Here is a 72,089-nt window from a genome sequence, read left to right as displayed (position 1 = left end):
AATATAGATTTAGGTATTTATCGAAAACTGCTGATGCAGTGCTACATACAGATTTTGTGTACAAACCCAACTCCAAAAAAATTTAGTATGTGGAATAAGAATAAAAACAGAAAGCCATGAATAGTACTTGGAAATTGTACACTCTTAAAAAAACAGTTCTTCGAAGGTTCTTTCATAAAGGGAACATATAATTTCTTTATAGGACCATTTGATGCTTAAATGGTTCTTTACATTGATGGAAAATATGTTGTATTTTTTATATTTTTATATGTTGTATATTTTAACAACCCAATGCAAGTATTTACATTATATATAAATATATACCTATTTTGATGTTCTGTAATACAGATTCCAGTTCCAGTCATAAAATCTGAATGGCAGGAAGTGCGTTCAAAGCCATTGTTAAATACACGCTATAAACCCACTGACCACATCACAATAGCTGAAATCACTGTGCCACATGACAAAAAAGCATTGTACACTATATTGCCAAAAGTGTTCACTTGCCTTCAAGTCAAGTCAAGTCAGGGGGGTGGCAAGTAGGGAGAGAGTTGAGCATCCTGACAGCCTGGTGAATGAAGCTGTTACCAGTCTGCTGGTCGTGGCCCGGAGACTCCACAGTCTTCTTCCGGATAGCAGTAGGTAGTGGGTGACTGTGATCACCTGTCCTGGGACATTAGAGTGAATAGGAGGGGGTTCAGTACACATCCCTTGTGTTAAGTGTGATGGTGCGGGAAGAGTGGTTGCCGGCCCATACTGCCTGTGGTCTTCCAGTCAGGAAGTCTAGCAGCCAGGTGCACAGTGAAGCGTTCAGCCCCAGCTTGTCTGGTTTGAGAATGAGCTGCTGAGGGATGATGGTGTTAAATGCAGAGCTGAAATCTATGAATGGCATTCTGAGATAAGAGTCCAGATGTGTGAGGGCTGAGTGGAGGGTGGTAGAAATGGCATCATCAACTGAGCCATGGTTCAGTCAGAATTGGCGTCAAACCCAGACTGAGTCTCAAACAGATCTGTAGTCACATCATAGTGTGCTAGGGAACTTTAGACCAAAAAGTGCTTATAAAGTGAAGACTACTGCATTAAACAGTGCTGTGTTATCATATGTTCATAATTATAGGGCTAAAAGTAAAAAAGTTTTTATCACAGGGAAGGGAGTTTTACTCTGCTTTACATTGTGTGTAAGAACACCCTTGCCCATGAAAACATTAGAGTAACGCATAGCCTCTTGTAGTTTATGGCTCTGTTGAACTCTTATTAGCTCTTAATGAATGAACCCAAAGAAAAAAATGGAATTGAATGAAATGCTGCCTATTATGTGCTAATATGATGTTGGTTAGACTTCTTTATGAATTCTATAATTATAATGTTATATACAGGCATTCATTATACATTTTTTAAACACAATGCCTTATAATGCCTGTTATTAGCTTGTATAATTGCTTATAATTGGTTATAGTGTTATGTATGGCACTTATATAAAACTTATATAATGTTATGCTTTATAAAATAGTATCTGTTCATATGAACATTGCAAACATGAATGTTGTAATGCACTATAACATGTTTATTTGGTATTATTGCAACTAATGCTGCAATTATCGCACATATTTAAAGAACAGACCTCCAATTGTGCAGTAACACAGGTCAGACTGACATGCAGTTGGATGAGGAGAAGCAGAAGAGACTGAACTTTGGTGGTGAAGAAAGGTGAAGAGAATTTCTTACTAAAACCTACTGAAAGTAGGTTTCTGGAATAGAATGAGAGTGCATTGGAAGGCACATTAAATACTGACACATTAAATAATGCAAAATGTGATATTAATTTAATTGTTGAGGCTTCTGTGTAGTGATTGTTAAATGTATGTTATCCTTTTTACTGATGCTGAAAAATGAATCATTTGTACTTAAATGCTGTTTTGACTGTAAGTTAAGTAAACTGAAGGGTCTCTGATTTTTATTTTCTGGTTTTCTTGCGACAACAGCAAAATTTATTACACACTTAAATATATGCAGAGTTTGAAATAAAACCCACACAGATATATGAGTGTGTGTGAGTTTGTGTGTGTGTGTGTGTCTGTGTGTGTGTGTGCATTGTGTGCGTTGTCTTCTTTCACAGAGTGTAATTCAGTGTATTCAGTGATGCCAAAGTGAAGCACTAATTGATGTTTCTGTTCAGACAGACTTGTTTTCACAGGAGGCGGGTGGGAGAGAGTCAGAGGGTGGGAGAGGTTTTTTTTTTTTTTTCAGATCTGCGCCCAATTTCCCAAACTCACCCTAGCAGAGCAAATCCTCTTTAGATGGTAGATGTAGAGGCACCATGAACACTCAGTGCTTCATTATGGTGAATGTTGTGCTGGGTTAGTTTTTTGTAAAGTCGCATTCAGAACCGTTGGCAAAAGCCTAAGTGCTAAAATTTTAACTGCAGGCACTTTAAGCCACTTTTATGCTTTTAACCACACAATAACACATTGTTGTCAGCTGTGGAGGAAGCCTGATCTTTCTGCACTTTTTAAACTTACAGAAGTGTAAGTTAGGCCATTTAATCCGCTTGGTGGTCTCTGCTGCTATAGTGCCTCTGAATATGCATGCCAAATTCACCAGCCTTATGCACCTTATCATGAACATTCAGTTCAGATTGTTTTCATAAGTATGAAGATCAGGTTTCATTGAAATAGTGGTTTATCAGAACCTTTAACAGTTTTGTGCAAAAAGCACATTTTGGAACTCTTTTTGGCACAAAAGCAGTTTAAATACCTCAAAGATCCGAGTGCTTTGGTATGCTGATATCAGAAGGGGCAGAAAATATGCACAACAAAACATTTTTCACGCAATATTATTACATAAAGTTAATTTTATAGCAGTTTCTCACTTTCTTAAAATCATTTTCCTTCTAAATTTAAAATAAAAAATGTAAGCAAATGTATCTGAGAGTGGAATAACAAGTTCAATAAGTAAAAAGACCTAAAACTATTACAATAATCTAGAAGTGTAATGATCAGCTCTCATAATGACCCTCTCATAATATAAAAATTATGAGGATGACATATACAGTGGTGCTTGAAAGTTGAAAGCTTGAAAGAATTTTCTATATTTCTGCATAAATATGACCTAAAACATCATCAGATTTTCACCTAAAAGTCCTAAAAGTAGATAAAGAGACTGCAAACCTTTGACAGACAATGGTTTACACCATTAGGAAGAAGTATTCATAACATCATAACACACTGCCAGGTGAACACTCATATTAACATCAATGCAAATGATGATGTGAGGGGATTTATGTTTGTCCTGCAGAAAAAGGAGAGATTGAATCTAAATAACATGCAAGACAACCACATACAAACACCCAAGAACCTAAATGTAACAAGTCCCATATATATTTTGAATATGTATATACACTACTGTACAAATGGCAGACTCACTTTCAGATTTTTCAGAAAAAAATGACTTGGACTCAATGGGAGTTTAGATTTAAAAACATGAAGCAATGACACACACACACACACGTATGTATATACATATATATGTTTTATTGTAATAGTATAATATAATAGTATTATTGCCACTTTCAGTGGAATTCAATGATAAAACATACTTTACTTCTTTATTTTTAATGTAAGTCAGTGGAACCAGATGTCTTTTCAAGTAATTCTGGGTCCTTTATTTTAGTCCGTTCATCATAAAAATTACGCACAATGTAAAGGGCAACAGGCATTTTGAAAATATGTCAAAAAATGAAAAATGAAAAGTTGCACTGTGAGAAATATAAAAGTTCTGTGCAGGTAATTTTTTTGTAAATGTTCCCTCAAAACTACAAAAGTATTTTAAGGTCCAATTGTGCACTATTATAAAAAGCACTTTAGATAGGCCATATTATTAGCCTTGTCATTCTCTATTTTGAAATGTTTGTCCTGAAAATGTATTAAAACTAGTTCATCCCCACCCCATACTCTATTAAGTAGTTAGTGTCTGCAGTGTGAGGCCTTGAGATATTTCAACAGGGCGTTCATTTATCATCTGCAGGCAGAGTCACCCACACCACCTTTCCTTTTAAGCTCCATTTCCAGCCACTGCTTTTACATATCAGCTGTACATGTAAGCATCTGAATGCTGAAATCTGCATCTTAGTGCTGGCCTTAATTTATCATTGTCTGACACCAGACTCAACTTTCTGCTGCCATTTAAATGCACTGACATACATCAGCGCTATGAGAGACTCTCTTTATATTCACGTCTGCAGCATGCTAACAGACACGGCGTGACACCACAGGCTTGTGTTTACTGAAATCTGTCTTGATACACGCACATACACATTCATACACACACACACACATACACACACACCCTCAGGAAGTGCATTATTTTGTGCAGATTTAATGTATGCACTCTGACCTCATTGTTATGCAGCATGAATTTGCATTATGATGTGGGTCTAGTGTGTGTGTGTGTGTGTGTGTGTGTGTGTGTGTGTGTGTGTGTAAAATACTGGCCTTAGGCCACCTGGGAGCTTTTGTGTGGATAGGAAATAAAAATGGTTATATATACATATGTATTTAAAACCCACCAGAGTTTTAAAAAGCCATCACAGAGTAGAGGTTTGTAATTTGAACACCATCCTGCAATATTCCATTGTTCCACATTAAGAGATAACTATTGCTTTCTAATGCTGAGCAAGTTATGAGTTCCTTTACTCACACAAGGGGATGCAGAATGCAATAAAAACAGGCTTGTTTTTATACCGTGTAAAGATGTGGGGTCATACATACAGCTACAAATTACATTTCAAACTACTGCTTGAACGTTTGTGGTCCATTGATTTTGTAAATTTCTACAAAATTGTGATGTAAAACATGATCAAATCTTAATTTGTTATAATAATTCACAAAGAGAACCCAATTAAACTGATAATACAAACAATTATATAGTTTTTCTTCCATTCATTGAATAAACTATTCCAAGTGAAAGGGTCAGGAGGTTCTTTCTATTAAATCAGGTGTGAGTCTGGCACACCAAAGTCTTCACCATCAAAGTCTGGTCTTTACCACATACATTTGCTAGTGCATGGCATCTTGGCAAATGAAACTGGTTGAAATCTATTATACACTCTTAGAAATAAAGGTCTTGTGCAAGTACATTTTTCATTCATCAAGGTACAAACAATGTAAATATTTCCTCAGCATTAACAGTGAGTTTAAGGTCTAATTGTGAAGCTTAAATAAGTGTTTTCCAGGTGAAAAACACATATTTGTACCTTTTCATAACAATTTTTGGTTAAACAGAACAGTAAAATAACAAGCCTGGAGATGAGACGAGGTGTGTGAAGTCAGTACAATTTAGAAAATGTCCTTTCAAACGATTATGGTACAGTTATGTTACCTGACTAAAGGCACTAAGATATAACCTTGAGGGTCCCACCACAGTGACAGCTTCAGACCGTTATTTCTGAGAGTGTATATAATGTTTCTCATTTTAAGATGCAAGCTTATTATATGAGTATTTTAACTTATATTTAGATATTTTCACTTATTTTAAGCGATTTTACTAAGTCAAATTATTCCAGTATTTTGGAAGATCATTTTTCTGGTTTCAAGCTTATTTAATACAACAAGAAAAACTGTCTGTCAGTATAATGAAACAAGTAAACTAAAACTTAGTAGAATCACTTAAAACAATTTATAAATACATAGAAATATATAAATAAGTGAACTAGTCTTAATTTATCTCAAAATTAGAAAATTTGGATATTTTGACTAGATTTAAGATGATTTATCTTGCCAAGATATCTTTTTTTCAGTATGCCTGTTTAAAGTTTCCTACCGACCATCTGAATGAGCCAGAAGACTAAAAAATCAATGGTATATGGATAGAAAAGGCAAAAATGGATTTTTCTGGGGTAAGCAAAAACTGCATTCCAGCATAAGAACCTTATCCCAACTTTGAAACATGGTGGTGGTAGAATCACAGTTTGGGGTTATTTTGATGGTACTGGACCAAAGCAGCTTGCCATTGTTTGATAGAGCTATGTATTCTGGAATGTATTCTACAGTGTCCAACCATGACTCAAACCTTAACAGAAGATGGGACCCGCAGAAAGACAACAACCTTAAAAACACTATTTAGTCTACAAAGAATTGTTAAAACAGAAGAAATGTTGTATTTTGGAATGGCAGAGTCAAAGTCTAGACCTTAATCCAATAAAAGTGTTGAAACAGAACATAAGGCATGGCATTCATCCAGACAAGCCCACCAATATAACACATCTGAGGCAGTTCAGAAAGGAGGAATGGGCCAAGATTCCCCAAATTAATTATGCAGGGCTGACCAACAGTTACAGAAAATGTTTGGTTGAAGTCATTGCTGCTTAAAGGGGTCATACTTGATATAGAAAACAGAGGTTCACATACTTTTACAAACAAAAACATTCATGTTAAATTACTTAGTTCAGGTTAGACGTACTAGCTACTTATTTTGGGTAATATGATTGTTTTAAGGGAGTCTAACTATTTCACATATTTTCGGCAGATTCTAAATGTTAAGTATGTGGCATAAACTCCAGAGTACTGCACAATTATTTGGGGTCAAAAGAACCAGATATTTATATGATGTATAAAGATTGTACTTATAAACCCAAAATGAATGTGGGCTGTAAAAGAAAGCAGTAATTCTTATCATAGATTTACTGGGTTTTTACCATTTATTTCAGAAAATGTTCTTTCTATTTTGTGATGTCATTTTACCCCACATAATTTATCCAGTACTTAAAGGTTTTTTTGATTTACATCACTGCTTGAAAATGTGACACTATGTTGAAATTTTGTGTGAATATGTTTATATGTACCACTTTGTTACTAAGAGAAATTATGAGAGAATGTCCTATCAATTTAACTGTTTGTCATTTCAGGGTAATTTAGTCACCATGCTGCCTTGGTAAGATTTAATTAAAAAAAAATGTACACACTTCTTATAACCTAAGAATAGCTCAGGCAGTCTGCATTGAAGTCCCTGTAATTACTGAATAATAAGCCTTAGTAGGTAATAAGCCTAATATTTTAAGGGGTTAATATATAGAGCCTGTTTGGAAAATCTGTGTAATTTAGTTGTCTCAGAACTTAACATCATGTTACCCAAAATAATTATCTGTAAAAGAAAGCATTGCCAAAAGAAATCGCCAGTCGGATGTACAAGCAAATGTACAGAGCAAAATGATTTTGCTATGATTGCAGCTTATCACACAAACTGTGCCCTCTTTGTGTACGACCGCTCATTCTTGAGGGGAAGGGTTTAAAATGGAGCCATCAGCAAACTTGAGACAAAAAAAAAAAAAAGAAAGTTCTGTGATGAAGAGATGGTGATGTTCAGAAATTAAGTGCATTCCCACTAAATGTGCAAGGTTTTACTCCAGCTACGAAAGCACAGTTTATGAAACCATGCTGCTTCTTCTCTCATACCTACACCTGATCCTCAAAGTTTAAACTGTGTTATTCTCATGTCAAATATTCTTTCAGCATATGTTTTAAGCTCCATATCACAGTTGTGTCTGTTGTCCCTGTTGAAAGAAGTCTCTCAACAGCAGATCACAGATATTAATGCAAATGTACATCTGTGCTTAAAAGGATAATGTTGAACATTTCCACCAGTGTGTAAACCACCCCCACCCCCCACTCCCCTCCTTAGTAGTTGGAGGCCCCATGTTGTCTGGCTGCTAACTCACTCACCATAGTGGTGCTGATTCTTCAATGCCAACAAAATTATTGTTTTAACAGTTCTTCTTTTGGAAATGCTCATTTTAGTGTGGTAATGCCTTTTTTCTCATATTGACTGAGATCTTACTCATCTCCTCTTCTGTCTTCAGTTTGAGAAATGAGGAAGAGTTCCACCAATCTCCTGGGAAATTGTTTTTCCGATTTACTATATGGCAGAGTCACGATTGCTAGTCCATGAAGAATAAATGGGCTGAACTAATTTGCTATAGCGCCACCCTGATGCAGAGCAGTGCTGCAGCTCTAGTTATAGAGAAGCTTTGCATGAAGAAGAGAAGCACATATTGTATTTTGCCATGCAAACTCATTCCTACATAACACAGGCAGAATGTGTCTGGAACTGGCACAAGGCTCAGTACCTCAGACCCAAAAATGTCTTAGTATAGTGTCAAGCCATCACAAGCTGCCAGAACAGCTTCGATGCTTTGTTGGCATAGATTCTACAAGCCTTTGGAACTGCACTTCAGGGATCTTTCAAAAGAAATTCCCTGAGTTTAATGATGGTGGTGAAAAGCGCTGTCAAACCCCTCATTCTAAAGTCTCCCATAGGTGTTCAACCGGGCTGAAATCTGGTGACTGTGAAGGCCATAGCATATAATTTACTTCATTTCATAAAATCTTTTAGTGACTTCTCATGCACTTTTCATGCAGTGTGTCGGGGGGCTTGGTACCCCCATGGTTAAAAAAAGGGTCACTAATGTGCCCTCTAGCATGGCAAAAATTAGAGAAAGTGCCATATACACTGCCTTTTACATGGGAAAAAACGATTCAGTGCCCTCTAGGGTGCCCCTTCATAGAGTAAATTATGGTGGTGTGCCCCCAAGAGCAAGAAAATTCAATAATGTGTCTTAATGAGTGCCCTTCTAGTGGAGAAAAATGTGATGCAAGGCCCTGTAAAGTGACATTAAAATGGTCTAAACTTAACATTCTATATGAGTGCACTTCCAGTAGAAAAGGGTGCTCTTATGAAGTGCCCTTTATGCTGCCCCTGTATGACACTCTCCCAAAGGTGCCTTTTCCAGTGGATAAACTGTGATGCAGCGCTGTAAAGGAATCCCCACATGTTGGGGAAGTTTCATAATGGACGCCCCTCCAGGGGAGAAATGTGATGTGGTGCCATATGGATGGCATTACCTCGGGATCAACTTGACCTTCCCTACAGTACAGATGCCATTCTGATGGAAAAAGCGCCACCTTAGATGCCTTTTCCAGTGAGACAACATGAGGAAGTGCCCTAAAATGGTGAGAAAATAATCCCAGTGAAAACAATGAGATGCAGTGCCCTACAGTCTCCCCTGCAGTATGCCTCTGGAGCAGAATTTGCCAAAGTTGGTGCTGTCACAACAGTCAAGGGGTGCCGCCAAATAATTTGCTAAGATTTTGAATTTCCCTTTCAAATTTCAAACCTTGCATACATTCAAAACATTGTATGGCTGCTAACGCTGTATGGCTTGTATGGCTGCTAGCTTTGGATTGATTGATTCTTCTTTTATCTGTGTTTTTGAAAGGGGCTAATATCTTACTAGTATTTTGCTGTAATCTCACCTGCACTGTCCCTATACTTTTTATTTTTTAATGAACTCTTTAACCTTCTGTCCACTCAAGATCTCTCACTGTTTAGATTCCTAATGATTTTAAAACATCAATTTGTTCAGTTGCACAAAAATATTCTGCTGATTCTTTTTTCTATTATTCTGCCTATTGTATTCTTTTCACAGATTGCTGCATTATCACAGGGTTTCTCAATGTGAGATGAGAGCTGTCTGAGGGAGACGGTGTAGAAATCAGAGAACTGAACAAAAGCACAACTAATCGCTGTCAGAGTGGGGAAAAAACTCTGTCAGTTATTTTTTCCCCACTTCCACTGAGTAGGAGTCAGCAGGTAAAGTAGCTACATGCGGCGTCCAACATGTCCTGGAATTATAGACAGTCACCTCTGGGTCATAATTGGCAGTCAGAGTGAGAAAATAGGCAGAATTTCCTGGTTTGTCATGTTTAATGACTCTCTCTCATCTCCTCGTACAAATGTGTCTCAAAATTGCATGTGGTTTTCAATAACCTTACCAGTAATCAATGTGTCATGTCACAACCGCCTTTTAGAGTACACCAGTAGCTGAGCAGGAAGACTATATTTGATGTATTGTAAAGAAAATGATCTTGAAAGCAAATCGGCAGTGTGATTCGGCAACTAGAAAATGTGTTTGCAGAGAGCACATCAAAGCTCCATTAGAACTGAACCATAGATCTGATCTCCAGTGTTCATATGGATCAAATTATAGTTGTAATGGATTTGAAATCTGCAAAGTGGTGATAAATCAGTCCACAGATATAAAGCACGTCACTTCATGCTGCAATTATACAGGATTATGAAAGAAAAACACTGTGAAAACACTGACAGACACTATTTAAAAAGAATATTGTATAGGTAGGTTTTAAAACCACAACGTACAATGCAAATACTTTGATGTGGCTGGTATCTGAGTGGTAGGTATCTGAGTGGTAGGAAGGTCATGGGTTCAAATCTCAGATTTGTGCTCCAGGTGGTGCTGCTGTGCTGTTCCCAGACTAGACATAAGTAGGCGACAAAATAACAAATTTCTTTTGTGGGATCAATAAAGTAAATAAAAAAGCAAATTTTCAAAGGCACAACACTGTCACATATCCTTTGGACTCCATCACCCAGACTCCTCCAGGAAGTCACATGTCTCCTGCCAACTCTGACCTGCCTGCACGCTCCAATCACAGATCTCACTCTCTGGAATACTAATGTGGTTCACCTGTGTTTAGCTATTAGCTTTATCTTATATGCCCGGGCATTACACAGGTTCATTGCGAAGTATTGTTTCATTCAGCGACATACTGAGCGTTTCCCGTGTTTCTGCGCCTTATCGTTTATGACCTGTTTGCCTGTTTACCGTTTGCTCTTTTGCTATGTCCCTGTGGATATTCTGCCTGTGAGAGATCTACGTGTTCTGACCTTCTGGACTTTGATTTTGTGTCTCCTCCTTTAGGTTGTTTTGGTTTTGGCCCAAGTCTGTTTCGACTCTGACCGAGATTATGTCTGGATTATGAAAAGGTTTGGCAAATATTTGAGTGACCTCACAGAAATTGGCAGAACAGATATTCCAAACACAGGTCCTACTGGCAAGTTGCCCCATAATGAATGAATACAGGAGCCATAGTGAAAAGCAAAGATCATCTTTCAGGCAAATTAAAATACAGCATAACCGTGTAGTAATACCGTACAAATCTGTAACATTAAGTAAAGTGTTACTATGATTTCACTTAATCTGCAGTAGTTTATAAGTTTGAAGTCTTCTGTGTGTGTGTGTGTGTGTGAAACTCACTATTAACCTTGAGTTTTCTAAATACCTTTTTTTTGTGAACAGAACAGCTCATGGGGATTTATAAAGCAGTCACTGTGAAGAGGGAAATTTGAAATTCATAAAGACCTCATCTTTTTCTAAAGCCTTCCAAATCAAAGTATTAACCTTGAAAGCCCAAATTGAATAACACAGCAAAGCATTCAACAATAAACATAATTCCTTCCTTCTTAGAGGTTAAGTGAAATTCTCACAGATGTCTCGCAGAGGTGAGAGCGCAACTGTGCGTGTCTAAGTGTGCCTGTGTATGTGTGTGTGTGTGTGTGTGTGTGTGTGTGTCTTGACTTTCAAGGATAAACAGAAAACCTACAGGACTGAATTCTTAGAACAAAATACTAGAAAATTCTCATTACAAACACAGTAAAAATGCAGAAATCATGCAGCATATTTGAGCACCATTGTTTCCTGTATTAATGTCCACTCTTTACCTTAATTCCAGCTTCCATTCCTTTCAGTTTCTCAAAAACATCTGCAGATACTGCTCCAAAGTTCAGTGTTGGAAGTTGGTAGATAATTTTATAAAGTAATCCAAATGCATTCATTGATGTTAAGGTCGGGACTCTGGGATGGTCAGACCATTGTTTAGCTTCCTTGTTTGATGTATCTGTTTCCTTTTCTCATTGAGGCTACTCGATAGCTACATGTCCTTTCAGACCCATAGCACTGAGTTTTGGTGGTCTACCAGGTCTTGTTCTATTGTTAGTAGTCCCATTAAATAGGGCTGCTTTGAGTGGATGAGCAGTGTCCTGTGAACAGTGATGAAGAACTAGAGAATGACCAACACAAACTATGCTGCAGCAGATAAGCTATCATTTCTGGCTTTACATCTACAAGGTGGATCAACAAGGTAGTCTTGTGACCCAGGAGCATAAGCAGTTTTTTGTGTGTGTGTGTATGTGTGGGTGGGTGTGTTTGTGTGTGTATGTGTGTGTGCGTGGGTGGATGGGTGTGTTTGTGTGTGTGTGTGTGTGGGGGGGTGTTTTATCATCAGGGTGAGATGAGGGAGTCACTCTGAATTTACAGACTTTCAGATATATTTTCAGTTAAACATGAATGAAAAGAGAGAGATGATGAGGAACAGGGAACAAACAGATGGGAAAGGAAATGAAAAAAGAGCAAGATATTAGAAGAGGGAAATGAGATAGAGAGAAAGAAGGAAAAAGAGTAGAGAGAAGAGAGAGAATGGAGAGTCGAAAGAGGGAGAAAGGGAGAAGACATAGAGGAAGAGAAAGAAATAAAGTGGAAAGAAAGGTAGAGGGGAGACAGAAATAAACAGAGTAGAGAAAGTAAGAATCAGGGAGAGAGAAAGGAAGAAAGGAAAGAAAGGAAGAGAAATAGGAGACAGAGAGAGAGAGAGAGAAAGAGAGAAAGAGAGAGAAAGAATGAGATAGAGAAAATCACTTATGCTGCCCTGAGCACTGATTGCATTTAGGCTGATTGGAGTGCCGAGTGCTGAACAGGGCTATAATTAGTGCCACCTGCCCAGAATATGACCCCCATTTGGATAGAGAGAAGAGAGCGAGGGGCAGTCTCTTCAGAGAACAAACTCACACACCTCCTTTCCTCCATCCCTTCGTTTTCCCCTCCTTTCTTGTCTCCCTTATTCTCCTCCGACAGCAGCAGGGCCATCAGAGAACAATGCAGGACAGCGTTCTCCGTGTCTGCATGATCACCGAAGCAATATTCAGTCCCAGCGCGAGAGGAAAGTGGGAGGAGACCGCCGAGAGCTGGGAAGAGATGGAGAGCAAGAGCGGTAATTACTTTGGAAAGATTAGAAAACCTCCATTCCAGAGACTCAGGTTGCAGTGAACAGCTGGGGGGGAGAGAGAGAGAGAGAGAGAGAGAGAGAGAGAGAGAGAGAGAGAGAGAGAGAGAATCAGAGATTGGGTCTGGAAAGAGAAGGATAAAAGAGTGGAGAGTGGACAGAGAGAAAAGGAGAGAAAGAGGGGAGAAAAACAGTGAGTGGTAGAGACAGATTGAAAGAAGGAGAGGAGAGAAAAAGGAGATTGAGGAGAGAGGGTGAAAGAGAAAGAGGAAAGAGAGAAGAGAGAGGGTGGACAGAGAAAAAGAGAAAAAAGGCAAAACAAATCAAAAGAGAGCAGAAGAGAGAGAAAGACAGAGGAGAGAAAAATAAAAAAGAAGAGCGGGGAGAGAGAGAGAAAGAAGAGGGGGAGAGAAAGAAGACAAAAAGAAAGTGAGAAAAAATGACAGGCGACGAGAAAGATGGGAGAGAGGGAAAGAAAGTGAAAGTGGGGAAAGAGAAAAGGAAAAATCCATGTCTTTTAGCATCTATAAACACATTCATAACATGTAGTAATGCATTCATAAGGCATTATAACCATAGCTATATATTTTTAATACACTTTATAGCCATGTTTAATATGCATTATGAATTGTATTTTTATTCCTCACCACTGGTGCTATTAAATCTTCATTCCTGAATATTCAGATTCCCAAACAAGTTACTACAAATTACTACTACACTGCACTTTCCTTACACAGCACTCTCACTGTGGCATGACATCACTGTGGAATGAAGGCCTGGAGAGAGACAGATTAGCAGAGTGCTATCACTATAATTTGGTTCTACTGGAGGAGCCTTTAGTGTAAAATATGCCTCACTTTGCTCACAGATGACACTCACAAGCTCTTGTTACGTTGTATTGACACAACTTATAATGCATTATGTTAACAATTTATAATGCATGTAATAAACATAGCTATAAAGTGCTATTAATTTTTGTAAATATATTTGCATATATAAATATATTTATTTAATGTTTCCATAGGTTCCTGTTGACAGAGTATTCAGAGAAAGTGTTATCCATAAGAGTTGAAAGGAAAAAAGAGAGATGGCAGTGAAAAAGCAAGCAAGAAGAGACATATTTTCCATAAAAAAACAAAAAAAAAAACAAAGCCAGTCTGCTTACGTAGGTGAGTGTACATGATGACAGTGTGATGAAAAGGCCATTTCAAAACACTAACATTAGGAGGTTCATTTCTTAGGTGAAATGCCTCTCGTCTGCTTGGAAAGCTGCAGGGAGAGAGAGAGAGAAAGAGAGAGAAAGACCTTTCCTACTTCCATAAATTAAATATTCCTGCTCACTCTCATCATGTTGAGCAGCCAAATGGTAATTCAATTTGCAAGAGCACCTCTGTTATTTATTCATCTATTTATTTCTTTATTTTTTTAATGATGTGACACGTCCATTTAATTCCCAGTGTCAAAGTTTTAGAGCAGGCCGTGAGCCGATGAGTGCATTTGTAATCATGAATAATTCGGAGCTCAAGCGTGAGCTGTCAGGTGGGTATATATGGACAGCTCAGACTAATATGAATCAGCTTCATTATTAAAGAATAAGAGCAAGTGTTTGAAGACAGAATCCAAAACAGAGAGCATGCTGGAGAACCAGAGAGTGATGAAACAATCAGAACTGGAGATGTAGAATCTTTGCTAACAAGTAGTGCAGCAGTGCCAAATTCACATGGCAATATTTATGAGAGACAGTCTTTTTAAAAGACTACTGTGAAGAGCATTAAACAAACAGGTGTAATACAGAAAGCTTGTGATTCATTTTGTAAGCCAAGATAAAGCTAATCGATCTCAGTAGCTTGCAAATACCAAGCTAAGTTGCAGAGTAGCCTCGAAAATTAGAGATGCTTGCTTACAGTTACAAGCTAACAGTGGTAAATATTTATGTTTGAAAGTAGATTTATACCTTAAAAACAGACTTTGGAATCTCATATTTAACAAACTCTTTAGTCTAACAGTTTGGACGTTGGCTTCTGCACTAAAGAATTAAACCTTCATATAGGCTCCTAACCATCATGTAGGGATTTTGCTTTACCTTACTGTCCAGAACAGTTTCCCTTAAATGTCATTTTAGTGACATTTTGGATGGTGGAAATTGGGAGTAATATTTTATATTTTTAGCATTCTTTTGCATTGTATATATCAATAGCTTTCTAATTAGTACATGCTACAATTACACTATTTTTCTATTTTTAACTTAATCAAATATAAAATAAATGCATCAACAATTGAAGTTTGTTTACTTCTTTGCTCCTATATTTTGTGTCACATATTCACTAAAGACATGCAGTCAGGCCGATTGGACATGCTAAATTGCCCCTGGGTGTGAGTGTGTGAGTGAGTGTCTGAGTCTGTTTGTCTGCCCTGTGATGGACTGGTGACCTGTCCAGGGTGTATTCTGCCTTCCGCCCGATGACCACTGGGATAGGCTCAAGCACCCCCCACCCCCCCTCCCGCACGCGACCCTGACAGAGAAGCGGCTTAGAAAATGGATGGATGGATGGATGGATGGATGGACATATTCACTAAAAATGCACAGTAGGCTGATATAAGATCAGTGCTGTTATAGCGTACTCTAAATCAAAACATCAACCAACACCCTATGACACTGATCTGTCACTAAAATTGTATGCCTATACTGTATATTAAATTCATTTGTCTGAATGTATATATTGTATTGAAATGCTTGTCCTGTATATTAATATGTACAAATTCTTATAATGTATCTAAAAGTATATGTGCATATGTATAAATGTTTGTACTGTACATAAATGTATGTTTATAAATGCCTATTCAGCATAAATGTATTAATGCTTATACTGAATATGATTGTATATGTATATATGTTTACACTGTATATAAATGTACATGTATAAACACTTATACTGCATATTAATGAGTATGTATAAATGCTTTTACCTGATTTATTTGCAAACCTCACCCCAACACGGAAAAAACATAACATGCTGTAACACCCATGTTAAAAGTTTGGTGCCCCTATACTGTACAAAGTTCACTCACTTTTAAAAACTTCAGTACTTCCTTAAGTTCACAGCTGCTGTGTGAAGTTTAATATGTTGTGACAGCTACTAAGGAATTTCAAGATGTACAGTAACCTTTACCAATTAGAGAGTGCTTGGCTACAGCTCCTTGCCAAAACGTTTAGTAAAATATATCTTGCCATAAATTCCCCACTGAATAATCGTGAAATGGCCGAGCAGTGAAAGGAGAGTCACCAGCAGACCTAAGCAACTGATGACAGATGTGAGAGGAGCCTGATTCATCCTTTTCTCTGAGTGGTAAGGGAGTTAAATTGAAATGGCTCTCGGTGGTCTGTAGGGAGGGGGGCTGTGAAGTGACCAAGAGGCTTATGGGAGGGATGATGGGAATGAGGGAACAGGATTAAAAAAGCCAAGAGCATTATTAATAAGGCACAGGCCTTACTCCAGTCCTCTTGAGCTCTACCTCCATCTCTGACTCTCTTTCTTCTTTCCCCTATCTCTCCTCCTCTGTGTTTTACCCATATTATTTTGATAAAATGAGAAATATTCATATTCACTGCTGTTTTAAAATCATTTGCCCAAATGGTCCTAGCAGAACTGAACAGTGTTGCTGCAGGTTAGAGTTTGAAATAGTCCCCGTGTCCACTGTGGGTCAAAGCTGGAGCTCAAATGAAAGTTTCTGAGTGCCTAATCTTTTTCTGCAACGTGGCTCACATTAGCTTCAGATGGCTCTAGATTTGTTGGTAGAAAACACAGCTAGTGTTGATAATCCTTAATGCTGCTACAACACAGTGATCTAATTCTCATCACAAGTTATATTAATAAAGACCGTCTGATTCAAACCACACAACTGCAATTTACAGTGTCATATCCATGCTTACCAAGAACAGCTTTATACATACTCATTAATGATGTAATTATCTAATCAGCCAATCATGTGGCAGCAGTGCAGAGTATAAAATCATGCAGATATGGGCAGCAGCTTCAGGTAATGCTCATATCGACCATGAGAATGGAGGAAAAATGTGATCTTAGTTATTTTGACCATGTCATTATTGTTGAAAGGCTGGTTTAAGTGTTTCTATAAGTGCTGATATCCTGGATTTTTACATACAGCTTCTCTATAGTTACTCAGAAAGGAGCATTAAAGAAAAAAAACATCTAGTGAGCAGCAGGTCTGTGGACAGAAATGCTTTGTTGATGACAGAGTTCAGCAGAGAATGGACAGATTGATTCGTGCTGAAAGAAAGGCTGCAGTAACTTAAAAAACCACTGTGTACAGCTGGAGAGAAGAAAAGCATCTCAGAACACAAAAATCATGTGCAACCTTGAGGAGGATGGGCTACAACAGCAGCTCCACTTCTGTCAGCCAAGACAAGAAAGCTGAGGCTGCAGTGAGCACAGGCTTACCAAAACTGGACAATTAAAGACTGGAAAAATGTAGCCAGGTGGTAGGTTTAGAATTTAATGCCTCAGCTTATTTCAGTGTTGTTTCTGACCATGTGCATTCCTTCATGGCCACAGTTTACCATTGTCTAATGGTTATTTCCAGCATAATGATGCACCATGTTCACACAGCAAAAGTCATTTCAACCTGGTTTCATGAACATGACAGCGAGTTCTCCAATGGTTCTGAATTCAATAAAACTCCTTTGGGATGTGGTAGAACAAGAGATTTGCTCCAATAAAGTGCACCTGTAAAATCATCAGGAATTGCATGATGAAGTTACATCAGCATGGACCAGAATCTTAAAGGAATGTTCTCAACATTTTGTGGAATCCATGCCATGAGGAACTGAGGCTATTTTGAGAACTTAGGGAGACCCTGCCCAGTAAACGTGCTCGGTAAATGTGAACAAAACAAATAAAAAAGCAGAGGCTGTTAAATCTGGACACTGAATTCAGTTCCTGGTCTGGATTTTGTTATCATTGTAGGTATGATTGATCAACCATTCTGTTAACTACCAGTGATACAAAATCCATGACTGAAAACTATAATAAAATTCCTGATCTGAAAGCCTCTAGTTTAAACAATCAAGGCTTTTCACAGAGAACATATATGAATATCTAGAACATTGATGCTTTACAAACAGGTCAATAGTTTTGACTTTATGAATTATAAAATATGTTTGATGTACAAACCCCAATGTATATACACCACAGCTTGCTTTTGAAAGTGGAGTTCTACTGAAGTGCAAAATGGCCTGATCAAAGGAAAAATTCAGAGGAGCTGAGACAAAAAGGTGTTGAAGCTCATTAGACTAGTATTTCTAAAGACTTGGAACTCCATCAATCCACAGTCAGTTGAAAAAGTATGTGCTCATGAGCTTTCATAAAGCAATACTTGTTGGGATGTTAACTTGGATCATGGAAAAAGACATTGTTTTCTGAAGAACAATGCCATATCACTGCTTTGTTAAAGGCCACCTGGACCTTCCACAGGAGCCGCTGAAACATTGTTCTGTGGACAGATGAACCAATGAGAGTATATGATGTGTGTGTACATGGGCATGTGCATGGTTATGGTGTTTTTCTGCTGAGCAGTGAGGTGTAGCAAGATTTGTATGAGAAATTATGTGACCATACAAGCTGACGACAACATGTCATGCAACAGAAGACCATTGTTTCCACAATGAGCTGCACCACAATGTCCAGTAGAAAAATCTATTAAACTGCAGGGGGAGTTGATCTGCTGCCCTTTCGCCCTCAGACTGTATGAGTGCACTTTGGGTCAGCATCTGTAATACTTGTATTTTATGTTGTCATTCTTCAGCTCAGTTTCGCCCCAGGAACACAGCTTGTTCCAAGACCTGTAAGAATGATTAGTCAGTTTATAGTCATAATTACAATCACAGCAGCACATTCAGACTTACTCAGAATATGAAACAACCCCTTCATGACACATCTGTGTTCATGTATGTGTGATGTTCCTTTTCCTTGTCCATCTAAGCGTCTCATGATATCTGCTAAAATCTTAAATGCAGGTGATGCTTCTTCCTCTTTCCAGTAGCGTGTGATCTTTTTCACCTGTTGCCACTCATGACATCTTTTTGTTTTATTATTACTTTTTTTTCAGAAGGAACATAGCGTTTGGTGTCCAGATAGCTGTTTTTATTTTTTAAGTGTCATCAAGTGAAATTTCACTAATGTTTCATAATTTAAGTATAACACTCCATTCTGAAAAATACTTACTGAGTCAGAATTGTTCACAGTGGTGGTGATAGGAACCAGACCTCCTCTAAAATCTACCTCAAAGAAGTTATTACATGAAATGGTTGCATATTGGAGGGCTGATGCCTGAGACAGTGCTCAGAAGAAGGTTTTGTTTTCTGTTTGCTCTATTAACATTGCATAAAAAAGCTCAGAAGACATAAGTTTAGTGGTCATTTTCAGTAGTAAATAAAATGGCTGCATTTGTGTTGTAGACATTGTGACTGCTGGTTTTTAAAATCATTGTCTTAAGTCACTTTAGCAGCCATTCATACATGCATACGCACATAGATTAATAAATAAATAAATAAAACTCTTTTTTTTTCTCCATAGTTGGCCACACTACATACGTCTGCTTTTACTCCTGTTAGTTATGCACATGTTCTGGTGTTATGCTTGTCACAGTAAAAATATTAGTCACACATGAATAAAGCAAGATAATATGTGTGGCGTGATGTGCTGTAGATTGTCTGGAGGTTTATATGTAATCATTGTCCATTGACTGTTGCTGGAATGCTGTAAAGCCTTTTAATGCATTCTGAGAAGAGAAAAGGCTTCTGCACTCATCTCTTGTCTGCCTGGACCCATTGATTTTACCACAGGTGCAAACTAATAACTGTAATCTACATTCTGTGGTAGTGTGTGTGTGTGTGTGTGTGTGTGTGTGTGTGTGTGTGTGTGTGTGTGTGTGTGTGTGCGTGTGCGCGCGCATGTGTGCGTGTACCATCTTCATTTTCTGCGGTCACCTGTCGGAGAAATCCTTTATCTGCCTGTAAGGAAATCAATACCTCAATGTCAGCTCAGATTTTCATTTGACATGGACAAACTAACAAGCTGGCACCAGAGAAGCGTTTCAAGAGAAATGTGAAGTGGTGGACTGTGAGACTTACAGAAGGCTGCGATTACATGCCCATCCACTGAACCACCCACGTACTGGTCAGCTGACTATTTGAGGTGAAGGTGCACATGACCACCCTAAAATGAAATGTGTTGTTTTTAAGGAGTAGTTACAAAGCAACAAAACATACTGCACTTATTATTTGTTTTCAAGGTTCACATTTGTATTTATTTAACTAAAAGGCCTTTCAGGTCATGAATCTTTGCAGATTCTTTGTGTTTTTTGTATCAGTTTGGTTACAACCATTTGAATGTATTGTCTTCCTGAATAAGTGAATAAATGTACATGTATATGTTATTAAAACTTATTTAGCAGCCATACTTGTTTCCCTCCACTTCAAATAATTTAGCCCCTCCCCTTTTTTGGTGGAAATGATGCACACATTTGAACCACCACCTTTTTCAGCAAACCTTTGGCGCCCCTGCTGGTTACTGCCGTGAGTGACCGTTCTACTTTATGCGCAGACTAAGAAGCCATGAAGCCCAGAGGCTGCTTTACATCTCTAAAGCACATTGACCCGATGGTGTCCTGTGTCTCCGGGCTTCAGGGCACATTAACTACACTGTCACTCTCTCCAGGCCCAGGACAGTAAACCTCCCCATCGACTGACTGATGACCGGAGAGCTGTTCGGTTTGTGGCCCTCGACAGGTTCAGGTCAGGCTTTGGAAGATCAACGCTGGTCCCATAGCAGCTTCTGGGAGATCTAAATGTCACACATGGAGTGTAATCCAGGAGCCAAAGAGCAGCAGAGATGCTTCTTCTGTGATACTGGAGCGTCCCGGGGGTTCGCGGACTGTGACTGGGCTTTGACAGATGAGCCCTCAACTCATCTCAGCCATGGGCTTTACTTAAAGTCCTTTTGTTTCTCTCTCCTCTGGGAATCACACATCTTCCTATGCTCTCTCTCTCTCTCTCTCTCTCTCTCTCTCTCTCTCTCTCTCTCTCTCTTTCTCTCCCTCTGTGTCTGTCTCTATGTCTCTCACTCTTTCTGTGATTGATATCTACACTGTCCTGTCTCACTCAGCTTAGCTAATATTAGCACATATATCTCTCTCTTTTATCCTTCTTTTCCCCTGTCTCTCCTGATGGCTTCACCTCCATCTCTCTTCCCTCTTCTTTCATCCCTCTCTTCTCCTTTTCACTGTCATTTCCTTTCTCAAACTATCTCTCTCTATCTCACCTCTCCTTCTCTTTCTCTCTTCTCCCTTTCCCACTCATTCCCTCTCTCACTTTTGCTGTTGGTTGTCTTTTTATGTCTTTTTTCTCTCTTTCTTTCTTTTCTCTCTTTCTTTTCTTTTCCTTTCCAACTTTCTCTCTCCCTTTCAATTCTCAACTTTATATCCTCTCTCTCTCTCTCTCTCTCTCTCTCTCTCTCTCTCCTGTGACTGATAACTACATGCTTCTGTCTCTCTTTAGCTGATGTTAAATGCATGTCTTCCCTCTGACATGGCCTGAGGGGTGGGTCGATATTTCGGTGCGTTTCTGAGACAGGCTTTGACCCCATCTTTAACCCCCACTATCCTCATTGTCCCTTGGGCAGACCTGGTTGAGGTTCCTCTGTCCCTGTGGAGCTCCAGAGGTCCAACTTCATGCCCAACAGCTTCAGGGCAGAGAAATAGCAGGAAAAATAATGAATAAATAAATAAGCAAAAAGTAAAAATAATTCTCACAGCTACATATAAAACAGTAGTTCTGAAACTAAACTATTTTAATTCTAAATCAAAGCATTCATTTATTAAAGACAGCTGCTTGGCAACTATAGCCCACAATTAACAAAACTGGTGCTTGGTGGATGACTTTTATTGTGATTAATACTAATAAGTTAAATTACTTATTTAGTATTGTTACATTTTTTCATATTGAACTATCTGGTACTAGCTGAGAGCTTGAGGCATGGCCTGGCAGACTGTCACACACAAAGACTCATGGTAAGCACACAACCTCCGATAAAGGGGATTGTTAGTAAAAGTTATGTGTATATGTTCTTAGTGTTGTTTAATGTCAGGGGACTGAGAGTTTTTGTGTGGAGGCGGGACACCATCAGGGTGAAGTGTGTGGCTTGTGGTGACCTCCCACAATGTGTTTGGTGTTTTGTATGTGCCTGTTTCTTTGGTGTGTTCAATAAAGAGCAGTTCTTGCAGCAGAATCATAGTCATGCCTGTGCTTCTCCTTCTGATGACATCACAATATTGTATATTGTTTATTTTAGAAAGACAATCAGCTACTCAAGGTTGGGCTTTATAGAGAAGTTACCATGCATGAGAAGTATAAGGAGTTTTGGGTAATGTATTTTTGCAGGAAAGGTTTGAGGTGACTGTTGAGTTCTAGTGTTTGTTAGCAATGTCAACGTCAGTGTTCCAGTTCAAGCTAATGAAGAAAGATGAACTCCAAGTATGTCTCAGCTGATTGAATATATCTGTAAGTTTTGGAAATTCCATTTTTAAAATGAACCTTCTCATTCATTTAATGTAACCTAAACCATTTTTGTTTTGCATCTCATAGCTGACATATAAAACCACACAAAATGACACCACCCTTCTCAACCCCACTTCTTTAAATACTGAATGTCCAGTTTTACTGCCCAAACTTGCCAACTGTTGCTAAACAAATGCACCTGTGATGAGCTTCCAGAAGTGTACAATACTGCATAACATGAATGATATTTGTAAATCAACTATTTTAATTCTTTTCCATGTGCGGTTAGCTCCGGGGAGATTTGCTGTGTATGGTCTTCAAACAGTAGAGTTGCACTAGTGAGATGGAAACATGTCGCTACAACTTTCAGCTTTGAACACTGATGCAACAATCAGCTTCAGCTCAACCTGTTCATCAAATCTTCCTGCCAATTTGTCTTCCAGCAACTTTCAGAATGCAGTAAACAAACAAAGCTCCTCCATCATTTGTATGTTGGAAACTGTCAACGCTTTGCACAATGCCTAATAGCATCCCTTAAAGTGGAATTACACTGATTTTACTACATTTCTGCATAAATTGTTTTGTTAAGATGTAAACCAAATGTTTGATATGTGTAATGTCTTTAAAAGATACCTCACAAAAAGTTATTACACAAAACAGTTATGAATATGTCTTGCATGTATTTCAGATCTTATCATAAAACATAGCACTGAATATAAAAACTCAAGATGATTCATGTAGGCTGACTGGTGGTTTTGTATAGTAAATAAAATGTCTATATTTGTGTTGTAGTCATGGACCCCTGGTTCCTATCACCACCGCTGTGAAGAAGTCTCAATCATTTCACACCAAACCACTCTGAATCACTCTGTTTATGTCGTAATGATTGAATTATGCAGAGATTTTGAGAAATCAGTGCAGTTCCACTTTAACTGCAGTAAAATCACTGTAACACATGGCCTCTCCGGGATTACAGCTTTAATGTATATGACTACATTCAGTTGTGCATAGTGGAAGATTTTAATTAAAGAAGATTTTAATTAATAAATGAGCAAAGAGGAGCCGAGAGAGAGAGAGAGAGAGAGAGAGAAAAAGAGAGAGAGTGAGAGAGAGAGAGACTTGAGAGGCACTAACTCTCTTTTAAACCACTAATGGTATCTTCTGGTTTTATTAGCTGAGATTTAATCTCTGAATGAGCTGCTGGTTAGCTCTGAAAATGAACTCTCAATGACACAGTGGGCCAAATAAGGGTGAGAGAGAGAGATGCATGTAAGAGAGAGCAAGAAAGAGCAAGATTAACAAAAAGAGAAAAAGAGATTAAAAGAGAGTGTGCAAGAAAGGAAGGATAGGGAGAGGGAGAGAGATAAACATACACAGAGTGAGAGAAAAAACAGATTGAGAGAGAATGAGAGGGAGAGAGAGAGTTGAAGGGAAAAAGATAGAATAGGCTAGTGAAACAGATTGATAAAAAAACAGAAAGAGCAAGCAAGACGGAAGAAAGAGAGAAGCAAGGGAGAGAGAAATAAGAGAGAGATAATCGGGAAAAAGAGGGCAAGAAAGAGGAAGAGAGAGTAAGAGAAAGAGCAATGAAAGAGAGATAGCAAGAGTGAAAGTGAAAGAGCAACAGAAAGAGAGAAATATAGAGGAGGAAAAAAGGTGAGAGAGCAACAGAGAGAGGAGGAAGATAGGTAGGGAAAGTAAGAGAGAGGGGGAGAGAAAAATAGAGAGAGACTGGTTTTTCTCTCCTTTTGCTTTTATGAATTTATAAACGCACAAACACACTCGCTCTCACAAACAGAACGTCAGCACGTTGCCCAGAGCTAAACGGACGGCATGCAACACAAATGCTGATATATGCAGCATATCTGCCTCATTTTTTCATACCTCACAGATCATATTTCATATTCCGCAGTTAGGAGAGTAATTTGACTGGAGCAGCCTCTGCATTTTGTCATTGAATAACGCAGGAAGTCTTCAGCAGAATTTACACAAGTGCTCCAGCTTGGCTTAAAGCAAAACATACTTCAAGATCATGTGGATGTAACAGGACACTGCAAATCTAACTGACCCGATGCTTCACAATGTTTTACATTAAACAGCAGACAGGAAACGGCCCACACGCTCACAGCGTGAGACTGAAAGCACCAGGGACAAATTCCCTGACCACTTACGGAGCCCAGCCTGACCACACACCGCACCTATTGAGTGATGTGTGATGTGTGTAGGCGACAGTGATCCGCATCGATATTCTGACAAGTCAAGGCCGAACAGGAGCCAGATCACAGAGAGGAGCTTGTGTTTGTAGGTGTACATGTTTTCATGCATGTACAGAGACCCCCTTCCTTTTCGTTCTGGTCAAACTGCCATAAACCACAAGCTGTTTATTTTTCAGGAGATATTTCTGAGATTAGATTGCAAATAATCCACTTTCATAAAGAAGGAGAAAGATGAAGAAAACAGGAGTTGAAAAATGATTAACATTTAGAGAAAAGGGAGCTCCTAACAACCACCCGGGAAGACCTGGTAGACACCAAAACTGCCCCACCAGATAAACAGCATTTAAATTTCATCTTTGAGAAAGAGGAGAAAATCTGTTTCAGTGCATTCCTCTGCTGTGAGAAGATGATTGATTTGAAAACAAAACAATAAAGCTGAACAGTAGACTGACCACTCCATAATCCAGACTTCAACATCACTGAATGTGTTTGATTACTTAAGAAAATACTTTAGATGTTATGATATCAAAAATTATGACATCTGTCATGACATAATATTAGTAGTGTGACATGACATTTTAAGTTATTAAACCTAAACAAAAGATGTCTTTAAATAGAGCCCTGAGGTTCCCCTACATCATAGATTAGGCAAGTGTATATTTCATTACCCAGTCTGCAGATCTAGTTCTGCAGATAGATGAAGATAGATTTAGTCCAAGAAATCTGGAGAAAAGTTCAAGGGAGTTAATTTTTCTTGATCAAAACCTCATGATTAACTACCAAAAGCTTTCCCAAAGTTGAACACAGTTCCAATATATATATATATATATATATATATATATATATATATATATATATATATATATATATATATATATATATATATATAATAAGCACATTATTACTGTATGTATATTCTTACAGATGTATGTGGAATGTGTTAGATTCTAATGTCAGTGCATACTGATCAATGCACAATCCTGGGTTCATGACTATATCATGACCTATGGGGCTGAGGCCTATGTGTTCACATGTTTAGTTGTAACTCATAGTGACAATGATATCCGATCAGCAATGTTCTAACACTATCTGTTGTTTAGGCTCCATGTTCCTGGACGTCATAAAGGTCCTTGGGGGCCCTTGTCCACCTAAAGCTCTATTTCATCCAATCCTCTCTCTATTTTCTTGCTGCATGATCACGCAATGGTCATGCCATTTGTGTGTATATAAACTCTGCTATTCTGATCAATAAATGGGGAAAGCCTTCTGAGTACAGACACTGTCTCTGTGGTCATTTGAGTTTCCCCCCCAGCTGGCTAGACTCTCGGGAGGACAGAGGACTTCTGGCTAAGTTCACAGCTTTGGTATTGAGGTCGAACCCTAGAACCTAAAACATCATCAAACGGTTCTAACAGAATATATGTGTAACTTTACATCCTGACATTGTAGTAAAACAAACCTATGTGTGCGTACATTACAGAGACCACCACATCACTGCCACCCTGCTGGAAACCTAGGGCTTCCCCACACCTTCCTCCCCACTGAGGTCACTCCTGAGGAGGACAGTGCTCAGATCAATAGCGGCCTTCTCTCTCTTTCTGAAGTCGAGCACACCCTCAGCTGCTCTCTTCATGAGCTCCTGTTTTTGCAGCTCTTATTTCCTCCTTACTCTTTTCTCCTGCTCTGGTTGCTCTTTTCACTGCTGCTGATAGAGACTGCCTCGCAGAGCGTGCTGAGGCTGTGTGTTCTCCATTCGCTCCTAGCTTATTTATCTTCTGTAATGGCTTTATAACTGGATATGCCTCTTAGAAGAGTCTACACCCTCTACTCTCCAATTCTCCATCGCTTCATCCCTCTTCTACTCATCCCTCAACCCACCCCCTCCATCCCTTTCTGATCTTCGATGGAACGGCTTCAGGAGCGGTTTCTGATACCACAGTGCCACCTAGTGGTTGCATTCACAGTGAAAAGAGAGAGAAGAGAGAGTGAGAGACATTCAAGCAAGGTGAATAAGCAACTGACAATAGGACAAGCTGGTATTTAAAGGCTCGTCCATGTGCTGGACGCTGCAAGTGCCCAGAGTGTGTATTTTTCCACCCTCTTTATGTGCTTACTTGGACAGAAATGACAGTGTAGCATGTTTGAAGGAAAGCAGGGTTTGTTCAGAGTTTTTTTTGTTTGTTTTTTTTAAGAACAAACGTCCTTTTTGTAACAATGCAAATGCTTCTGTTTATGTTGTCATGCCCCCACAGTCCATTCCCAACTCTCTCTTTCTCTCTCTCTCTCTCTCTCTTTCTCTCTCTCTCTCTCTCTCTCTCTCTCTCTCTCTCTCTTTCTCTCTCTCTGTCTCCCTCATCAGTCACAGTTAAATGTTAGAGATAGTGGGTGATGGACGAGCTTGTCAGATTCCTTCAAAGCTCCCTAGCCCGTGGGAGATGGCTAGAGCATAAACGGATGAAAAGGGCAAAAGAGAGAGAGTGAGAGAGAGAGAGGGAGAAAGAGAGGGATGAGTAAAGGGTTTCCCCTCAGACAGCTGCTGACTGAATCATCTTTACATCTTCATCCACAACATGTGAAACGCTAACAGATAAATGTGTGTGTGTTGGAGAGAGAGGTGAGAGAGTGAATGATAGAGAGAAATAAAAACAAAAAGGGAGAGGGAAAGAGAGCAACAGAATGAAAGAGAGAAAGAAGAAAAAGAACAGCAGAGAGAATAAGAGTGGGAGAGAGAGTGAAAGAGATTTGAAGAGAATGAGAGATAGAATGAGAAAGGCAAGGTGAAAGAAGAACAATGAGAGAAAAAAGGCAAATACATAGAAAATTAGAAAAATATGAGAGTGAAAGAGAATGAAATAGGGAGAGAGAAAGGAGGAGAAAACAGTAGCAGGGGGAATGAGAGATGAGAGAAAGGTATGAGAGAGAACAAGTGAAAGATGCAGAGAATGAGAGAGAAAGACGATAAGGCAAAGAGAGTGAGAGAGTTAGGGAGAATGAGAGAGAGAGAAAGAGAGAGGGGGACAGAAAAGTAGAATGAAAGAGAGTAAGGAGAGAGAGAGAGAAAGAGAGAGAGAGAGAGAGAGAGAGAGAGAGAGAGAGAGAGAGAATTATCTAAGCCAACTGAAGCCACAGAGAATGACAATCATTAAATCTGCTAATGGGCAGAACAGAGAGAAGCTTTTCACTCCATCTCGCTTTAATGCCTGAAAATGAACCTACACAGCCAACAATGCGCACCTGCACTGAGACTCTGAGTCCACCAGGAAACAACAGCTTCATATCCATCAACATTCACCAAACCTGCCACTGCACATGCTAATTACCCCAGCATCACTGAACAGGGGCAAAATTTCCTCAGCAGAGCACAGCTCTCTACAGCTTACAGCTACACCTGACCACGTCTTGCAGATTAAATCCAGTTATTTAACCACTTTTCATGATGCTTTGCATTACAAAATACAGAGCCCCCCACCCCAACCCTCACCCCGATCCACACCCTCACCATCAGCTAGTGCTCAGTTAACCTCTTTAGTTTTGCACTCGAGATACAGGGCTAATAACCAAAGAAACAAGAAAACACACACACACACATTTTCTAAGCCACTTCTCCCTCAAGGTTGTGCAGGAGCCTATCCCAGTTGTCATCGAGCGGAAGGCAAGACACACCCAGTCCATCGCAGGGCAGAACAAGAAAAAAAAAGCAAAAAAAAAAAGTGTGGCCTAGTAAAAACCTTGTAAACAAAAACCTACAGGGTTAAACTTCATTCGCATATACTGTGAAAGTAAAATGCATCAATACACAAGACTTTGTGCTAGGGGACCCATGAAAACATCCACAGCATTGTTGGTTGAACGCAGCTTGTTTAAACAATCTTTGTTTCTCACTTATTGGAAGTATTGCTTTTAGTATTTTTTTAGTATAATTACAATGTGTATTACAGGGCAGCAATACCTTTTTGAGTCCTGAGCTCACAGCTGTTTGTTTGTTTTGAGTTTACATTAAAGAAGTATAACTGAAAATGGGACTTTTAGAAAGAAATCAGCTTGTAAATGAACTTTTTCTGTAGTTTGATGATAAAACAATTTTCTAAAGGATTGTGTTGGAATCTAAAGGTATATATATATATATATATATATATATATATATATATATATATATATATATATATATATATATATATATGAAATCTGTCCTAATATGTAAGAAGACAGCAGTGGCCTTTTTTCCATTCTTTGGTATTTTTTTTCTGGAAAGTTCAGATGAACTGTGCTTAGAGTAGCTCAGTATGTTTCATTTAGCAGGTAGTAAACAGAACCCACAGCAGAATGCTTTTTGGGACGTGTGTGGATTCTGTGAAGCTCCTCACTTGAGGTGAAGCACTGCTGATAAATGGAGCGCATGACAGATTTTGAAGGTGTGAACAAGGCAGAGCGGTGACATACATTTGACTTATGGTGTCAAAGATGACAAAATTAGACTAAAAATACATACTCAGTTCTCCTTTAGCTAATTTCATTTAAACACAAGAACATTCAACTATAAGCTCTTATGAGAACGCACTCATCACAGCATGCCTGCATGGAGCAGCTTTTTAAGAGAAATGACTGAGTTGTTGGAGAATTGAAAAAGTATAGACGGCGGCTCTGAATTGAAACATTGGGTGTTAAAATGTGGTCTGAAATCATTTGAGGAAACTTTTTCTCATCTCTTGCAAAAAGCAGATATATTGCTTCATAATTGCATTCCCCGAGTTCATCCTTATGGATCTGTGGCGGCTGTCTGAAGCTGTACTCTCAATATAAAACTGAACGATAGTCCACAACAAACTACAAAACATTGCAGGGTTTTGCAAGAACTTTTTACTGACACTTACACTGGCTATGTTTACATGCAAAGAGTTTGATTATGATTATACATTAAGACTGACATGTTTATATGTTCACTCTACTCAGCAATCTGATGGAAAATCTCTATTTTCATGTACACTACAAGTAATCAGATCCAAAATGACACGCATACGTAGAGACCCGCTTAGAGTAAACATTACAGTGAGTATCACGTGAGGTCCAGTCAGAGTGAGATGAGTTTTTATCTGTCATGCTTGTGTTTATCCATCCATCCATCCATCCTCAACTGCTTATCCGAGTCCGGGTCGCGGGGGCAGCAGCCTAAGCAAAGAGGCCCAGGCCTCCCTCTCCCCTGCCACTTCCTCCAGCTCTTCCGGAGAGATACCGAGGCGTTCCCAAGAAAGTTGAGAGATATAATCCCTCCAACGTGTCCTGGGTCTTCCCCAGGGTCTCCTCCCTGTCAGACATGTCTGGAACAATTCCCTAGGGAGGCGTCCAGAGGCCATCCTTACCAGATGCCTGAACCACCTCAACTGGTTTCTCTCAATGTGGAGGAGCAACGGCTCTACTCTGAGCCTCTCCCAAATTGCAAATCTTCTCACCCTATCTCTAAGGTAGAGCCCGGCGACCCTGCAGAGAAAGCTCATTTCAGCCACTTGTATCCACGATCTTGTTCTTTCAGTCCCTACCCAAAGCTTGTGACCATAGGTGAGAGTCAGAACGTAGACTGACCGGTAAATTGACAGCTTCGCCTTCTGGCTCAGCTCTCTCTTAATCATGACGGACCGGTATAGGGTCCGTATTATGGCAGACGCCACACCAATCTGCCTGTCAACCTCTCGCTCCATCCTTCCTTCAGTGGTGAACAAAATCCCAAGATATTTAAACTCCTCCACTTGGGGCAAGAATTCACTCCTGACCTGGACAGAGCATTCCAACCTTTTCCGACTGAGGACCATGGTCTCAGATTTAGAGGTGCTGAATTTCATCCCAGCTGCTTCACACTCAGCTGCAAACTGGTCCAGAGAGAACTGGAGGTCCTGGCCTGATGATGCCAACAGGACCACATCATCCACAAAAAGCAGACGTGAAATCCTGAGGCCACCATACTGGACACCCTCCGCCACTTGGCTGTTCAGAGAAATTCTGTCCATAAAAGTTATGAGACAGAATTGGTGAAAACGGATGTCCCTGGTGGAGTCCAACCCTGACTGGAAACCAATCCGACTTACTGCCGCCTATACGAACCAAGCTCCTGCTCCATTTGTACAGGGACTGAATGGCTCATAACAACAAGCCCCTCACCCCATACTCTCGGGGGCACTCCCCACAGGATCCCCTAAGGGACGCGGTCGAATGCCTTCTCCAAATCCACAAAACACATGTAGACTGGTTGGGCGAACTCCCACGCACCCTCCAGGACCCTGGTGAGGATAAAAAGCTGGTCCAGTGTTCCACGACCTGGGCGAAACCCGCATTGTTCCTCTTGTAGCTGAGATTCAAGACTTTCTTCTCCAGGACCCCTGCATAGACCTTACCGGGTAGGCTGAGAAGTGTGATCCCCGATAGTTGGAACACACCCTCTGGTCCCCTTTCTTAAAAATCGGGACCACCACCACAGTCTGCCATTCCAGGGGGACCGTCCCAGATGTCCATCCGATGTTGCAGAGGTGTGTAAGTCAAGACAGCCCTGCAACATCCAGAGCCCTCAGGAATTCCAGGCATACAGTGTTGGTCGGGAACCGCTTTACTCTCCTGAGGCGCCTGACAGTTTGCCAGAACCTTCTCGGTGCTTGTCGATAATCTTTCTCCATGGCCTCACCAAACTCCTCCCACACCCGAGTTTTTGCCTCAGCAACCACCGAAGCCGAGACCCGCTTGGCACTTCGGTACCCATCTTTTGCCTCCAGAGTCCCACAAGCCAACAAGGCCCGATACCCGAGGTGTCCACCAAAGGGTTCGGGGATTGCCGCCACAACAGGCACCTACGACCTTGTGGCCAAAGCTCCTATCCGCTGCATTGACAATGGAGGCAGAGAACAGGGCCCACTCAGACTCTATGTCACTGGCCTCCCTCGGTATGCGGTTGAAGCTTTGTTGGATGTGGGAGTTGAAGATCTTTATGGTAGGTTCCTCTGCCAGACGTTCCAGGCAAACCCTCACAACTCGTTTGGGTCTGCCAGGTCTGTCCGGTATTAACACCCGCCATCTGATCCAACTCACCACTAGGTGGTGATAGGTTGACAGCTCCGCTCCTCTCTTCACCCGGGTATCCAAAACACATGGTCGCAAATCCAATGACACAACTAAGAAGTCGATCAATGAACTGCGGCCAAAGGTGTCCTGATGCCATGTGCACTATGCACACGTTTGTGTTCAAACATGGTGGTTGTTATGGACAGACTGTGGCGAGCACAGAACTCCAATAACAAAACACCACTCAGGTTCAGATCAGGGAGGCCGTTCCTCCCAATCACACCCTTCCAGGACTCACTGTCATTGCCCACATGAGCGTTGAAGTCACCCAGCAAGACAATGGAGTCCCCACAGGGGCCACTTTCCAGTACCCCCTCCAGGGTCTCCAAGAAGGCCGGGTACTGTGCATAAACACAGACAACAGTCAGAGCCTGTTCCCCCGACCCAATGCGCAGTGTTTATAATTGCTTTAAAATTATATCAGAAAAGCATGCTTCACATGTATTACGGAACCAGCGAGAGGCACATAAGCTGAACGCCCGTCCCACCACCATCTTTTTCAAAGCTTAACTATTAAAAGTGTACCTGAGAAACCCGATTGTTTCAATTTAAATTGGCAAACCAATCATAAAGTAGCAGATATAAAATGAGGCATGTTATTATCCATCCATCCATTTTCTAAGCTGCTTCTCCATCAGGGTCACAGGGGGGGATGCTGAAGCCTATCCCAGCGGTCATTGGGCAGAAGGCAGGATACACCCTGGACAGGTCACCAGTCCATCGCAGGGCAGGCACAGACAGTCACTCACGCATTCACACCTAGGGGCAATGTAACATGTACAATTGGCCTGAATGCATGTCTTTGGACTGTGGGAGGAAACCTACGCAGACACGGGGAGAACATGCAAACTCCACACAAAGAGGACCCCAGTCACCCAATCGTGAATCGAACCCAGGCCCTCCTCGCTGTGAGGCAACAGCGCTACCCACCACGCCACCGTGCCGCCCGCATATTATTATTATTATTATTATTGCTTTGATTGTAATTAAAATGTTAAGCATCTGTATTTATTTTATTGTATTTTTTGACAACAGGGACATTATGGAGCTAATAATTAATAAATCTGCAAGCCTGTTATTTAACTAACATCAACTGAACTGAATCAACTGAAGTGAACTAAAGTGCTCCTCTATAACCTAGTCTCACACCCATGAGAAGGGCTAACTCGTGTCTGTAGCAGGTCTACAGAGAGCTCTGTGGAGACACTGCCACTGTAGCTGGGCTCATTAATCCTACTCAGAGAAGTTGTGAATCTTCAAACCAACCAATGCAGTGTGTTATGGGTATCCCATATCTTCTAGGGTACACTGGTTGAACACTACTTATTGCTGTGCACTGTGAGATTATTTGAGTGCACTTGATATTTTGCTTTGTTTTTGGACACCACTATAAAATGGTGAAACCCCAAAATAGGGCCTGGTTTCGGACACTGCTTAAGTCCAACAAGAAAAGAGGTTGAGCTGTGACTCCTTTGATTTAGTCTAATCCCATTTCATCCCCTTCCCCTTCATTTCGAGTATTCATGTCTAGGGTTAGGGTGTCCCAATTCTTGTTGAGAAAGAGGGGCAGGGCAAAGTGTTAGAGCTAAGAGGCACAATGCAAACATAGGTTTGTGAGAGAAACAACAAGATGGCTGTGCAAGAGACCATAGAAACCCAAAAATGTAAGTATTTTCTCTGTTAAAAAATGTGATGATCATTATATTTTCTTAGTTTAATGTTGTTTTAAGGTGTATTATGGTCATTTTCTTTACAACAAACTAACAATCGCTAGTATTATGCATATATCTTGGTAGCTAGGTAGCTAAATTTCCTGTTATACCTTAAATGGTGCAGCAGTTATGATGCCAGACGCTCCAGAATTGAATGACTAACAGCTGATCTCAGCTTTATATCACTGAAGAATTAGAGGTGGGTGATAAAAATAATTGTCCTCTTTGAAGGCATATGACTTCCTAAACGTAACTAAAGCCCAGCAGTGAGGTTTACTGAACTTTTCTAAGCCTGTTAATGAAGTAATGGTCTTTTTGATTCGAGGGTTGTTCCATTTCATAGGGAAAGATTTGAACTACCACCCCTGAAACTCAGGGAGGAGAAGTTCAGGAAGAAGACACTACATGGCCCAACTTCTTGCTTTCTTTGTTCAAAGTATGTGAATTCATGGGATTAAAGTTGATGTGAATGAACTTGGCAAAAACTGAAGCAGATTCCTGCCCCATTCAAGTGAATGAAATGGGCTTTTTGGACACAGCTTAAAGCATTTGTGCATGAGATGTCCATGTGGAAGGACATAAATCTGTAGTACAGCTGTCACTGAAACATAGCATGGAGCGGCTCTGACAGGGAGATCGAGGGATGGGTGTCTTTCATTGTGTGTGAGCGCTTCAATGGCATGTTGGTGCAAGTCCATCAATTCAAAAAGAAGAAAGCACTGTGAATAAAAATAAAGCAGGAGAGGTGAGGGGTCATGGATGAATTCTTTCACATTTTCTCTCTCTGCATTTTGTTTTGTGTAGCACCTGTTACATACATACTCCAGCTAGAAGCCATGTTGGCTATTATGAAAGGTTCATGCAGTCTCAGGGTTTAGTCTGGGGTCAGCATCTAGCCATTTGTTTGTGGGCTGTGATTATTTAACAGGCTGACCATGACTCGTTTCATTTGAGACAGCAGGCACACATGGACATGCAATCAGTTCCCTTCTTTTTCTTTTTTGAGCATCATATGGCAATGCATCATCTGTTTAAATCTCTATTGCTCACATCATGAGAGTCTCAGGGTTTTAGTCTTCTTGCATAAAATTGACCTGATGAATAAAATCAAGAACATCACATTTTTTATAGTAATGTGTGCAGGGGTCCTTTTGGGGTTTGCTGCTTTAAGGCAACATTGTGCAACAATGGTAAGAAATGGTAGAAGAAACCGTCTTATGAGAAAGTATTTCCAATTAACTACCTAATTTGTTGATCTTTAAATACTGTGAATAATATGAATAAAATAAATAAATACATTTGAGTGCATTTTCAAACATTGAACAATGAAACATTGTGAAGTAATTGCACAGGAAACAATTATGTTAAACCACAAGTAACAGTTAAAATAATATTATTATTCATAAATGTGCTCACCAGCAAATAAAAATGTATGTGTTTATTCAAACCAGTCCATTCATTATTAACCCTTTAATGTCATTAAACTTGCATCATGTCATTATAATGTAAAATGGGTTTGTTACCCTGAGGCAACAATGTGCAATAGAGGGTTAAAAATATTCTTGATAAAGCACAGAAAAAAGCACTCGTATGTATTGGAAGCTCATTTCTGCTTTTAGTCTGCTAAACCCAAGGCCAGTCTTGTAAAACACCCCTGAACCCATGGGTCCTTTTTTGACAACTGCTTTAATATACTTTGATTTATGACCACCACCGTAAAACCATGTTTAAACTTTTAGGTTCTCAACTGTTTTTTCCTTCCTGCTCACTCCTCCAAGGTTGAGTGAGCTTGTGAGCGTGATGCTACCACTTCTCCTCTGACTGTAATTGCTTATTTCAGAGTTTCAAGGATGCTGTTCCAGCTGCAAACTTCAGGTGTCCAAAGCAGGTTCCCATCGAGGTCACTGTTCTCTTCTTTATTCAAAATATCACTCATATACAGGGATGGCCTCTGTGTGTGGCCCCGAAACCCTATATGTGCATGGACAGAGAAGAGGTGATAACACTGAAGCTTGGGAAGGTTTTTCATCATTTGGTGAATGGAATTAGCACAATAAGGAACACAATAGATGTAAAACATTAGAGGTCATTTTAATATTTTGGTTTAGGCATCTAGTTGAGGTTTCGTCTGCAGGTAAATGGTGAATGCTATTTTTGAAGATTTTCTCTATTGCACTGTAAATCAAAGATAATATTTTTTTTTACAGTGTCCACATGAAGTACCTTTGCAAAGTATTTGTATTGTGCATGTAGCATTTATGAAGGAATATTTGTATTTTGGATGATAAACGATTTAGTGGTCCACAGAACCCAGTGACAAATAGGACAAAATGTATCATTTTTGGAATATGGTTGTTTATAACAGGATGGGGAGGGGGCAATTTTTGACATTTCCTATGCAATGTGTGTTACTACCAGAAACACCACAAGCCAATTATGCTAAAACAAATACTTCAAATCAAACACTGCAAATCAAACACCCTACACTAAACACCCTAAACCAAAAGTCTTAAACCAAAAGCTTCAATCCTAACCTATTACCAAATCATCCAAAACAAAACAAAATAAACATTTGAAACCCATTGTCCCAAGCCAAAAACCCCAAACCAATAGCTCCAAACCAAACACCCAAAAACCAAAAATCCAAAACCCACCACCTTACACAGCCTAGACCTAAAGCGCCAACACACCCCATCACAAAACACCACAAACCAAACTTCCTAAATCAAACAAAATACCCTAAAGCATGCATCTGAAACCAAACTAAATGCCCCAAACCAAACATGATAAACTAAACAACCTAAATCAAACATGTCAAACCAAATATAAGAAAACAAACATCCTCAACCAAACACCCCAGTCTAAACATCCCAACTCAGCAATCCCCAACCAAACACCCCAAATCAAACACCCTAAACCAAAAATCCAAAACCCCTAATAAACCCCTCATACCCAAAACTCCAAACAAAAAACCACAACACAAAACACCACAAACCAAATACACTTAACCAATTATCCAAAATCCAACACCTTAATCCAACACTCCAAATCAAACACCCCAAAACACTACAAATCAAACACCCAAAACCAAACATCCTATATCAAACAAAATACCCTAAAGCAAACATCTGAAACTAAAGATCCCAAACTACACACCATAAACACCCCAAACAAAAGAATACAAACCAAATACCCCAAACCAAAAGCCATGTTTAGAGAGCTTCAAACAGGACATCAAACATCACGAAGTAAACACCCTAAAGCAAACACCACAAACCAAATATAACAAAACAAACATCCTCACCTCATCATTCCCAACCAAACTCTCTAAACTGCACACCCTAAACAAAACATCACAAAACCAAGCACCTAAGACACCCCAGGCCACTGTACCTCACCACAGGCAACAGAGATATCACAGCCTCTACGGAAAGAGAACACCTCCGGGAGAACAGATATAGCCCTGTACACACCTTTAAAGTCTGGCTTAAAATGAAAAAAAAAAATGTGTATGCATACCCAAAGTTTCTGTACCTCCCTGTGTTAGAAACATTATTACCCATAAGCCCTGTTCATCTTTCAGGTAAATGCTTCAGCAGGAGGCAGGCTGCTGTGATTAGATCAGCCTGAATCTGCTCTGTTCTGCTTTAGGAAGACTTGAAGAGCTCTATCACTTAAAGAGCCTAAACCACAGCACGCTATCGCACCGGAGGATGGAACAAGGACTAGCAGCGAGACTGAGGCGTAAAAAAGAGAGAGAGACCAAACCCATCGCAGTGCCCCGAGGAGCCGTTTTTTTGATGATAACAGAAACACAAACACATTTGTAATTGTTTCCATGGCGCTACCTTGTCCCGAAGGCCTGATGAAGAAAATCAGCATAAAAGATAATTAAAAAGTTGAAAACAGAGCAGAGCGCTCGCCTACTATTCTCATTCGATCGCTCTCTCTCTCGCACTAACTCTCTCTCCCCTGCAGTCACGGATATGGAAGCAGTGTTTCAGCAGCTGGGATCACAAACCTGAATCCAAACACTTTGATGAATGGCGTTTGGAAAGCGCGTCGGGATAGACTGCCTGTGTTTTTAAAAATGCAATAAATTATGGGCCGTTCTCCGCCTTGTTACTAATGAAGAATCTGGGCTGTGCGTTATTACCTGAGCTCTGAGGGCTGTAATTTCATACAGCGAATTACATTGTTTGTGTATGTTTATAGAGCCCCTAATGTATTCTAATGAAAACCAAGGCATAACACAAAAATGTGCCAACACCTGATCTGGAGTAACAACATTTAGTCTTTTTTTTAATCTCTGGGAAGAGAAGAAGCCTACTCGCTTTGTGCCCATTTTATGTTGCTTTTGCTTGTATTTTATATGTTTATAAAGTTGCACAAAAAAGTGAGGCCCTGAATTTACTTCAGATTCAAAAATAGATATAATTTCAATAATAGATATAAAATACAGAAATATTGCCAAATGTAAGTAAACTGAAAGGCAAAATTGCCTCAGTAAAATACATTTTATTCATGTGGAAATAGTGCATGTTCTGAATCAAGTAAACTCATCAATGTGCCATGTTTTTAATGTAATGTCCATGGAAAATACAAACTTTTTAAAAGTAAATAAATATTTTTTTTACTTACATATAGATTTCCAGTCAAAATGCTTTCGTCCAGTGATGGTTCATTTGCTGCCTGGCTCAAGTCTAACTCTCTCAGCTGTCTGCTCACACACACACACACCCACCTGTTCAAAGAAACACTAACATTCACACAAGCAGCTACCCATACTCACCTCACACCTTGAATTTACATTAGAATCATAGCAAAAAATAGAATAATAGCAAGTGACATTAGATATAATCTAGTCATTATATCTAATATTTCTGATTTTAAGACTGTTGTAAGCTTATTATCACTCATGAGTTTCATTTATATAGTGCTGAGTCTCATGCTCAAGGATGCTTGACAATCAGAAAGTACTAAAATGCATAAACTACATAACACAGAACATACACACACAGCTCCCACAACTAGCAGGGGGATTCCACTGACCATGGTATAGCATCACTTAACTAGCCCCGAAAGAGTCCAGAGAGAGAAATTCTCACTCTGCAACTACAATGCATCACACAGGGGGCTGGCCTGGGAAACCTCGAAGGCTGAAAATGTCTTCAGTTAAGAAGCAGTAGCATTTTCCAACAGTTGAACACCACCAGTCTAGGCAGCCCATTAGTTGCAGTTCAGTGTCATCCAGGCAGCCATGTAGCACTGCTTAGACAGCCAGCCGTTGAGGCCTCACAGCTTAGTGTTGCTCATGCAGCCAAACATTACCTGTCCAGGCAGCCCCCAGATTCAGTGCAGCATCAACCAAGCAGCTGGCACAGGCTGTGATGTCATGCCAGTCAGTTCCTTGGTCCAGAGTGCCTCATTGATGCAATAGATTATAAAATATTATGACATTATTTAACCAATTTCTAGATATTTTTACTTGTTTCAAGTGAATTTTGTAAATGAAATTATCTCAGTATATCGGCGGATAATGTTGCTTATTTCAAGTGTATTTCTTTTGCAACAAGCAAAATCATCTGCCAATATAAGACTCATCTCATATTCTCATAATAAGATTACACCAATCTCAAAATGACAAATATTAAATATGTTCACTAGATTTAAGACATTTTCATTTGCCAAGATACTGCTTTTTGCAGTTTGATGACCAGAATAATTAAAACATACAAAAAAAACAAATCTGCAGGACCTGGTAGACACAAAAACTGCCCCATCAGATGAACAGCATTTAGTGCTTTCATCTTTGAGAGAGAGGAGAAAATGAAGAGTCCAGACCTCAACATCACTGAATGTGTTTGGATCACTTCAGAACTAACTTCTAAGACTGAACTTTGGAGGCAAGTCTGCAGATTTCTATGAGAAACTGAAAGTGAGTCTAAAAAGAATGGAAGATGGAATAAAGGGAACGAGTGACACACTGAACACTGGATACTGTATTTTTTTTCGTTTTATGTTTAGTTGTTAATTTTCAATTAAATAATGTTTTTATTATATGTTTTATTACAATTTGTAATAAATCATTTTGACTGGAAATTAAATAAATGACAATATGCACGATTGATTAAAACATATAATCAGAAAAATGTGACAATAATTTATTGTAAATGAAGGTACTTGTACTTTGCTGAGAGGCAAACAGTTAAAATCAGTATCATTACTCCAGTGATGTTAATTAACGGAAGATCCGAGTAGATGAGGTGATGGATGGTTCCTTGAGGACAGCTTTGGAAATAGTTAAGCTAAAACACTCACATTACACTGTGTATTTCTTATTTGTTCGTTTTTATTTACAGTTCTGTGGAAATGTATTTACCCCTCACCTAATTACTTCTGCTTTTTGGTAATTTGCCACATTCAGCCCTTGTGTGGTGTTCATGATTTGGTTACTCTGCCAGTGTTTGCGAGTCCGGTGAACCCACTGCATTATTAGGTTTTTAAATCAATACAGCCATAACAATTTATGTGAAAATACCACATGTTTACCCCAAATACATGTTTAACAAACAATAAAGACAGCATGCAATATTTACCATTTACCATTTACCTCTGTTATTTCAAATCTGTAAACAATAGTACTATCCACTGTGATAAAATGCTTAAAAAAAGGGAAAATCAGCACTGACATATAGGAAGAAAAATTCAAAAGTCTAAATGAAGCCATGCTAAGAAATTAAACACATTTACATTAGTGTGAAAAACATAAGCACAGTTGAACAGATACAGTATCCACATCAGTCTACACAAGACACCAGCCCCTTTGCACATATAGTCTACTCATGCCAGCCTACACAACACATGAGGGGCAGAGTTTAACTGTGTTTTACTGTTTTACTTTGTGTGTGTGTGTGTGTGTGTGTGTGTGTGTGTGTGTGTGTGTGTATGTTGCATATGATTTTCTTGCTGTAATGCCAGGCAGCGATGATGAGGCGGACGCATATGCTGAGAGAAGCGAGATTTATTAGGGGCAAATCCATAATCAGGGTCTAGACAGTCCAGGGTCAAAGATCCAACATGAAGAGATGGAGGGACAGATATAAAAAAAGGAAAACTGACTAAGCACACAACTGAGGCCAGAAGTACAAACACCATACAATACCATACAATACAAAGACCAGCAGCCTAACGGGGGAAAACACAGGCCTTAAATACAGGAACAGGTAACAAGACACAGGTGGTTAACAAGAGGGTTTACAAGACACAGGTGAGAACAATCAAGGGCGGAGTCTAGAAACAAGGGGGCAGAACAGGGAAGAATCAAAACAAGGAAACACATGGACAAGACCAAAAGGTAAACACAAGCACACGGAGGACTGGGAGGGGCCAATCGTGACACTTGCATATGATGCATGTGTGTTGTGTCCTGTCCATCTCACAGCGCTTCTTTGTGTTGCTATTGGCTAAAACCTAGAATGATAAAAATGCTTACACCAGGAATTTGTCTCTGTCTTTCTCTCTCTCTCTCTCTCACACACACACACACACACACACACACACACACACACATACACACTCACACAAACCCACACACACACACACACACCCACACACACACACATTGTAGTTGGTCAAGGTAAGAAAGTCAGACATATCATATGAAACAGCATCTCATCTTACTTCAGTTTCTGCAGATGGTTGTTCTGTGGGTCTGTGCACTGAAGGGACACCAGCCTCCTCTTCCTGCTAAGTATGGCTGAAGAAGCAGGGCTTCCTGGGATGTGTTGTCTGAATTTGAGGTATCAAACCATGTAGGAGGTGGACAGAGAAAAGACAGAGACCCTTCACACTTTTATTACCTGCATGTCCAGTGGACCCAAACACCACATGTAATATAAATGTGCAGAGTGTGTACAATGTGTTTTCAGTGAAAATGTATTCCCTTTATATGTTCTTCACAGATAATGAGACCAAGGCTAAGAAGTCTGAGGTTAAAATAATCCATTTTTCTTTTGGAAAACACCTGAGGCAGTATTAGCCGAGCTAACTGATCCGAGCTAAACAGGTACTGTGTTTACAGGTTTCTTCTTTCTATTAAACTTATAATCTGCTTTGTATACTTTATTAGAAGTACTTGTCAGTTACTTTAGTTAATAAATGTCATCCACAGGCTACAGTTTACCCATTTATACAGCCTAGTTTAGCTGCTGTTTTGGAGATAAACGGTCATGAATGGCTTAGATAGAACTCTAGTATAAAACAGGCTCTTCATCAACTCTGGACAGTGATTCTGTTGCACTGTCATTGACCAGTCTGATCTGATCCCTCCCCACCTCCCTGCACCCCCCCCCCTCTCTCTCTCTGCCCCTTCCCTTCTGTCTCTCTCACCCCCTTCCTCTCCCCCCACCTCTCTTCCTCTCTCTCTCTCTCTCTCTCAGCCTTGGGCCTTGGTGTTTGTAGCTGTTGTAGCTGTTTAACTTCAAAATGTAGTAATAATATCTGATTCTGTATGAAGTGATCAGTATGATTAGTGAAATGTATTACAGTAAAATGCTGGGTAAATTGCTGATGTTGCTGCTGATTTTAATGGAGTAAATGTTCTGAACAGACATCAATGAAAATATAAAATTTGAAGGCTGTGAATGTGTTTACTGTCTGTAGAGGCTCACACATAAGCATTAACATAAGCTAAAGTCCAGGGAGCTGATGGGCAACAAGCCTCTCACTACAATTACTTTATTAATTAAGCAATCTACTCATAATTCCGACTCAGTTTTTTCTCTGAAGTGAACTTAATTTAACAGTAACAACCTCTGCACAGTCTTTCAGGGATTCTAAAATACTTTATTGGAAATGGATAAACTAGGACATATTATATAATCATCTAACCAAGAAACACATGCATTGTAATGTAAACCTTGTTCCTTACACAGTTTACAGAAAGGTGTGTAGATGTGTTCAAGCAGAGCAAACTGTGATCAGTCTCAGTTCTCAGAACTTCAGCTTTAATGTTTGGTCTGTACGGATTATTTCCAATGATGTTGTTGAGTCAACTCAGAAATATGTTCAGGTTGTAACAGTGGAAATACAAAAAGTAACTCTGTACTTAAGTAGTTTTTTAATGAACTGCTCATTTACTCTTACTTGAGTTATTTTATGTACTAGTACTTTTACTTGTACTCAAGTAAATTATCACTACAGTAACAGTACTTTTACTTGAGTAAGGATTTTCACTATTCTTTACACCCCTGGTGATAACTCAGGATAAGTCTTTTACATCACTGTGGAGGAATTCTGGTCCACATGTCTTAGCAGAATTCTTTCAATCCAGCTACTTTTTCCCCACTTGGCCAGGTAGGGTTGAACAGTGCTCTTACTGCAATAAATTAAATCATCATTTTGTGGGTTAACTTTGTTTTAAATGAAAAGTAAAATCTGAAACAGTCACATTAGGCAAATATGAAAAAAAGAAGGCATTTGAAATATTTTTTTTCACAGCACTATATTTCAACATTTGAGTTTTTTGAATTAATAAACACTGTCCAGATTAATAATTTACAACTAATTTTCTCAGATGTTCTGATGCTTGGCTGCACAGTGCTGTTTATTCATTGATATGATTGATTGACTGAATGACTGATGGATGGATGGATGGATGGATGGATGGATGGATGGATGGATGGATGGATGGATGGATGGATGGTATTCTGTTGGAAGTTGCGGTTGAAAAATTGAGCCATAAAATAGATAACCAGAATATAATGTGGTCTGGAGTATTGATCAGCGTTATCGGCTGAAGCTTTGCTGATATATTAACAGTGTGCTTTCTTGGTCTGAGCCTGAGGTGCTAATTGACATTAGACTGTGATTTGAGCACAGAGGCCCTCTGGTGTTATTACAACAGTGTGTGTGCTTGTCTTCTGATTGAATTCTGTCTTTCTGCTGGTAAAGGTAGGCTCTGAGTTAAGATTTTCTCTAGCTTACACTGTTAGTTACAAGGCTGTCTTGTTGTACCTAGTGCTTAATTGCTCTTGGTGTCTTCAGTGACATATTTGTTTCTAGCAGTATCTGAGCTCAGGACTGTCTTTTTCTCTAAGCTATTGGTAACTAGCAAAGATACTTTCTCTAGATTGACAAAGCACTTCTTGTAAGTCGCTCTGGATAAGAGCGTCTGCTAAATGCTGTAAATGTAAATGTAAACAGCAGATATGTGAGGGAGGCTGGAGTGAACTGTTAATGACTGCACCATTCAGACACGGCCAATGTCACACTCACAGTCCTGGGTCTTCTTTGACAGATTTTTCGTTCATGATGCACCAAATGTTTTCTATTGGTCAAAGGTCTGGACTGCAGGCAGGTCAGTTCAGTATTTGGACTCTTCTTCTGTGCATGCTGATGTGATGGATGCAGTATGTGGTTTTGTTTGTCTTGCTGAAATATGCAAGGCCTTCCCTGAAAGAGACAGTGTCTAGATGGGAGCATATATCTATCTAAATAGATATATCTATATATGTAAAACCTCTATAAACTGTTCAGCATTGATGGTGCCTTTCCAGATGTGTATGATGCCCACACCATAGACACTAATGTGACCCCAGGCCATCAGATATGCAGGCTTTTGAACTGTGCTGAAAACAAGCTGGATGGCCCTGCTCCTCTTGAGTCACTGTAAACAAAGACATTTCCAATTTTTCATTTATCTGACCACAGAACAGTTTTCCATTTTGCCTCAGAACAGTTTAAATGAGCTTTGACCCAGAGAAGACGGCAGCATTTCTGGATTACTTCTTTTTCGCATTATACAGCTTTAAATTGCATTAGTGGATTGCATGGCGAACTCTGTTCTGTGATTTCTGAAGTGTTCCTGAGCCCACACAGTGATTTCCAGTACAAAATCATGCTTGTTTTCAGTGTTGCCTGAGGACCTGAGGATCATGAGCACCAAATATTGACCACCAGCTGTGTCCCTTGCGTACAGGGATCTTTCCACATTCTCTGAATAGTTTGATGATATTATTTACTGTAGAGGGTGGGAAGTCCAAAGTCTTCACAATGTTATGTTTTTCTCATACTGGTGACTTCTGAGAGACTCTGCCTCTCTAAAATATTTTTTTTATACCCAGTCATGTGAGTTAGTTGCAAAATACTCCTCTAGCTGTTTTTTTTTTATTAGTACCACTTACTTTTTTGTCCCAACTTTTTTTTTGAGATGTGTTGCTGCCTTTCACTGCCAATGTTTTTTTCATGAAAAGGTAAAATGTCACACTTGAATCATTTGATATGTGTTCTATGTTCTCGTGTGAATAAAACATGGGTTTATGAGATTTGCAAATCCTATTTTTATTTGCATCCTGTTTTATTTACATTAATTTACATTTTACACAGGGTCCCATTTTTTGGAATTGCAGTTGTATTTCATTGTGAAAATTTAATTAAACAGGATTTATTTTTCTGTATGGTGTCTCATTAAACAGAGCCACATGAGCTCTCCCATTGGTTATAACATCAGGTACAAAATGTACAAAATTAAAACCACTTAACCAATAATACTATTAGGACATGATGAAGGATCATGGGGTCCAATGTTGTGAGAAAAAATGTCTGCAAAATGTAGAAATATCACTACACTGTGAATACGATCCATGGCTTAACCAGGTGTCAGCTGCGGTGGCAGCTGTGTGGCAGCTCAGAACTCTTTGCTGAAATCAGGCCCACATCACCACACTATGGTCCCCTGGGCACAAATATCAGGTAGTGACTGCTTTTTTTTGGTGGCGAGTGGTTTTGTTATGATACATCAGGATGAACAAGGCCTGTCAGCACCACAGTGGCAGTAAAATGACTGCAGTGCTGGCATTTCACCAGTGGTTTACATTTTGTCTTTAGCTTTTGATATGGACATCTACATTGTGGACGTTTCAGTAATTTCTTTTTTAGATTAAGCAGTGATTGGAGGAGGAAGATAAACTGACTTTCAGAAAAAACAAGGAGGGTGTCAAGATTAAAACACAATTACGCCATGTCCTAACAACAAGCTGGTGTTCAAATGTAGTATCACAACATGTCACAAAGCTGACAGGATGTTTAAAGTGGACATGGCAAGTGTGTGACAAATCAATACATAAACAACCACAGACATATCAAATGAGAGCTGTTTTACTGACACATCTGTCAGTGTTTTGTGTTTGTTTGGGCCTGTATTTAAAAGAGCTTGTAGCAGTAGTGCAGTCATTTTGATGGTGATTCATTCTATTGGTTACTCATAGTGAAAATAAAGAATTGGCATAAGGCAACCGTGTTTTTTATTGATTTTCTGTCCTCTTGGATTCATGCTGAGTGCTAAACTGATACACAGCAAGACAAGCTTTATTTTACATTACAAATTGAGTTGCATATTTGATATCAGATATTTTTACTACTCAACATGTGCTGCTGTGGGGGTTTAAATGGAGGTTTAAATGGACATAAATGGAGAATCTGATTAGTGGTTTTCTGAACTGGATCATTGACTGAGTCATGGCTCAAATCAGTCACTCTGGACGCACAGGTGATGTGTGCTATGTTGTTGTTTTAAGACATGATGTTGGTTCATTTTAATTGCTGTGCCACTAAAGTGAAGTTCCCATTGCAAGTCAGAAATCCCTTAGTGGCTGAGGCCTGACTGAAGTAGTCACTGTAAAACTGATAAAAGGTCATATATGTTATATATGAATTTTGTTTTATAGGAAATATATTAATGTATGTTTTAAGCTTCAAATAAAATATGGAATGTCTTTTACAAGGTTCAGATGCCTGTGTTTAATCTAGAATGTTGAGAAAATTTTGATGTGAATAGCAAATAGCTTAGTGCTAGCAGATATTAGTATTATCACAGAGCTGAGTTGTTTCCTTAATTTTTTTGTTTTGTTTTTGTTTATAACCCATACTAAATGATCTGCTCTAATAGCCATAGTTTATCAATTAACACAGATACTAAAATGTCCAATCACACACACACACACACACACACACACACACACACACACACACACACACACACACACACACACACACACAGCTCTTGCAGTTTCTCTCTCAGGCTCACAATGTTCTTTACTATCCTGTCATTAGATTGCAGCTCCCAACATGTGGCATCTGCCCAAATAATCCCCCACTGTCTCTCTGTCTCTGTCTCTCTCTATCTCTCTCTCTCTCTCTCTCTCTCTCTCTCTCTCTCTCTGTCTCTCACATTTGCCCTCTCATTCTCTCCCTCTCTCTCTTCATTTATTACTTCGCTCTTCTCTCGCTTCAAACCGAATGACCTCATCGCGCTCGTAATTGCTGAGCCGTTTGCTGGCAGGTCGTTTTTGCAGGATGGGCCAGCGCCCCCCGTTTGCCCCTGTAAGGACGGTGATGGTTGCCAGGCACTGATTTGGTTTGTATCGACTCCCCTGCACTGCAGCTGTTAACATTTCAAATTCATTTCTTTATTAAAGCTGCCAGGGAGACACACAGCAATGCACATCTCTCTCTCTCTCTCTCTCTCTCTCTCTCTCTCTCTCTCTCTCTCTCTCTCTCTTTGTGTCTCTCTCTTCCTTTCCACAACACTGAGTATTTCAATGTATTGACGATGATCTCTGACCTTTGGGTGAAACTCTTCATTGGTTTCTGAACCGTAGTAAAAGCTCCAGCCCCATAAACACGAGGCTCAGCGTGTTTCTTCACAGAGAAACTTCTGCTGTTCTGAAAGAGAGATTAACGACTCTGATGCTTTAATCTTATCTTGCTTGCAGTCTCTTCAGTAATACACACATTATTTTTGTCTGTTTTAACTCATTTAAATTTGCCCCAGAGTAGTTAGTGAATGTTCATGTCCATGTTGGTCAGTAAAATGGATCAGCATGTCAAGTTTTCTGTAATCTACTGTGTTTCCTAATACTGTGTAAAAGAAGCTCCATGCTGACTTAACTGTTGGATGCACTAAGACAGCTTCTTTAGAGGGTGTACGACTCAATTAGGCATGTTTTCTGCAGGGGAGTAGAAAGTTTCCCAATGAGGCTTTAGCCTTCAGAGAGACATGGTGTGGTGGTGCTGTCTGAGCACTTCTGCAGGATGATCAGGTCTCATGTTCCAAAAACAAAGCCAGTCATTAACCATACAGCTTTGCTAGTGTACATGTATAAGTGAGAGTGTGTGAGCTAAGATGTTTTCCAAACTTGCATTCATGGTTTCCAAAACATTTCAGGTATTTCAGGTTCTAATTCTCCAATTTAAGCCTTACAATATTATAAAGTTGTAAGTGTAAGCTTGAGAGACTTGCTTTTCTGCTCGTGATCCAAGTATACCCAAACATATCCAACATCCACACACATTCAGAATGCAATTCACCCTGCAAAGCAGACTCTTATTACCCAAGTTTCAGAGTAACAATGAAAGGTGACTAAAGTGTGAAGATCATCTAATTGTTGTCTTGCTCTCAATGATCAAAAATTTGTAAATCTGTGAATTTTTGGCTTTGTAAACTTGTGATTTATTTGGATGTCCACAAATTACACATCAAATATGATTTTTTTTTTAACATTCTTGTTAAAACTGTCTTTTCTGGAATTCTGTGAAGCTGCTTTGTGACAACATCCATTGTAAAAAGCATTATACAAATAAATTTGATGATTTGATTTGAATTTTTTAGATGCTGATTTTCAAATGAGGCTTATTTCATTCAAGGGTTTTCATGAAGCATTTTATAGCATGACCACTTTAAGGTCTTGCCACGGCATGTCAGTGGGTTTCAAGTCAGGACTTTGACTCTGCCCCTTCTAAACCTTAACTTTGTTTCTTTTGAGCCGTTCAGAGGTGGATTTGCTTGTGTGCTTTGGATCTCTGTCCAGCTGCATAACTCAACTGAGCTTGATCTTTAGGTCACAAACTGTTGGGCAAATGTTCTCCTTCAGGATTTTCTGATAGATAGCAGAATTCATGGTTTCATCAATTATTAAACAGGCCATCCAGGTCCTGCAGAACCAAAGCAGCTTCAGACCATCACCACAACCATGTTTTACTGTTGGTATAATGTTCTTATCAATGGTGGATGAAGTACACAAACCATGTGCTTGAGTAAAATATTACCCCAGTAGAAGTTCCTCCCTTTAGACCTGCACTTGAGTAAAAGTACAAAAGTATTTGCCTTCAAATGTACTTAAGTAATAAAGTACTAAAAGATTAATTATGACTCTAAGGTCCTGTTATCATTTTTGTAACAAGACTCTTGGTGAAACTCTAGTGTCACTTTTGGAAAACCAATCTTTTAATAAAATATCATTAGTTATTCTGACATGGATGTCGATTAAAAAACAAAACACTGGAGGCAAACAATTTCCATTAGGTAGAACCACGTGGCTCTCAAATAACTTTTTGCAAATATGCAACGTTTCAGTTTAAGATTTATTAGCTCAAATTTCAAATTTAATAAAAATTTGCTGTAAACACAGGTTCACAAATGATTTTCCTTCACTAACTTGCTTCTGTAATTTTCTGTTCATAAACATAAACTAGCAAAAACAAATTTACTATAAAATGAAAAGTGTTTGTATAAATTCAGAAAACAGATACATGCCAGTCACAACTGCTAAATGTCTGCTAAATGATCTAAATGTAAACTGCATGTGCACATATTTCTATAATTGTGGTCTATTTACACAAAGTTCATCATTTATATTGAATAGACTCTCCCAAAATTTTACACTGCTGCACTGATGTTGAACTGGATGCTTGCACTGGGTGGGTATGACCAACAAGCTCAAAACAAAGTGCAAACTCTGCCCTCTGCAAACTTGGTGCTCTTCCTTCATGCTTCTTTCATTTTAACATGTTATGTTTTTATGTACACGTGAGCCAAAAGGAACAACATATTTGACATAATTTAGGTATATAAAAAATAAGATATTTGACTTTGAAATGTAGTCAAGTGAAAATAAAAAGTTGCCCAAAATGGAAATTCTTCAGTAAAGTACAGTTACACAACAAAAGTACTTAAGAACAGTAATGAATTACATTTACTTTTTTTATTGTCTACCACTGGCTCTTATTGTGGAGTGCAGTGTTAGCTTTATGCCAGATGTAATGAGACCCATGTATTCCATAAAGGTTCATCTTTGAGTCATCAGTCCACAGAATCTCTCTCTCTAGCTGGGTTGTCTCTGGAGGAGTTGGCTGAAGGCCTCAGCATATGAATGTAGTTGAATCGCAGCAATCGCTCCCCTGGGCTCTGAGCTACCTTGAGTGTGTATGTGTGTGTGTGTGTGTGTGTGTGTGTGTGTGTGTGAGTGAGTGTGAAAGAGAAAGAGAGGGAGAGAGAGAGAGAGAGAGAGAGAGAGAGAGAGAGAGAGAGAGAGAGAGAGAGAGAGATAGGGAAAATGGGACAGCCTCAACCAATTGGATTTCCTGTTAAGAGCCTTTAGACGATGTAGGACTCAATCAGGCATGTTCCCTGCAGGGTAGCGGGAGGTTTTCCCAGGACACTTCAGCCTTCAGCCTGGGACACTGAGTCACTTCCAGCTCAATGAGAGCAATCCATCGTGTTGCTGTCTGAGCCCTCCTGGATCAACAGGATGACCAGGGTACTAAAACTAGGCCTGTCATTAACAGCTCAGCTTGACCATGTGTGAGTGAGTGTGATTTGAGGCTTCATAATGACATTTCCTGTTCCCATGGATTAAAACAGTTCAGGCTGACCATTTCAAGACTTATAAAATTATAAAGTTCTCATAAGCAAAAAGAGTCTGTAGTAGTGTGTCCACTCTTTCCCTTTAATACAGCATCCAGAATTGCTTCAGTTCCAGACAGTCCATTGTTCTGAGAACACTAGTGACTTTATTCAATTTGCAGATTTTCTTTTTGACCTATTATCTCAGTGAGGCTTCTTGACAGCTACACATCCTTTCAGACCCACAGCCCTGAATTGTCTTCTCACAGTGGAAGGATGGACCAGTGCGTGTTATCAGATCTGAGCTTTATTTTCTCTTCTCTCTCAAAGACAAAACCTTTAAATGCTTTTTATCTGATGGGGGTGGGGACGTTTAGTTTGGGAACGTCCAGTTTTTGTATTTTTACTAAAGTGGAATATCTTGTGTCCAAGATCTTGGAATCTCCAGGGAAATAAAAAGCTTGCAACGAATGACCGTTTTTTGTTTTTTTTTACTGGACACTAAATAAATAGAGGGTGTTATGTGCACAGTACATGTATGTGCTATTTTGCACAATGCTGTATGTCCCATAGAAAGCTGGTTATCTACTGTCTCTCTAGGCCTGTCTCTCTAGTAGACCCAGTTTCACGAGTTGCACTGAGTGGACACTAATGGATGTGGTTAAATATGGGTGAATGGAAAGTATTTTCAATAAGTTGCTGACCTGCACAAACATGTACAGACTACATAAAAGCTTCCATAAAATGTGGTGTGTGAGCAGTATTGTGTTTCTTTGCAGTGCTGGGAGGTTGCATTGACCACACAGTCCGGCAGTCTGCTCATTTGAAAGGAAGTGTCTGGACTGCGGCCAGATTTCTTGTTGCAAATTGTTTTATCTTTTTTTTTTTTTTTTTATCACTAGAAAGAAACGACAGAGAAAGAAAGTGTGCATTTGCCCGTGTTTGTGCATGTGAGCATTACAGGTTCCCTGATGTTTACCTACGTTAAACTCTTTTACCCCTTTGAACCTCCTACCTCTGTTTAGGTGGGCCGTCTCCAACACCACGAAAAACAAATAAAGCTCCTTTTTGCCACTGCAGGAGGAGGGAGTGATATGATTTTGCAGAAAAACAAAGAATAAATACTTAGTATTTATGTATTTATGGCTGTGATTGGGTAATCTCCCCCAAGCCTCAGTGCTGACAGGACGACGAGACGAGCCACAGAAGAATGAAGATGTTGCAGCCGCCTGTCTCTGCTTTTCAATCGTCTGTCTCACACATACGCACTTCCTGTCCGCTTTGTTTGCTTTGAGGTGATATTTTTTTTGAAGCAGGCTTAGAGGGATCAAATAAATGCAGGAAGAGCGTGTGGCTTTTTTTTTTGTTTGTTTTTGACGCACCTGTTTTTCACTTTTTTGCTTTTTTTTTTTTTGCTGGGATTACAGAGAGAGTGATGTGTGCGCTCACTGGCAGACACATCACAAAGCTAAAGGCTTAAAGGACATACTGGAACCACGCTCACTAACACAGCTCACCAATCCTCACACTTTGCAGTCGGGTCTTTCTGTATCTGTTCTCATCTGTATGAGTGAGTTTAACTGCTGCTGTACCACCAAACTCTCAGAAAAAAAGGTACTGAACTGTCAGTTTGGTGATAGCACCCCAGTGACACCTTCAATACATTTAGTCAGGGAACATAATTATACTATAATCTATTGAAATTATATTTTTATAAAGCTGCATTGGCTCCACACATCCCGTCTCTTCTCCGGGATTTTTATTTTATTATTCTGTGTGAAAGCATTAGCTTATGACAATTTTGTACCTTTCCTCTAGGAGAAATATATTTATGGTACACAGTTGGACCTTTAAACTACTGCTGTACCTTTAAGTAAACATTTACATTGTATGTACCTTGAAAAAGGAACAGAGTACAGTTCTGACAGTGTAACCTTAACCTCAGTAACCAGAACGTCAGTTTTGTTAGGATGCAATTATGGCTACATTCAGAATTCCTGATTGAATTCCCTCCCTGGAAGGATCCTTGATTTGTTTGGTTTTTTTTGTTGAGCGATTTAATAAAATCAGCCCAGAGCTGCCCTGAACTGAATTTTCTTGAACTCATGTTGTCCCTTTTGACAAACGCACCACAATATATACCCACAGTTCACAATCTGGCAGAGTAAAAAACTCTCCTGACCATGAAATGTAGTCATTAGACCTGCTGGTTAGTCAAACTCTGACTCTCGGCCCAGTCTATACCTCATTACTGCAGTGAAACGTGTCCCGGCTTGCAGCCCAGTCAAACTCTACTATAATGGCAAAAAAATGCTCAGCTCATTATCCAGGCAAACTTCACTACTGCAGTGAAAAAGTGTCCCAGTTAAAGTCTGCAAAAGCTGAAATTGTGAAACAGCTTTCTCCTGCAGTAAAAATGCGAGCTAATTAAAATAGCTTGCAAAGTCTTGCTTCAAAATAAAAAAATGCAGTGTATAGCTATAGTATTAGATGTTCTGAAGTTGTTGCTATAAGTGTACAAAATTAAGAAGACTGAGATGGACTGACTGTTCAGGTGGAGGTCTCATAGCAGATATCAGTACCACTTATAAATCTGTTTAGGCTGCTTTAACTGCAGTGTGAACATATTCTATATAGTTATCTAAGTATGAACTGAAGCAAAAAAATGATGTAGTTTGGACAGCTTTCATATTGACGTATTTGCATTAACTCAAAAGATGAAGCATGGATATGGATGACAAGTAACAACTGATTGGACAGATTTTATGACATACATTTGGTGATATTTTGGAGCCATGCTGTACTATGGACTGACTAAGCCTCTAGGTATTAAGCATGTCTTGTTTTTCTTTGTCTTCTCATATTCTAAAGCAAAAAGCCACGAGAGGTAGTGCATTTCTGTGATTCTCCCATGATGAAAAGTGAGGCAATCCATTGTACCACCGAGGGTTTACAGTTTTTGTAGGGAAAATATTCCACATTAATACATTATATAATTATAGATACAATTGTGTGTGTGTGTGTGTGTATGTCAAGTGTAGTTCATTGTGTAGTTTAGAGCTGATGAAGAGATGGTAAAATATATTCACTTGTCAAAACAGTGCCAACAATTCTGTCTATGCAGGTAGAAAAGAAGGTATGTGGAGAGGAGACTATTATAAGCACTATGTCGGTGTTTGTTCTAGACGGACTTCTTCAGGGGTTCTATCCACTTATATGGTGTGGACCAAGGTTAGCATGGCAGTTTTCACACTTGCTTGTACCAAGATTCATTTTACTAAACCAAATCCGTAAACGTAAACATGTCCTTACTTTTTAACAAGCTGCAGCTATCGGAGAAAAAAAAATTGTGTGAAGACCAGCCAAATGTTCCCACAATGACAAATGTTCATGCTTTTATCATCCTGGAGACATTTGGGCACCACCAAAAGAGAAATGCAGAGATAGTGTGTAAGAGAAAGAGAGAGATAAAGATCTATGTGTAGGAGAGAGGGTGGAAAGATAAAAATGAGTGCAGGGTGAGAGGTGCAGGCTGTTGTGCCATCTGTTTGGCATAAAGACAGCACATAAACAGAAAAGTACCAGTGCCTGTATTTGTTGAGGTTTGTTAGACACGATCTTAGTTCTGCAACCCATGTGTTCCTTAAGGATGTCTGGATGCAGGTCACTTTGGAATTAAATATAGTGATGTCTGATTGGTTGAGGTGGCTCTCAGCTCTGGTCTGTCAGTAGAAGGTCCAGCCCACAGAGACTCTCTCTCAGATGAAGGTTTGTAAGAGGTGTGAGTTAGTGGTTACTTTTCACAGTGAGGTCCACTGATTCACAAGTATCTCTGAATAAAAGCCATATTTTAATAACTGTATGATTATTTTACTCAACTCCGTTGAAGAGATTTTGCTGGTTTCCAAAGAAGACGCATTTTCCAGCATATCGTATGATCTCATGATAAGATGGAAAGGGCAACTCTACAGATTCAGACATAATAATGACTCAATGAATAACAAATATACAGAAAAATAACAATAATATCCAAGTGATAAACAGAGGCCTGGTCACCTGACACTATGAAAGCTTCCCTTATTCGTAGCAACAGGACATCAGAGCCGTGAGCGGCTGTTTATCCGAGCTGTGCACGGTGTCTGCCTTCACAAGATATTGCTAAAAAAATCTTCACCTCACTTAATTACCCTACAAACACTGTCACAACAGACACATTTCTGAAGAATGTGTGTGTTTACCTGTATGAGTGCATGTGCATAACAACTCCCACCATTTAATTGAGCAGTGTGTCTGTTTATGTATGTGTTCATGTGTCTAATAAGCAAGGAAAAGGCTGGCAAGGCTTAAAGTCACAGTTAATTTCTTTCATTTTATGAAAGAAAGACAGAGAAAGAAAGAAACACACACAGAGAGAGAGAGAGAGAGAGAGAGAGAGAGAGAGAGAGAGAGAGAAAGAGAGAGTGAGAGAGAGAGAGAGAGAGAGAGAGAGAGGAGGAGCAAAAGTCACATTCACTTTCAGTAGCCATCATGTTTGTGATGCAGATACCTGCTAGGATTTTTCAAATCCATAATTCATGGTTTGTTTTTGTTTATTTATTTGTTTGTTTCTCTCTTTTTGTTCCTGAATGTGAATTCTCTGTATTTTAAACCACCACTTGTCTGGTGCATGACAGCATGAGTATGTGCGCAGACTTCAAACACACAAACATCATGTTTAAACGCACCACCTTCCAAATGACAGCACAAAACTACAGCCTGAAGTTTGGAGTCACGCACCCTGTCAGACTACACAGGTGAGAAAACGCATTAAAGTGTCAGAAAGAAAGAAAGAAAGAAAGAAAGAAAGAAAGAAAAGCACTGGGCTGAGCAAAAAGAGAGAGAGAGACTGGGAGAAATCAAGAGAAAGAGGAAAGAGATTATCAAATTCATGGAAAACCAAATTTCCTTCACTTTTGTTTTTCAAATAAAGGAATATAATGTAATATGTAAAAGTGATTAAGTTTCTAAAACATACCAATCACTCCTCATTCCATATATGAAAAGAGCTGTCATTTACATATGACTATACATCTTGTAGAGGTTTAAATTCGCCTATTAATGCAGAAGTTATAAGGAGAGTTTCTGCTCTGATTGGGTTTTTGTTTGAAAATCAGTACATGACTCAATATGTTTTACTTTAACATTCATGGGTGTGTTTATATGTTGAAACTTTTTCATTTTCACTCCATAAATCCACTTTACTGAGATTTTAAAGTACTGTGACATGAGTTTTTTTCAACTTTAGTTTTTTCCACGCCTGCCAGCTCAATAATGTACGGCTGAAATAGATTCTATAAAGCTTTTCCCACCTAGCAACAGTTCATATGAAAGAACACGAGCAAATGATGCATTATATTTGTTCTATGCTAAGCCAGAATACAATCTTCCATTGTTGTCATTCACTCATTTATTCATTTTAGTGTTTGCTACACAGTGGCCTCACTGCAGAACCACCTTGAAATGACCTCTGCTGTTCATCATGATGATGCCTGGATTTCTTCCAGTTAGATTGACTAAGTGATGTAATCTTCATGCAACTTTAACCCTCTGGGGTCCGATAGTATTTTTTGTTATATACAACTTGATGCACTATACTACATGCAGTATCTCACAAAAGTGAGTACACCCCTTACATTTCTGCAAATATTTGATTATATCTTTTCATGGAACAACACTATAGAAATGAAACTTGGATATAACCTACAGTAGTCAGTGTACACCTGGGGGTAGTGTTCCATGGCGAGCGCCTGGTGGCTGGGCAGCCCACGTAATCCGTCCGGGCTCAGCCCGAAGAGGCAACGTTGGGAGGCCATGTGGGCCCACCACCCGCAAAGTCCAGCATGGGGGAGCGGTGCAGTGCCATATTGGCAGAGGGAGATTGTGGGGAGGCCCTAGGTGGCCTAGGCCCCTGCAGCAGAAACTAGCTCTTGGTACATGGAATGTAACCTTACTGGGGGGGAAGGAGCCGGAACTTGTGCAGGAGGTTGAGAGGTACCAACTAGATATAGTTGGGCTCACCTTCACCCACAGTGTCGGCTCTGGAACCAAACTCCTGGATAGGGGTTGGTCTCTCTCCTACTCAGGGGTTGTACAAGGTGAGAGGTGCCGGGCGGGTGTGGGGATACTCACAAGACCCCAGCTGGTGACCATGCAGTTGGAGTTTGTCCCGGTGGACGAGAGGGTCGCTTCAATGCAAATTAAAATTGCAGAGAGGAAAACTTTGACTGTTATTATGCACCAAACAACAGCTCAGAGTATTCTGCCTTCTTGGAGCGAGTGGGCGGGGTTCTGGAAAGGGTCCCGCCTACAGACTCTATAGTCCTACTGGCAGACTTCAATGCTCACATTGGCAATGACTTGGAGACCTGGAGAGGCGTGATTGGGAAGAACTGCCTGCCCGATCTAAACCCGAATGGTGAATTGTTACTGGACTTCTGTGCCAGGCATGGATTGTCCATAACAAACACCAAGTTTGAACACAAGGATGTTCATAAGTGTACATGGTACCAGAGCTCCTTGGGTCAAAGGTCAATGATCGAATTTGTTGTCGTTTCATCTGACTTGGGACCGTGTGTTCTGGACACTCGGGTGAAGAGAGGTGCTGAGCTGTCAACGGATCACCATCTGGTGGTGAGTTGGATCAGATGGGAGGGAAGACTGATGGTCAGATCCGGTAGGCCCAAGCGAATAGTGAGGGTGTGCTGGGAACGACTTTCAGAGGCCCCTGTTCGGAATGATTTCAACTCCCACCTCCGGGAGAGCTTTTCTCACGTCCCGGAGGAGGTAGGGGACATGGAGTATGAATGGACCCTGTTCAAAACCTCCATTGTGGAAGCGTAGCTGTGGCCAAAAGCTTGTGGGCGCCTGTCAGGCCATCTAGCTGAAGAAAGAGGCCTTTAGGGATTGGTTGGCCTGAAGGACTCCCGATTCAGCAGATAGGTATCGACAGGCAAAAAAGGTGGCAGCTGCAACGGTGGCAGAAGCAAAATCCAGGGCATGGGAGGAGTTTGGTGAGGCCTTGGAAAAAGACTTTGTTCGGCCTCAAAGAGGTTCTGGACAACTGTCCGGAGACTCAGGAGTGGTCAGGGTGGCTGCGCTCAAGCTGTATTCGGCAAGGGTGGAGAAAATGTGTTATTCGAATGTCTTCCAATGAGGATATTGTCGGTCGGTGGAAGGAGCACTTTGAGGAACTTCTTAATCCGGGAGACATGCCTCCCTCACGGGAGTCAGGGCCAGAGGCTTCTGGGGTGTCAAGTTCCATTTCCAATTGTACTCCTCACCAGGGCTCCACCACACATGCTGGACACCATCTGAGCCAAACAAGTTGATCTTTATCTTCACAGGACATGGTTCCAGTAATCCATGTTCTTGGACTACTTGTCTTCAGCAAACTGTGTCTTGTGCATCAGTTTCAGAAGAGGCCTCCTTCTGGGATGACAGCCATGCAGACCAAGTTGATGCTTTGTGCAGCGTATGGTCTGAGCACTGACAAGCTGACCTCCCACTTCTTCAACCTCTGCAGCAATGCTGGCAGCACTCATGTGTCTACTTTTTGAAGCCAACATCTGGACATGACGCTGAACACGTGGACTTAACTTCTTTGGTTAACCCTGGTGAGGCCTGTTCCGAATGGAACCTGTCCTGGATAACCACCGTATGACCTTGGCCACTGTGCTATAGGTCAGCTTTTGGGTGTTAGCAATCTTCTTATAGCCTAGGCCATCTTTGAGGAGAGCAACAATTCTATTTCTCACATCCTCAGAGAGTTCTTTGCCATGAGGTGCCACGTTGAATAGCAGTATGAGAGAACTGTACCCAAAACATCAAACTTAATGGCCCTGCTTCCCATTTACACCTGAAACCTTCTAACTCTAACAAGTCACATGACACCATGGAGGGACAAGGACACAATTGGGCACAATTTGGATATGTTCACAGTGAGGTGTACTCACTTGTGTTGCCAGCTATTTAGACATTAATGGCTGGGTGTTCAATTATTTTCAGAGGACAGTAAATCTATACTGCTATACAAGCTGTACACTTTAAATGTGAGGGGTGTACTCACTTTCGTGAGATACTGTATATCAAAATGTTCAGACCAATCTCAGCTTTTTCTGTGATGAGGTCTTTTTAAACTAGAGCTCTGTGTACAGACACAATTCACCCCTAAAGTTGAAAAAATTGAAGTTCAGCTGTAGAAATTCTTAATATCTCTTGTGAAGACAGCTTTACTGATGTGAATGACCTGTTTTGGTGTTGTTTACCTGAGGATCACAAGCAGTGGAATATTTCAGTAAATAGTAGATAAATGTTCCCTTCATCACTACTTTCCAAACTCGCTGCAGCAACTTCAGTAGCATGTATCACCAATGTGGGCTGAATGAAGAAAGAAGGGTTTCTGGCATGCTAGTTCAATCCTTAGTGATTTCCTGAGTGTCCACTGGTCAGTTTCACATAAAATATAGACAGACACACAAATAATACATAAAGTAAAGCTTCCATCTTGTTTGGTAATGAACAACAATGGTTGCAATCATCCCCACTGTGTGAAATACTTTTTACAAAATACCCAATGAAAATTGTGACATTTGATGACATTGAACAACACTGGCTTGATCCATCAACTGACTGAGTTCATTTGACCAGCTGTGAACAACAAAGATGGCCTCAAAAGATGGAGCTTAGCAAAAGGTATAAATATTTTTTCTTTGCTGGTATCTAGTCAGCTTTACTAGGCTTAGCTACAGTTAATTTTAGCATGCTGACTGTTTGAGATGTTTGTTTTTTTTCAAGCATTTGTTCTGCTTTGTTAAACAGTAACATTGCATAAAATGTTAGTCAAAATATGATATACAGGGATATTTTAAGTTTAGCAAACAAACAGTAATGTTGCATTAAAATGAGCAGAAGTGTGTTGAAAAACTGCACTTAGAAAATAACAAACCATAGTTTGATGGAGGCATGTAAACTTTTGCATACATCTGTATGAGAAATTATAGCTGCTACTGTTGCTGACTAATGGATTACCAGAATGTGTTGTAAGCAACTATACTTTTGAGCTGCTTCATAAAACATTTAAGTTTGGAAATTATGTTGCCTGCAACTCAAAAGCTTCAACTAGTTGGTTCTTCATGTTCTTCATGTATCCTGAGGATACTCAGCTAAGAGGCTACGTTCCCCTCCATTTGGTAATCTCATGTACCAAAACCAAGGAAAAAAGCTGCAGAATTCAGAGGTCAAACAAGCAAGGAACATGGTGTCCAATAGGTGCCGGTCTAATGCAGATTTGTCTCTGCCCATCCAGAAACCACGTCCCACTGAATCTATCAGCTCACTGTTTGCTTTGTAATGTCCTCAGGTTTCATGGGTTAATGAACTGTCATCGTCACAGAGACTTGTGAACCTGCTTGAAGGTTACCCAGGCGACGGCGCACTGAGCCCGTGTCATCTTAAGTCGCCAGCGATGTCAGTCAGAGTGAAAGCCATTACCCAGAGGCCCCTGGGAGCATGCCTCCTGCCTCGCCAGGTAAATCGCCCGTAATTGTGTCGCCTGCCCGACCGGAAACAACTTTAGCCCCCGTTTATGCCTCCACACACGCACACAGCAGCACTGCCGAGCACATAAATGCGCTTACACACACACACACGCACACACACACACTCACACATATGCAACTCAATCCTCGTTTAGAGCTCAATCTAAGAGTTTTAGGAGGCAAACACACTCAAACCCCAGCTTTTTGAGAAGACTCTGGTGTTGTGGCCATATTTTCCAGACTTTATTCAGTCCCACATTATATTAGTGTCTCTAATAACTCGGTAGTTACACAGAAATAATGTACACATCAACAATATAACTACTGGTGATATTCAATGTTAAACACTGTAGTGGTGCTGCTTCTGTAAATACACGAGTGTATCAATTTCAGTTTTCTACCTAAATCTGGATTGTTGTAACATCATGTTTTCTCTAATGGAAATATCAATGTATACATTTGTATGAGCCTCTTTTCAAGTGAATTGGAATTGCCCATCTGGAATTACCTGTAATCTGTAATTTTCCTGTACCTACAAACAATACAAAAGAACTGAACACTAAAAGTTTTAATAATAATAATAATAATAATAATAAATTTTATTTAAAGCGCCTTTCAAACACCCAAGGACACTGTACAAATAAAATGGGAAAAAGGGTCAGATAAAGCAAAAAATAATATAAAACAATTAGGAGTTATTAAAAGCAGTCCGAAACAGGTGTGTTTTCAGTTCAGATTTAAAAGTCTTGAGTGATGTGCAGGAACACAGGGAAATGGGGAGCGAGTTCCATAACTTTGGGCCAACAACGCTGAAGGCTCGTTCACCGAACCCTTGTAGTCGAACTGGAGGAACAACCAACAGGTGAGCATCAGCGGAACGGAGAGAGCGAGCAGGACAGTATCGTGAAACTAAAGAGGACAAGTAAGGGGGGGCCAGGTTCTGTAGTGAACGGAAGACCAAGAGTAATGTCTTGTACTGAATGCGGTATTGGATGGGTAGCCAGTGAAGGGATATCAGTTTTGGGGTGATGTGCTCAGAAGATTTAGACCATGTCAGGACCCTGGCAGCAGAATTCTGCACATGCTGGAGCTTCTTTATTCTACTGGCAGGCAGTCCGGCCAGCAGAGCATTGCAGTAGTCCAGTCGACACGTAACAAAGGCATGAACAAGAGTTTCAGCCGCAGTCAGTGAGTGAAGGGCGGAGTTTAGCCCTTCTTTTACATAGTATTTAAACAGGTGGCTTGATCAAATGACATGAATTAATACTGATCTGTAATAAAGATAAACTTTTTCAAGGTAGATAAGACATCTGCTATTGCTGTGTTGATTCTGTCCCATGAGGAATTCAATCTGTTCAGGTAGACCTTATTTATATTGCTGTAATATAAAACTCTAAGTTGTGCTGCAGAGATAAACCATGATTTGCTTTAAATAACCCTGTGAAGATTAGCCATGATCTACTTTAACAGCCCTACTTTCCAGACCACCTGTATTGTGTACTCAGGAAACTGAAAGAAGTGACAACCCAGAAATGCAAAATCTCACAAAGATCACATTGTAACCAAACTGGTTATCTGTCAGTAGGGCACACCATGTTACAACATACAGTAGTTACAACATGACATAATAATGACTATATAAAGTCCAGTTTAAAAATGGCTATTAGTTCCCATTACAATAATACGTTTTTTTTTCTTCTTTTTTCCCCAGTTTTCTCCCTAATTTATGGCTAATTCCACTCACTGTTCAGTTCCCCCTTCATATCAGCATCTACATTCCACCCACAGGACCTGAGCACCTGATATCATTTGCACACAAAGTTAACCACAACCATTAAGGTTCTGTCAGCAGCATCTTCAGTACAGCAGTTCTTTTCCTAATTGACTCAGAAACAATGGACCTCATTCACTAACATCTAAATTTGCTTCTTAAATGTGTTCTTCAGAAAAGCCTAAAGATAGACGTTAAAAACTTTGTAGAAAATACCATATTTAAGTTTAAAGATATGTTCACTTCTATTCATTTAAAAAGTCAACAGAACATTTGACACATCATCTGACACTCTTGAATATGATATGCACAACTTTGAAAAAAGAGTCATACTGGCTCCTCTGTTATTCTGAAATTCTGTGATTTAAAGAATCAGTTTGTGAGGTCTGTTGAACAGGTTTTTAACAGATGTGTGTAGTTTGGTTAAACTTGTCAGCGGGTTTAGGGAAAAATGGAGCATAAACCTTAGCATATTTAAACAACTGACACAAAAATTGGGTCTTGAGGTTCATGTTGGCAGATCAAGGCTCGAGGATGACCAATATGGACAGTGTACAGAAGCAGAAGACTGTAAGCTACACAGATACAGAGTGAAGGCCAGCGTTGACAGCTTTGAAAGTCACACACACTCATCCTCAGTGGCTCTGCTGTTTGTGCTACGGCAGGTGTTTTTTGATGAAAGTGGACATAAAAAGCAAGGCAGACCAAATACTGAGAGTTATGAAATATAAACACTCGCCACCAACCCATAACACGTTTATGCATCAAAGAGCTGCAATGTTGGATTTGAGAGCATAACCTGGCAAAAGGTTTATAAAGCCTTGGGGTGCAGATATGCACAGATGCAACACTGAAACATAAAACTTTAAACAGCACAGACACGTGCAAAAAAGAGAATTTTGAGAATTCTTTTTCCGCAGTAAGTTCAGCTCAGCAAGGAAACAGAGACTGTGCACCAAAATGTTTTTTAGAAAATCATCATATTTAAGTCTCTGTAGAGGATGTGTTAAGTTATTTTCGCATGTCAACAAAGCATGTAATTTGAATGTCCATGATTAAAATTCGCATACAGCTTTACTTTTAAGAATTTAGAAAAGTGATCAACAAAAATGTATTTCATGTAAATGAATACCAGCGTAAAGTAGCAAATAACTAATTTCTATTAAAAGTGTATTTTGAGTTCCTTTTTAAGCATAAAGACATGCATTTAAGTCACTCTACAGATGCGGCAGACAGAGATTAAGTTGAAAATCCTTGGAGTTTCCCTTTAACGTGACCACATGTCCCTGAGTCTGGCAGAACAGCGCTGGCTGACATGAGATGTGTGAACATGATGTTCTCCATAAGGCAGCAGAGCTTTTCACTGTGTATTCTTACAAAGTGTCACATTAGTGCTGATGCTGAGAGCGAGAGAAAGAGAGAGTGAGAGAGAGAGAATAACAGACAGAGAGAAGTTCCTGTTCCATCCTGTTGTTCTACTGCACTCTCTCTCTCGCTCTCTCTCTCTCGCTTCAGCTGATGTGCAGAGTACAGGTGTGACAATGCTGACAGTTTTATTACCACATCATCAGTTCAGTGTCACTTCCCACTTTCCCTTTCTCTCCCTACTCTCTTTTTCACTCTGTTAATAATAAATGTACTGGCATGATAATATTGACCATATTAAGTTAATTATATTAACCATGTATCATACAGTATCGTGCAAAAGTCAGAGACCCTCATTTATTTAGTTTGAAGTCAAAGAGATTCAAAAGACATTAGATTTAAGATAATACACTTGCAAAAACAAAAGGGAAGTAAAAGGAAAACAAGTGAAAAGTAGTCTTTTCTAAAACAAGACAAACATTTATTTAAAAAGATATAGAAAAAATGAGGTTCCTAACAACCACCTGGAAGACCTGAAAACTGTTCGCATCAGATAAACAGTGCTTAAAGCTTTGAGAAATCTTTGAGAAAGAAGAGAAAATCAAGCTGCTTCAGATCTGAAAACATCCACAGGTGTTTCTGTCCATCTTTCCACTGTTAGAAGACAACTCAGTGCTATGGGTCTGAAAGGATGTGTAGCTGTCAAGAAACCTCGCTGAGAAAAGGAGACAGACACATCTAACAAAGAAGTTAAACAGTGAACTGACCAACCCAGGCTCCATACATCAACATAACTGAAATGGTTACTTCAGAAAATTATCCACCAACTTCTATGATCTTCTGTTAATTATATGCTATTGCATATAATCAGTGCTGCATTATAGCATAAAGTCAGCTTTCCTAAATTAGTTCACTATAAGCTTGTGTCACAAAAACAAATGTGTGTCCATTCTGTTCATGACCCAAACTGAACTGAGACTGCAATAATCATCTAGTAGAACAAACCCCGAGAGGATGGGTCTGTCAGCCATTTCCTGACCCAGTGGATGTATTTATTTTGTTGTCAAAGTCTTAGATTAATAACTTTCCAAAAGCGCTGCAGCACGAATCCACCAGTTCTACAAGGTGAGAGACAGGTGACATGTATTTCAGCACCTCTTCATAGCCTCATAACTCTGGATGTGTGCCATGAACGATCTCATGATTACATGGAATGGAAAGAGCGACTATACAGATTCAGGAAATGTTTGAACCAGATTGGATTATTACAAAGATATTAATAGAAACACAGAAACATCTAATCATCAACCCCAGAGGATAATTGCAGGATGAGAGTGGACTGTTTGAGGAGATAAATATACTGTTCAGTATTTGGGCCTTGCAGAAAATCATCCTGTGACTGACACAGCAATCAACATCAGTGCTTTTACTGTCAAGCAGCAAACCCTGTTTCTGAGCACAAACCAATTCATTCATCGATTTAGATTAATTAACATTTACTAACACTAGGTGTAATTGTGGATGTCAAATGGCACAACAACCATCTTTACCAAGACTAGCATTAAATGAACTTTAACTAAAGAATATACAAATGAAAATAAAATATTTAAACATCTTACCTTCAGTGCCACACATTCTATTCTAAACAGTACAACAATACTCTGAAACAGAAAGCACACATTTGATCCAAAAATTGATTACAACTGATTAAAACTAATTTTGAGAATTTCACAAAACATTTAACACAACATAACCACCAGAAATCACCATATGAAATGAAGAAATTTGAACAGAAATTTAGAACAGAAAGATATTTTACTCATCACTAAAAACAGATACGAGGCACTAATAACACTCATACATACACTCTTAAAATAGAAAGTTCATCAAAGGTCCTTTAGCAAAGAAAATGATTCTATATAGAACTCTGAACACTCAATGAACCCTTTGCATGATTAAAGGGTTCTTTGCATCATGAAACTGTTCTTCAGATTGATGGAGAATGTGTTCTATATAGTTCATAGAACATTTTTGAAAAGGCACCAAAAAGGGTTCTACTATTGTTACAAGCCAAAGAACTATTTTTCTGTTCTACATAGAACCCATTTTGCTAAGAGTGTAGAAGCTAATCCTATGAACTAGAGCACAGTGTCTTATGTAGAAATCCAGTTATTAGGGGTTCAAGCAGGTTTCAATAGATTTTGACTATCTTGACTGTTATCACAGAATATCTGAGTCATAGAACAGAAATATTTACCAAATAAAAAAGGAAGAAAGATATACATTTTCCATTGATGTTTGCAGAATTTCATTCAATATGAAAGAGTCTATTACAGAATACTCCAAAGGGGAGAAGGTAGCAACATAACAGTAAAAGTGCAGTGACCATTAGCAAGAGAACAGTCAGATTATTATGAGCAGAGTTATGGTGTGACTCAGGGTTCCAGTCTGGGTCCAATAATGTTTAGCATCTCTCAGTGAATTAGCAGTTGGATTTGGCTAGAGAATCTCTCTCTCTCTCTCTCTCTCTCTCTCTCTCTCTCTCTGTGACTGTTTTTTGTTCTGCTCCTTTCTTTTCCCATTCATTTCTGTTCTGATTTCATATCTCTAATAGCTCATCTACTCAGCTTAATTCAATTCAGTCCAATTCAAACTTTTTTTTTTCAATTCATTTTTTGTCATTGTGACTGTATTATAAGTAAAATTTTGTCAAAGCACAGCAGGGTATAAAAATAACCTGTTTCCTCTGTTCATAGTTCTTCTGTTTATTGTCAAACCAACACATCCTATCTTCTGCTACAGTCAGCCATGACATTGGCTCGTCAGTAGTTTTTTTTTTCTTTTGTCGTTGTTTTAACTCGAACATTCCCCTCTATTGTGGATGAATGAACACGCCAAACAGACAAGGTTTTACCAAACTGCCGTCATGGCTTTCCCCTTCATCTTCAATTCTCTCTCTCTCTCTCTCTCTCTCTCTCTCTCTCTCTCTCTCTCTCTCTCTTTCTCTCATTGTCTGAGATGATGATTTTTTTGTCTTTGTGCTGCTGCTGCTGTGTAATAAGGAAGCCATTGTCAGGAGCCTCAGTGGGTGTGTGTATGTGTGCAAAGACTGCAGGGAGGTCTAAACGCATATCATCTCCTCTCCAGTTGTAATAGACAGTCGATATGAAGTCTCTCTCCTTCTCTCTCTCTCTCACTCTTTCTCTTTTCATCTTTCTTTTACATTCCTCCTGTCCTCCTCCCTTCCAGCTCACTCACTTTAGTTCAACCAAACACCAACAGTGCCCCCTACAGGTCCCATGTGGTGATTCTGCTCCTTTTTTGGAGGACACTATGTGTATCATATAGGCTGTATATCTACTGCACATCTACCAGAAGCTTTGGCACCACAAAACTGGAACTGCACTTTTCCATTAAACATTATAGAGAAAGTTCTAGTTTTGTGGGTTTGGTACTCACTAAAGATACCAACAGGACGTAATACTATTGATGAATGTTCTCTTCTGTCTTTGGTAACACATGCAGCTTAAGCCAGTGACAATTTACCAAATTATTTAGTTTTCAAGAGAAAGATAGTCACTAAGCACTATTACATCACAAATAAGTGCATCAGAAGGTAACCTAAGATGGTGTGTTAATTGCTTTTAGAAGTATTGTGTTGTAGAAAGTTCATTAAGATGACATTATTAACAAAAAAGGAACTTTCCAACCAATTTTAATGCATTTTTACTTCCAAAGCCTGTACATACAGGGGGATAGGACCAAAGAGAAAGGAAAAATAGAGCACTAATGATGATGAATTCATCATTTTTCTTTTAAGTACTGCAACTAAAATGTGCTCACACTAGGTACAAACAGGTGTTTTTGTTAACCTGGACACTTTTAAAGTCAGTGTGTTGCTTTAGTGCTCTGCCACAAGCATAGCGTTTCTGCTGCCGTCATGATGCACCTTTTGTGGCCGGCAACCATGGAGCTCTAATGAATCAACACAAATACACATAGAGAGTCAAGCTGGTGTCAATTAAGAATTTTACACCACATTGCAGTCTGTTAGCTTCGGACTCGATATGAAAGACTGCATTTATGTATGTGTTCATTTTCAAAACTTGACATGTATTTTTTCATCCATAACAATTAGACTTCATGTGAATCAGCCTCTGTTCTAACAGGAGGAAACTCCTCAGTGAATTCACAGATCACAGCATGTTAAATAATCTTTGCACCTTATTCCAAACCCTACCTCATGCTCAAATGAGTGCTGTGTCGGCACCCTCCTGTCTGTGTACTGTGTCTAATGTCTGTTTTATTTATTGTGTTTATTGTTTTGTTTCTGGTCTAATTTTTTTGCATATTTACATCTGCACTTATGTTTGCATTTTGTATTGTGTATTTTGTTCCATGTTGTGCTGTGTTCCTTGGAGGAACATAATTTCACTCCACTGTGTACTTATACATAGATGGAATGATAATAAAAGCCTTGTAGACTTAACCTGACTTGAATGGAAAGAGCAAGTCTTAAACTGTATTTCTGTGCTTTCTTATCACAAAGATAAACATTTAGAGAAACACTGAATTTGATGCATAGTTGAACCCAGAGGGTTAATGTTAGAAAGTGGCAGATGTTGATTTCAAAGGCATCATGCAAACAAAGACATGCAATTTCCAGTTTGAGCGCAGAGGTACCTGCAGATTGCAGGTTATATATGGATTGCAGGTTATATTGCAGATTGCCGTTATATATGGAGCTTGTGAGCAAACTTAATGTCCAAAAATGAGCTTTGCTGTTAAACTGCATATGCAGCAAATCCTCAAAGCTGACATATAACTCACAAAAGTCCTGGCATTTTTTAAATTAGACACAATAAAACCAATGTTGTATAAGCTAAGACTCTGTTCTCTATCATATCTCTTCTTTTACTCATATGCCATACGCCTAGGTATCTATTTTGAGATAAGCAAGGCCAAATTCCCATTAAATTAAATATCCATCTGTTTTCCTTGTGGACATCTACCTTTCATTTTTTATGCAATCACTGATGATTTAAAAGTTAAATTTATCCTAAACACCTGTACTTTGACAGTTACTGACAGTAACAGTAGTTATTATCTGCTGGTAATAAAGTAAAACAGAACATGTGCTTTACAGACCTCCATGAAGAAGCTGTTCAATAATTGTTCAGCAACAAAGATTTAGAATAAAAAGAATTGCACAAAACAGAACCAGTACCCAACATAATACTCCCAAACTGGTTACAACAAGGTACAACCCCAATTCCAATGAAGTTGGGACATTGGATTTGCAAATACTTTTCAAGCTATATTCAATTGAATACACTACAAAGACAAGATATTTAATGTTAAAATGGATAAACTTTATTGTTTTTTGCAAATATTCACTCATTTTTAATTTGATGCCTGCAACACGTTCCAAAGAAGTTGAGACAGGGGCAACAAGACTGAAAGTTGAGGAATGCTCAAAAAACACCTGTTTGGAACATTCCACAGGTGACCAGGTTAATTGGAAACAGGTGAGTGTCATGAATTGGGTATAAAGGGAGCATCCCTGAAAGGCTCAGTCATTCACAAGGGGCAAGGTTCACCACTTTGTGAACAACTGTGAGAGCAAATAGTCCAACAGTTTAAGAATGTTTCTCAATGTGCAACTGCAAGGGATTTAGGGATTTCATCATCTACAGTCCATAATATCATCAAAAGATTCAGAGAATCTGGAGGAATCTCTGCAAGTAAGTGGCAAGACAGAAAACCAACATTGAATGCCCGTGACCTTCGATCCCTCAGGCAGCACTGCATTAAAAACCACCATCATTCTGTAATATTATCACATGGGCTCAGGCACACTTCAGAAAACCATTGTCAGGTAACACAATTCGTCGCTCCACCTACAAGTTAAAATTCTGCTATGCAAAGCAAAAGCCATATATCAACAACACCCAGAAACACCGCTGGCTTCTCTGGCCCGAGCTCATCTGAGATGGACTGACGCACAGTTGAAAAGTGTCCTGTGGTCTGACGAGTCCACATTTCAAATTGTTGTTGGAAATCATGGATGTCGTGTCCTCTGGGCCAAAGAGGAAAAGGACTTTCCGGATTGTTATCAGTGCAAAGTTCAAAAGCCAGCATCTCTAATGGTATGGGGGTGTGTTAGTGCTCATGGCATGAGTAACTTGCACATCTGTGAAGGCACCATTAATGCTGAAAGGTACATACAGGTTTTGGAGCAACATATGCAGCCATCCAAGCAACGTCTTTTTCAGGGACGCCCTTGCTTACTTCAGAAAGACAATGCCAAGCCTTCTGCACATGTTACAACAGTGTGGCTTCATAATAAAAGAGTGGAGGTACTAGACTGGCCTGCCTGCAGTCCAGACCTGTCTCCCATTGAAAACCCATGGAATGGGTTTCCATGGCTGAGCAGCTGCCTTACATCACCAAACGCAATGCAAAGTGTTGAATGCATTAGTGTACTAGAGTCCACCACTGGACTCTAGAGCAGTGGAGATGTCACTCTAGTCATATGGGTGTGAAGGCAGATGAGAGAATACTTTTGGCAATATAGTATACATTGGACAAAAAAATCTAATAGTATATTTGGAAGCTATTAAACTCTGCAGCTGTGTTTGTATTGATAAGTAATTACTATGAAGGCTATGACAGCCTATTGGCTATGAAAGATTATTGTTTCTGAATTTGTTAATTGCTAAAACATACAGTTATGACATAGCCCATTACAACTTACCTGGAGTTTTATGATAAAATCAGTCCAAATGCAGAGTTACATGTTATAGTTACCAAACAATATTAACCAAAATTTCTGTTTAAAATTTATGTCTAGCATCATGACATAAAATAAAGAAAATCCTGTGAAATTGGATGGGAAAGAAGAGCAGACATTCAGTGCCACTGTCTGCATACAGGATGTACTAGCTGAATGAATCTGTAGCTGAAGCACAAAGGTAACATATAGTTGGGTATCAAAGTTTGTGTCATGTTGAAGTGAAGCAAATCTTCTTAAAAGGAACAAAATTAAATAACATTTTTCTTCATTGCCAATTTTAATATGTTGGGGAAAGAAAAACTATAAAATGTGCCATAACTTTTTCACACTCCACTTGTAGTCCAAAATGTTAAACTCAGCAAATAAACAGTTTTTGTGTATTAACATGTGCAGAAGTTTGCTTTCTGTAGAACTTGTTTTCACTTTGAAAATCAACAGAAAATGTCAGCCGCACCCAAACTTTTTCATACAACTTTACACCAATGCACAAAAATATCATGACCACCTACCTAACGCGCTCTTGGTCCTCCATGTGCCACCAAAACTGCTCCAACCCACCAAGGCCTGGACTCATCAAGACCAATGAAGGTGCCCTGTGGTATGTGGCATCAAGATGGTATCCTTTATCTCCTGTCAGTTGTGAGGTGGAGCCGCTGAGGATCAGATTTCTTGTTCCAGCACATCTTACAGATGCTCGATTAGATTGGCATCCAGGGAATTTGGAGGCTGAGGCAACACGGTGAACTCTTCATCATGTTCCTCTTATCATTCCTGAACAATGTGTGCAGCCTGGCAGCGTGCACTATCCTGCTGAGAGATGCCATTGCCATCACGGTGTCTACCTGGTCCACAACTATATTTAACATTTGAGTGACGCCCATTAGAGTGCCCAGAGCATCACTCTCCCTCTACTGGTTTGTTTTCTTCCCACAGAGAATCGTGGTGCCAACACTTCCCCAGGTAAACAGCACACACATACCCATCCACATCAGACCAGTCAACCTTCTTCCATCGTTCTGAGGTCTGACTCTTGTAAGCTCACTGTATGTGCTTTCGCCAGTGGACATTGGTTGACATGTGCACTCTGACACTCTGTGGCTGCACAGCCCCATACGCAGCAGGGTGTGATGCACTGTGTTGTCACCATCATTAAACATTTCAGTGATGTGCCACAGTAGCCCATCTGACAGAATAGCCTTTGTTGACCTTGTGTGAGCTTTTGGAGCCCAACACCCTGTCGCTGGTTAGTCCCTTCTCAGACAGGTTTAGAGGTCCTCACTACTGCTGACCAGGGGCACCAAACAAACATTCCCCTTTTGAAGATGATCCAATCCAGTCATCTGGCCATTATGATTTGGCCCTTGTCAAAGTCACTTAGGTCTTCACATCTGACCATTGCTCCAATAGCCAAAATGTCGACTACAAAAACCAGCTGTTCACTTACCATCTGATATGTAATCAACATTATTTGTTTCATCTGTGAGTTGTTATAATGCTTTGGCTTACAAATGAACATTTGCCATATGTATTTTCACATGAGCCATGATGTTAGACTAGAGTTTGAAGGTTGGATCTAAATAATGAACTAGTGGACTAAAGAACAAAAACATAACATTATTAGCCGGTAACAGTTCTTAAATGAACATTTCAGTTGTTTAGGATGATTAGAGTTAAGGATGATTAGGTGCTTGGTTGTATTTTTGATCCTTGCAAATTATCTTTTGTTTCTATTTTTATTTGTGTGTGTTGAACTGTTTCTAAACTGGTTCAGCAATGCAGTTTCCCTTGAATATGAAAGAATGGTTGGTTGCATACTATTTGCAGTTGCAAGTTTGAGATTAGTCTTTTTCCAGGCAGTGAAGGAATAAAAGCTGTAATCAGTGGCACCAAGAACAAGTGATAATGGGCCAAATATGGCATTGTCTGCCAATCCGAAATTTCAAACAATTGTGGAGAATACGCAAGCATTATCCAAATGTGTTGCAGAAAGACGTGTGCAAAACCTTCAATCTCCATTTACTTTCAGTGAATAGTGTCTGGGTCTGCTGGTTGGAATGAATGACATGTTTACCATTTCTCAAATGCAGAAGAACAGAGACACACAGCATAAACTTTCAGGGTGGAGATGCAGTCTCTGTTATATAAAGTCATCTAAGACAACATTAAACTTTATTCAGTGCTTTTTTTCCTCACAAGTAATCACAGACAATTCCCAGTGTCATTTTGTAGTGGGTGAGGACTCCACTATATAACAGCTATGACAGCTTCAAATCTTGAGAAGGCTTTCCACAAGGTCTAAGAGTGTGTTTATGGGAATTTTTGACCATTCTTCCAGGATCACATTTGTGTAATCAGGCACTGATGAATGAGAAGGCCTGGGGCGCAGT

The 72,089-nt window shown here is 39.6% G+C and overlaps 1 long non-coding RNA gene across 1 annotated transcript; it reads right to left on the bottom strand.

Annotated features, from left to right (window-relative positions):
• Positions 1–40,842: 40,842 nt before the first annotated feature.
• Positions 40,843–70,339, bottom strand: LOC108430893. Its single transcript, XR_001858108.2, has 3 exons — positions 70,212–70,339; positions 41,195–41,302; positions 40,843–40,984 (listed from the first exon to the last, which is right to left on the bottom strand). It is a non-coding gene; the product is annotated as an uncharacterized LOC108430893 (long non-coding RNA).
• Positions 70,340–72,089: the final 1,750 nt, after the last annotated feature.

The sequence above is a fragment of the Pygocentrus nattereri genome, chromosome 8, assembly GCF_015220715.1.
Source record: "Pygocentrus nattereri isolate fPygNat1 chromosome 8, fPygNat1.pri, whole genome shotgun sequence".
Classification (NCBI taxonomy): domain Eukaryota; kingdom Metazoa; phylum Chordata; class Actinopteri; order Characiformes; family Serrasalmidae; genus Pygocentrus; species Pygocentrus nattereri.
Note: the sequence above shows the minus strand (reverse complement) of the source record. Positions and strands in the feature narration are given on the sequence as shown.